Raw genomic sequence first — 60948 nt, forward strand, 5'->3', positions numbered from 1 at the left:
AACAGTGTTGTTGAATTATCTTTACTTGTCTTTATGTCTGAATGTTAGTATTAGATTTACAGATTTGCCTACATTTTTGTGTGTGTCATTCATTCGGTGTTATTCATTTGTGTGTGCGCGTGCTTTCGTACCCAACAATAAATAACAAACAGTTCAAAAAATGTAAATATTCTTTATGACCCTTAAAGTATTTTAAAATTTTTGCGTGTTGATTGCATACATATTTCAGCCTTCAATCTAAACTTTCTAAATGTTTGTGTGCTAAAACCACACGTTCTAATAAGATAATTTTGGTGCCAAGCATTTTTCAGGGGAGGATGTTTCTTTGATACCAATTCCATTAGCGTCTGGTGTCAGGGAAGATTTACTTTCAAGAAGGGAGCACAAAAAGATTTTGAGTATTCTGAGATTATTAACATAATTGGGTTTACTGCAGATGAGGCTTTCCTGTGTTGTTTTCCAAATAAACACATTGTGAGCTGTATTATAGGCCGTAACGGTAGATGATTGAATCCCTGCCGCGCAGCAGTGCTCATCTGCTGAGGTCCCAGCATCCTGCGGGCCGTGGTCCGGGAGCCGCGCTAACCTGATTAGAGGCACGTATCGCTCCTCTGCTTTGTGTGAATGCACGAGGCGTTTTGTCACTGACCCAGGGAGAGGTTCAAATAGGATTACGTCTCCGTGAACAAGATCATTTCTCAATGGCTGCTCAACAATCACATAGCAAACCTAAAATGAGGGAGATGGTAATGAGCGGTACTGGAGAGGGACAAACAACAAGTAGAAACGCTACTAGTTTAACCACATTTTTGCAGCATTGTGTAGATTTTCAGTACAAAAAATAAATTTTCCATGACAAAACACAATGTTGGTGCTTTTGTCACATATTTTACAATAATCAGCCGATCACCCGTCCTCTCTCTCATACAAACTTTTATATAAATCAGATTAATTTACTGAGTTAATTTAAATTTCTTTATGAATTAAAATCTAATTTGTAATTTTTGGTTTTATGATATCAAATTCTTTTTGGCATATTGATTAGCATTTTACAGCCCTATTACCATACTTTTCTATAGATAATTCATGAGTTTGCCTGGCATATAATAACTACAGATGGGGGACCGATATTCTGCGTATTTGGCGTGCTGTCCCGGGGAGAGGCCTCGGAGCGCCCGCCCCTTGTCCGGGAAGAGGGACCCGGGTCTAAAAAATGATTAGTGAGATTGGTTATAGGAAGACAGCCAGGTTAGTTATCTTATTGTGAGTTTGTTCATAGCAAGCCAGCCGGGTTAGTTATCTGCACATACTCCCCCCGAACTTTGTTAATAAAACATCATTTAGTTAAACTTCTGACACTTTGTTTTTGAAGATTAGGTGGTTTCTTGTTTGATTGATGTTGAAAGACCATCTTAGACCAGTTTAGATTTCCTGGCTGGTTTTTGTTGGTTAGTGCTGGGCTGGGTTTCCCCAAACCTTCTTAATGCTACGTCATTCTTAAGTTACACCTGAAGAGTGGTAGCTATATATTTATAAGAACGACGTAGTGATACAAAGGTTTCAGGCCCTGGCAGTGACCCAGCCCTGGTCACCGGAATTCTTGTTAAGCATGGAGTAAAAAAGCCTGGTGGGAACATTGAAAACAAAACTCAATTTACATTGTAAACATTTTATTTTACTTACACTTTGTACCTTTTGGACTTTGTTCACACTGCATATCGCTGCTGTCCTTCTAAAATATTTTATATCTCCATATTTTGTGATTTTAGTTTTTTGCCATAAATCATTATTATTAGTCACCCTTTATTTTTGGGTTTTACAAATATCTAACCAATAAAAAGTATTAAAAAGAGCTTGTTAACAACACAGTATTTATTTAGTACAGTGTTTTTCTCCCTTTCCTAAAAACAGCAATTTAGGACATCCAAGGTTTCAGAAGGACAACGACTGTATGTCAAATAAAAGCAATATTTACAATTGTTGCTCTTGTTTCTTTGCATGTTTTCAGTGTGCGGAAAATGTTAACATGTTTTTATTTTGCTCTACCCAACTGAGAATTGAAAGTCTCTTCTTTTTGTTTTTTTAGCGCATACAATTGCTTTTTGATTATGGTATAATATTCATTATAATCTCGTGGTTTTAAATAAAAAAAAGTATATTTAAATAGCATAAGAATAGTTTGGTACTTTTTGTGAATAGTGTAGCTTACTAACATATAGTCTTACTGTAGTTTAAAGGGTCGCTTATAGCTTCGAAAGCTCCAAATTCAGTAATAATGAGCCTGTCCGATGTGCTTGTGACATTCTTAAACATCTTCAAATAGACAAGGGTGTGAATTGATCAGCAGAAAAGACCCAGAAAGGCGCCTCAGGAAAAGAAAGAGAGAGATCAAACCTTCATGCCCTGTTATGGCTCATAAAGGGCACATCACAGGAGGAGCTCAGTGAGGGACGGTGTCATTATCTAAGATAGTTGAGATGAGGCCCTTGCTCGCTTTGAGTGAATATAAATATGCACATTCCCATGCCGAACAATACCTAAAGCTCAATGCTTGCAAAAAAGTCCCAGTTTACAGCTGTCAGACCATTTTATTACATAACTGCCACTGTACGGAGTACTGACACAGTTACCAGAGCTGTGCAAGGCTAACACTTATAGAGTTGTAAGGCACAGATGCACATTTTCTGTTCCCATATGCTTGAACTTTCCTAGAGGAAAGAAGATATCATTTGTTTTTTCTAGACAGCAGTGACTTCAAATGGAGATTTAACAGAGATTTTTCATCTCAGACTTTTCCTTTAAGAAACATTGATGTGTTATGTATGTATGTCAACAGCTTTCTCGTTTGTGTCTTTTTTTCTAGGGAATTTCACGATAAATGTGAATAATTTAAATGAAACACAAGACAATATCTCCATGCTGTCTTCAGAGCGATTATGGAAAAGGCCCTAAACAATACTATTTTCCTCCAGGACAATATCGACAAAGCATGAAAGGTAAGGTTTATGAGCAAAGTAATTATGCATAATTGTCGAGAGCTAATAATAGCTATTGTCGAGAGACCTGCAGGGAAAAGAGACTTCTGTTGAAACACAGGTGTTAACACAACTGTCATATGGTAAATAAACCGGCAAACCACTGAAGTAGTTAAATCAATAGTTTAAGGCCACAGCCCCCAGCGTATAGATTTACAGTCACTCCTATAGAATCATCCTGAATAGATCTCCCCTCATCACAGTTAGAAGGGTCTGTGAGTCATAATGTACATTAACCATCTTTCATTCTTATCAAGAGCACCTGTACTTGAGTCTGTAAGGAGAAAAGCAAACAAGCTCTTTTCAGTGTTTATGCTTTGTGTTGAGAAAAAAAAAACTTCTCTCTATGCTCAGCAAACTTCCTTTTTGCACAAAGCAGGGTCATTCCCTTTAACAATCCGGTATTTTTATTTAAATAGTCAACATGTTTGCTTTTTTTGGCAGCCATGCACATTATATTGAATTATATTGAATATTGCTTCTCGTCAAGAAGATCTCATGGAAGATATTTTAAATGCAGCGCACACAATAAAATGTGCTTTGCTTTTGATATTTTTCTATGGAAGTGAGATTGTGGCCCATTCACAACGAAATTCCCTTGCATGGTTATTCAAAGGGCTCATTTATAAACTATCAAGGAACAGACTGGCTTCATCAGGCGGCCAAGGCAAAACTCATGCAAAATTATGCAAATGACCTTCTTGGAACGTGCCACAACTGCATCGACATTTTTATGAAGGGTTAAACAAAAGCTGGCACCGAACCATTGCCTTTATTTTCGTCTGCGCTTTCGTTATGCATGGGACGCATTTATTAGTAATGCATTTCCGATGGCATGCACTAAAATCCTTGCTATGAATGAATTATAATTCATATAAAAAGTCTGACATTTATTTGCAGGAACTTCTCTCATGAAAATTTTTTTCAGAGCTCAGACGATAGTGAAGGGTATCTTGGTTTCTAATTTACGTATCAACTTAGTCTCGGGTGTTTCTGCTAAAATTGGTCAGAAGAAAAAAAATACATTAAATATAAATCAAATGTATAAACTCAAAAATAAATTGTATCGGTAGTATAAATTGGATTTGCATCAATTTGATGAGAAATGTTTGCATTCATATTAAGATTTTTTTGAATATTGACTTTTGGTTGTAAGTTTGTTACTTTTTTGAGATCTTATCTTTACCTTTAAGGGAGACGTTAATACCATTTCCTTTGTATTTTTCTTGAGATAAGTGTCTAAGATGCAGAAGATTTGTTCTCTATTCAATCTCATTGTTGTCTATCAGAAATAATTGAGATATTAAAGAGATTTTATTTGTAACTTTTCTTTTTTATGAGTTGTGTCCAGTTGATGATTCTCTCATGTCATTGAGGCAGGTGGCACCATAAAGCCCATTGAAAGTATTCCCTTTCTGAGACAATACTTTTTGTATTTATTTTTAATGTTGTTTTCTCTTACTATTGATGTTTTAGAAATATGCTGATTTTAATTTTTCTTATCCCCCAAAGTCAAAGAAGCAATGATGTATGTAAATACAGTCAGTCTGGAGACGAAGATGCTCTTGAAATATTGGGGACGCAGACGGAAAGCTATGAAGATTTATCAGGTCACCTGGGGCACGCTGACAGCCTTAGAGCAGGATATTCAAATGGCTGTTGTGAGAAGAAGCAGGTGATAACGCTCTCCAGCCCCCTCTCTCAGCATGCTCATATTGTCTGTGTATGTGTGTGTGTGCCAGAATGCAAGTGCTCTTTGTATGTCTACCTCAAGACAGGAAAAAAGAGGGTTACAAGGGCATTCAGAAGCAAATGAGCAGAGGACCAGCGTCCAGAGATTGTCAGAAAGAAACAGAAGTGCGGGAATCCACAAGCAAGAGCGAGGCAGGCCGAGGTTGCTTGTCAGCTTACTTTTTAAAGTTGATGTACATGTATGGTGCTTTTTAACTAACTTATACTATAGCCAAAAATAAAAACTCTTTGATATCTGAATTGTTTCTTCTAGACAGCAGGGAGATTAAAGGGATAGTCCACGCAAAAATAAAATTCTGTCATGAACTTGTCATTCATAAGTTGTTCCATGTATAAATGTCTTTGTTTGGTTGTACACAAAGTACGATATTTGGGAAAATCTTAGCAATTAACATTTCTGGGACACCATTGACTACCATAGAAGAAAAAAATATTGTAAATTTTTATTGTTAAACACATTTTGAAGAATCTAGGAAAACAAAGTGCTCTTAGGCACTTTGACTGCCATTTTTGACTACCCGAAAAATCTCAGTTACTAACATTGTACTAAATATAGTTTTTGTGTACAACCAAATAAAATATATAATAACGAATAACTTGTGGTTGAGCAATTCATGACAGAAATTAAAATGTTTAGGTATTTTCAAACTAAGAACAAAATGAGACTTTTGCTTAAAGAGATAAAATAAGAGGTTTTGAGAATAATTGTTAGGTTACCAACATTCTTCAAAATATCTCTTTTTAGTTTTGCAGAAGAAAGAGCATCATAGGGGTTTATAATGACGGGTAAATGATACTAATTTGTATTTTCGTGTGAAATGTCCCATTAAGTCTCCTGTTTCAGGGTGTTTCAGTAGAAATGTCAATAATGTCCCAGAAAGGGTAAGAAAGGGCAACATACTATACGTTCCTGTGCAATAGTGTGTAATATGTGCTGAAGAACAAGTGTGACTAGTCAAGTTGAAACCACGAGTCATTTAGAGTCAGACTGGGTCTAAAGAGATCAAAGTGACCAGACTCTAATTGATGGTTTGTAAATGTGGTTTGACAACTAATATAATAAGGACTTAAAAAACGAGTGACCACACATGCCTGCTTGACATTCATTTCAGAAGATAATATCAGGCCCAGCATGGCAACAATATTTTACAAATTGCAACACGAAATGCAAATGGTATTTCAGTTTAAGACCACTATGGCATTGTCAGGTTGACTGGAAAACAAGATGGATGACACAATTCCTCCATTCTAATTGGCTTTGAATGTTCTAATCCTCCATCTGTCCCTTTCGGAGGTGACAACGTAAACAACATTCCGGGTGGAAAGTGAACAGTGGCGACTCTGACCGAGAGAATGAGTCTGGCTGATCAATCAGCCAACATTCAGCCGCTATAGCACATGTGTAAATACGGTCTGCGTAGCTGTGTGTGTCTCCGTGTTTGATTTGGGTGTGTGTATGCGATGTTTTTGTGCGGACAGTAGTGTCCATGTTTCAGTTAAAAGTTGACTGTCTGTGATATTGAATTAAATCTACAAGCTCCTTTGGAGGCATGCTCAGAGGAAAGGAAATGTTAAGCTTTTGTCCACCCTGTTTGGTCTTCAGATGGCCCTCAGGGGCCAGTCCTCCCAGTGATGTTCCTTCTCTTCCAGGGACCTCTATTATCCCCAGGGTTTTCTCCTAGTCTCAATGCCCTTGGCTTCAGTGCGTGTGAAGGCCTGACGCAGGCCACCCTACACCGCGACGGAACCCTGTTTCTCTCTTTTGCGGATCACTAAACAGGACAATCACTCTATCCATCTTTTCATGGGCTATTGTGGTGGCACCCTGGCTTCAGAAAAGGGTCCTTTTCAGTGGGGACATTTTTTTCTTCTCTTGCCCTATCTTTCCTTTCCTTTTGATGGGTTTTCTTGGAAGTGGGTGGGGAGGATTTTGATGGTGTAAAAGAACCCCCCCATCCCCCCTACCTCTAAAGTCTGTTATTGCGAGGTCTCCGTCTCTCTTTATGGAAATATATCAAGTATATGAAGAGGAGTCAGGACTTCAAAGCTGAAGATGGACTTAGGGTGACAGTGACCTCCCCCAGCACAGTGTTCAGGGCAAGATCAGAGGTCAGACAGTGAGGACAAATGGTGATGCATTTGCTGGCAGGCCTGTACAGATCATTTAGTCAAAATTTCAATTATTCACATGGTTGTTGTAGAGTACATAAAGCATAGATTTTTATCATGCAACTTCACATTGGCACTTTAACTTTTACAAAAGGCATTTATATGCATGCACTGTTTGTAAATGAGATAAGCCGAATCAGATCTATATTTGTATGCAAATACAAAGTTATTAGCATTCTTAAATATAGAATTGTGAGATAAATGGTCTAAAGCAAAGTACTGCTTTCACCAATTGGGAATTCTTTGAAGAGGTTCTCAAATCCTAATCTCATAGGCAAGCATTTGCACTAGGAGACATTGTCTGTGATCTGTTCACTGAAGAACAAGGGCCATTCTGCGGTGTGAGGTGACCCCGTGTGCCCCTGTCAACACCCACCCGGCAAATTACAGACTTAAGTCATACAATTATGCATATACTAGCATAAATTCCTCTCTTGATTTGAGGATGAAGGCCAATGAAATGAAGGGTGGATACATGTTGTACATCAGCACAGATCTTGGCCCTTGAACTAACAGATACTTCTGGTGTCAAACAGTGGCCACGGCATAATGCTTCTTCTATGTATGCGCAATGCCATATCTCCAGGGACCAAGGGTCCGGGGACCCTCTTATCATCTACACAGACAATCTTTGTTAGGATGACCAGAACTCCCAACACAGACATGCGTTGAAGGCTGATGCACTTACATTACAACCCCAAATTGTCTACTAAAATCCAGTGCTGTAGCATTCTGTTATTGATTTATTGTACTGTATATCCATCATCCCTGCAAATCAAGATATGCGACCATATAGCATGCAAGTTAGCATGCAAGGAAATGTCAGAAAGAGTGTGAAAAGAGATGAATATTGAAAAATGCAACTTGTATCTCTTTTGATGGCCAGGGGCCTGCTGTTCTACCTCCTGCAAGGGTGTTGGGGAATCCATTTGCTTCCATTTGGCACTACATTCATCTTCATCACCATTAGTGAAATAAAAGGTATAGGGCAGGAGCGAAGGAAGGGATTTGGTCACAAAGAGGTTTTAGGGCCAGAGAGACCACAGGACCCCTCATCAGACTTGAAATTCTCTTAGTTCTGTCAAAAACCAACACGGAGGGTGTTGCAGAATTGGTGTGAAATGATAGCAGAACTAAAGAGAGCTTGTGTATGTGTTATATCATCGTGCTTGCTTCGCAGAAAAATAGGGAAACTCTTTGTTCCTTTTAGCAGCAAGAAAAAGAGATGAGTCAGAAATCAGCTGTGAAAGAATTAGTTGTTAGGGCTTGAAAATACTGTATCATGTCTTTGTGTTAAAACTGTCATATACCTAAAGCTCAGTGTTTAGCCTGTTTGCCATTATATAGTTGTAATTTGTCATGTTGTTTCTGGGTAAGACCGAGGTTTATTGTTTGTGAGACATTTTAGCTCATGGGCTGGTCAAAGGCCTCATGAACAAAGTCCTTCATTTCTGTATTTCAACATTGTAGATTCTCATTCAGAACTTTCCTCTAAAACATGCTGTTTAAGAGACATCTCCTTCTGTAGGAAAAAACATAAACACACAAAAATAAGCTCTCGGTTTGATGAGATATCTTTAATTTGGAAGTTTGTGACATTATTGAGATCTCTTCTGAAAGTTTACATTAATAGATTATAGATATCAAAGAAACCTCATTTGTATTTATTTTCTCAGTGGGATGCTGTTTGCCTCAATTTATTACAATAAAATCATCTTTCGGGAGTACCAGTGTTCAGGTACACAGAAATGACTGGCTTGTTTCTTGCTGCAGGCTGCAGGCTGGACAAGATGAGTACTTGTACACCTAAGGGCATAAACAGACTAATGAGAGGTCATAGAAAATAAGGAAGGATGAAGAGTACAGAAGGGGGAGGGTCTGCAGGTAAAAGTGATGGTGGTGATTGATGACAACTAATCTGTACATTATGTAGACACTATAGCTTCACTACTAACATAAGAGAATTACATATACTGTACATTTGTTCGTGTTACTCACATGACCAAGACATTGCAGGGTGTTGTAGTATGCATTTAAAAACCAACAACCTGCTTACCCCTTTGATGCGTGACATCAACTACCATGTTCAAAAGCAGCTTTTTTAATATAATAAAACGCATCAATTTCAGAAAATAACAAATAATTTTTTGTTAATTCATTATTCCTGCATCAAAGGATTAAAGGGATAGTTCACCAAAAATGGTCTAAATTTTATAACCCTTGTGTTATTTCAAACCTACATGATTTTCTTCATACTAAAGGTTTTTTGAAGAAAGTTGGTTAGCAATGTTGGACATAATTTCATTGGATGGACACAAAATAACTGAAACATGTCTCGAAACATATTTTGTATTCTGCAAAAAAGAGTCACATACATGTTTTGAATCCCATTTTATTTTTGGGAGAACTATTACTTTAAGATTCTGTAAGTGTCACATCTGCTTGTTGCATGAGGGATTGTGTGTGATATGAAGGTAATAATATTGTGGATGACAAACAAAAGCTATAGACGCACAGGTATAAAGGTATAACCTCCACGGTTGGGGGAGGAGATGGGCACTCATTGGCAATTAGGCCAACACCCCATTTTAATCCTCACAGTAGGACAGTGCTTTTGTTCCAAAACTTTTGTTTCTTAATCTCAGTGTCTACCAGGACCGAGTCGTTTGCCTCTGGGTCGCCAGAGAGAGTTATTTATTGTGCCCTCATCCCTACATTCATACGCAGACATCGACATTCACATGAAAACCTCCCTGATGTGTAGTGCGCTTTAGACTCAACCTGACTGTTTCCTAATGGAGACAACTCAGCTGCTTTGTGATATTCAGAACTTCCTAATACTTCGGCAAATTACATAAATCCTGCGAATATATAGTTAGAAATTGATCTATATTATGTCGGCAGGATCCAAAAGTAACTTTGAGCACCCCACTCAAATTTAACATAACTGTCTATGAGAGTTTTCAAGTTGTGTGGTGCCTTTTATTTACTTCACTAAGTAATTTCATTCATTTTTTTAAACTGAGTACAGTGTATCCATTGACTACATATTCCGATCAATGTACCTCTAAAACATTACCAATAACTCCTTATTTCTAGTTAAGGTATTTTATTATTTTTTCTCAGATTGAAGCTGAGCATATTCACTATATATGGTGTTCTGGTAATTCTGCTCAAATCAAAAGATGGTCATTTAAACACGAGGAACACAAAGTTAAAGCATACCAAGTGAAAGCGTTTTAAGTTTATTTGATGCCCACTATTATTTATTAAATATGTTTTAAAAAAAATTTAACTATACATTACTCATCTATTATGAATCCACACTGACAATAATGCCTGTAGAATTGTTTTTAGAAATTTAGAAATACTGCAGTTTGCCAGTAACTTACTGTAGATTTACATTCATGTAATTTACTGGCAGCAGTTTGTTCAAAGATAAGCGATCATTAAACATTATCAAGTCTTTATTCTTACAGAAAAGAACTATAAAATAACAGCCTTGTGCAAAGCATTCTGGGAACTAAAATTTGGAAAAAAACAGGAAAAAATGGATTTCTGGTTGCTTTGTGTGAGGCTGTGATTTTATTGTTTTTTTCTGTAAAGATAAATACTTTTGAATGTTTAATATTCAGTCACTCTCCCGTACCTTCTCTGGATCTGTTCCACATTGGTGGAATGATCTACCAGCTGCTACAAGATCAGCAGACCCGGTTGCCATCTTTAAAAACCGCCTAAAATCGCATCTCTTCCGTCAACATGTCGCTGATTGATTTATCCTAATTCTCTTCCCTTTCCTTTTTATATAAAAAAAACGTACTAACCTCACTATTCTTAGCTTTGTATACTGTGCTAGGCTTTAATGGACTAGTTTGATGCACTCATGTATTTTGTTGCCTATGTTGTTATAATTGCTTCCAATGTTTCCTCATCTGTAAGTCGCTTTGGATAAAAGCGTCTGCTAAATGACTAAATGTAAATGTTAATATAAATGTATCTTTGATCAAACTCTTGCCAATAAATAAGATAGATCCACAGTAATTTACTGGCAACTAGCTGCATAACTACAGCAAAAACGTTTACATTGTATAATATAAAATCCGAAAAGTAAGAGCTTTGAAGTTTGATTTCGTACAAGTTATTTAGAACTTTAAATGTCCACACTGTTGTAGAGCGCCTACAGAACAGAAGGATTTCCGATTGGCCAGAATCACTACAACTTCCTAGTCATTTACCGTATTCTTGGTAATAGAAGTAAAGTCAAAAACTCACATGGTCGGGCCTTCATTGTTAGCAACACTTCAGCAACATTTGTAGCCCAAGAAACTTTTCTGCCATTTTGAAGTAATTATTCAGTGTTTATTAACTGTAGACTTTGTTTAAAGAGACAACTTTAAAGGGACAATCGAATTGTTCTTAATAGTTTCATTTTATACATCATGTAAAAAATGAAAAACATCTGACAGCATATTGTGAAAAACATTCTTCATTTTTTATTTTATTAATAAAAAGTAGCATGTTACGATGTCTCCTGCTACTTTCTTGAAACAGTATTTAACAGTATTCAACACGATTATTTGAAATACAAAATATAATATATTATTAAATCTCACATTTGTTTTACATGTGTTTTTTGTTTTAAACCCATAAATTGTTTTGTATATGATGCATGTTCTGAATGACATGTTAAACAGCTCTGTATTGTTATACAAAATAATCAGTTAAGTTATATTTGGTTTTAGACTAGACATAGATACTGTTCTGTAAGCACTTTAAACAATATACATGCATTAAATCCTTCATATCTTATCATGTTTTTTTAAAGTAGCATATTTAAAGTAATTTAAGGGACTTCTGCTCTTTCCTTTATTCTAGCTATGCAACTTTACAGTCAAGTTGTTGCATAGCCACATTACTTATTTTACGGTAGTGGAAGTGTCGAGACAAGAATGTGAGGAATTTGCAAAGCTCCAATTCATCCTGAAGCGACAGCAGTGATGCAGCGAGGTGTTTAAAGAGAGAGCGCCCCTGTTTGATCAAACCTGTATCAAACAATGACTACCAAGTTAAGTTTAAACTGCGTGGAGATCATGTGTCCAAACTCCACTAACATACCCTCAAAAACAATATCTAAGAGTTGAAGGCGTTTGAATGACATTTATTTTATAGTTTCTGAAATGTCTTATGCATTTTCATTACATTTATGTACTTTTTGTTGACAATATTGAGAGGTTACCTTTGGTTATTGGGATTTTGTCGTGCGATTTGTGTAGGTTACAATTTTTATATATTTTTTTTTCAATTGCGATGTTATATCTTTCACAAGACGAGATGAAAGCTCGTGCCACAGTTCTGCCTGGCAACTGCACTTCTCCCTCATTGGCGCAGGCTAATTTTTGCTTCCTACTTTTGGGGTGCACAAGGGAGTTTCGACGTTCATATTAAATATTAACCAGTGCAAACTACAATTTCGAGTCAGATTTACGGAAAACGCACGCCAGTTTTAACCTTTACGCACTTGCGCTGCGGAGCTTTGATAACTCCTGTCTAACTTTTACAACCACCATAAAACATGATTTTGACGTGCGAGACTGACCTAAAACCTCTTAAACTCTTTCCTAACAGTTTATACTATTCGATGACCCTAGACGTGAAACAGTAAAGTTCAATATTGCCTCTATACAGTTGTGTGGCTCTAATAATTTGACTTGCTGTACGCTTCCCCTGTGGGCTCATGGTTAGGGCAGCTGAGTTTCATAATGGGACAACAGCATGCACCTTGATTTGGGCTATTATACCGCCCCCTACCAATACTTAACCAATACACATCTCCAGACCGCACTGCTCTGTCTTTCCACTTACCCCCCCGACCACAAGTTTTCCCCCTCCCGTAAAGACCCCTACACCCCCAACCTACCCCCTACTGATTCTCCTTGGTCAATCGTCACTCGGAATAGGACCTCCTATTTTAATCCTGCTAAAGGAAGGACCCCAAACTCAAGAGCCCAATAGTTCTTTAAGGTTTTTCCTCCGCCCTGAGCAGACTCCCCCTCGCTCTCTCTCACAGGCTCGCTGCTGCTTTGATCTTCCCTTAACAACAGTCACGTCATAGGGGCGTTTTGTCAAGCGGAGCTGCAGCGAGAGTTGCTCAGCAGAGGCAGCGCAGCATCCACGGAAGCCGTGTCCGAACTTAAATCCAATTCTCTCTTACTTTGTCATCGCGAAAAGTCGGGCAACACAGAAGACATGGAGCACCAGCTGTTTTGCTGCGAAGTGGATACCATTAAAAGAGCTTACCAAGACACCAACCTGTTGAATGACCGAGTTTTACAGACAATGCTTAAAGCTGAGGAAAACTATCTTCCGTCACCAAATTATTTCAAGTGCGTTCAGAAAGAAATTGTGCCTAAAATGAGGAAAATCGTCGCAACGTGGATGCTCGAGGTTTGTTTCGGATCTTTTTTTGTGTGTGTGTATTACACAAGTTTGCCTCATGATGGTTCTCCTCATGCTCTTTGGACCCGAATAACTGTTTAATAAACCTAAATATGTTTAAATGTTACCCGACTTCATCAGCATTGTCGCTAACCCCAGAACCATCTTGTAGGAATACGCAACAGCAATTATTTCTACTAAAATATTGAAGTAAAATTGAAATTACAAAAGTAATCATGTCAGACGTGGTTTTCTGTACTTCCTACTTTCGTATCGTTTTATATCGCTAATTTTTCCCATTCAGCCTATATATTTCGTTTACCAGTAAACTAAAGATAATATAAATGCATTTAGAATTTATTTCAATTTAATACCAATGTACACGTATGCATTTCTCACTCGTGCCAGTAGCCTATATACGCCATCTTTGTTGTCGTTTGCTTAAGTTTTTTATATTTCTAAATTCTACAGTGGAAACCGTATTGACATCACGTGAGTTAAGGCGTTCATTAGTGGACCTATAATTCGCAACTATCGTTTAAATCTAAATTTAACGTGTAAACGTATTTGTAGGCTATCTTAAAAGTTTGTTTCAGTTTGCCATAGCGCCTGCACGGCGGTATAAAACTAAGATATTTCTCGACTTTGTAACGTCAAGATCGTGTTCTAAACAGTCGGGTTATATTCTGTATCGATTAATTTGGATTTACAGATATTTAACATTAGAATCGATGCACCGGAATAATTTATATTAATTTTTTAAATACCCTCTACCGTTAAATGTCGCATGCGCCTCGTTGTATATAGAAGCTTCAGAATTCAGTTCATTTCACGCGGTTTTACTCACTAAATTCGACATTTTGTACTTTTATTGAATAAAACACAAGTTCTGTAACATTTACATGTGTGTAAATCACTGCAAAACAATTTAATTCTATTTTTAAATATTTTTTGAAAAGATGACGAACTAGGAAATTGTTTCCTGAACCAAGCTTAGACGCCACCTTTTTGCCTCGGGAAGCAACGACCACTAGCATCAACAGATAATTGCAATAATATTCATACATCTTCCAAAACTCTAGCTTGCGATCTAACGATTGAACAAATGTTCTTTTTAGCAGTCGCGTTTTATTCGTTTATAATTTAACCCTTCGCATTGCACGTGCAGCTACTCGGCAGATGCTAAACACGTGGGATAACTCGATAAGATCAAAGCGTCTTAAAAAATGTAATTCACCATTGTTCATTGGATTCGTGTTAGTTTGTTTAATATACAGTTTGCGAATTCATAAAGCCAAATGTGTGTATTCGCTGTATAAATGATGCACTTTCTTTTGTCTACAGGTCTGTGAAGAGCAGAAATGTGAAGAGGAGGTTTTCCCATTGGCTATGAATTACCTGGATAGATTTTTATCGGTGGAGCCCACCAGAAAGACCAGGTTACAGCTGCTAGGAGCCACTTGTATGTTTTTAGCCTCTAAAATGAAAGAGACTGTGCCACTAACAGCAGAAAAGTTGTGCATATACACGGACAACTCCATCCGCCCCAGCGAATTATTGGTAATTATTCAATACTCCGTATATCCTACTTGTTTAAAGAAACGATATTAAAGTCACATGTCACTATATGAAATAATTCTATAAATGTCATGTCATTTTATAGAAAGGAAGTACGTTGTGTGCTTGCATTGATATTTATGATATCTATCTGTGTTAGTGTGTTGTACAGTGAAGCCTAATGCCATTCTCGTGTATTTCCAACAATTTCAGCAATTTTACAAAGTTTTTACATTTGATGTGCACGTTAATTGAATTTAGGCCTTGCGTGAGTGTGCAACTGTTCGTCATCTCCATCTAGCGGTCAAAGAGTGCAATGTTTGGTCTTATGGAAGAAGTCGTCTGCGCTTTTATATAAACGTTCGCCTTTTTCTATCTCCCTCGCAGCAAATGGAACTGCTGGCCTTAAATAAACTGAAGTGGGATCTAGCCTCCGTCACACCGCACGATTTCATTGAACACTTTCTCGCCAAACTGCCCATACATCAGAGCAGCAAGCAGATACTGCGCAAGCACGCCCAGACATTTGTGGCCCTCTGTGCAACAGGTATGTGCCTATATAAATATTTCAACCTGCAGCTTGTACACTTGTGCCTTGTTTTTATTTATGCACTCGAAGTGCCTCTGCTCGGAACAGATTGCCATGCAAAAAGTACTGATTTACCTCAACCGAGTGCTGCTATGTCGGCCTGACTTTATTGCAATGGAAAGAGTCATCTTTCTTGTCCTAATTCCTCACTCAGAGTTATTGTAAACCACTTTGAGCCTCTGCATGAGAGAGAGGAAGTCTGTTTCCTTTTGTGGCGATTGCTATGACTGCACCGTGGCTACTGAGGAGCCCTGCCTGCATCACGCAGTATTTCTGCGCATGCCGTGCGTGTGAACCAGAAGAGGAAGCTGTTTGCTGACATTTTCCTTGTGAAAGGGCCTTTGTAACCTGATATTTTCCCTAGACGTCTAGATGTCCAGGTCTCTCTGATTAAGAGCATGTGCTCAGATGTTTGTGATGGGCAGAAAATCTTCCTTTTTCCAGCTCATTGTAAAGGGACCTACAATCGCTTTATCACCTGTTGTATAGTCTCAGGAAGGAACTAGCGCTGTATATTCCTCTCTTTTGCCCCCCCCCCCCCCCATTTACATGGTGGGTATCACTATAGCTCGCTCCCCTTTTATGTTTATGACCTGCATTTCTTTGGGAAGTAGCCTGGGATGCGAGCCAGGGAGAGTGTGGTTGGACGGATCCTGGAAAGGGGGGTGGGCGCCGCTGAATGAAATGAATGGGTTGGGGTGAAGGCTCCTGTGCCTTTATGCTCAATTTGTCTTGACAATTGCCCTCTCATCTGCGGGCTAGCGATGGTAGACAACTTCCTATGAGAAAGGCAGTTGTGTGTGTGTCTATTCACCATGTGTGGGCAAAGCAGAATATAAGGCAAAGAGGCAGCTTGATTTATAATCTCCTCTTATTGCCAATGCAAGCTGAAGTCAATTTCAAACAAAGGTCAACATATGTCTTGAGAAAGTTTTGAAGTGGCGGACCGTATTGCAGAAGACATTCAAGTCGCAGAAACCCCAGGATTTTTGTGCACTTGCCCTTACCCGTGAGTGTGGGTGTATAAAAGCTTGATTTATTGGATGTTTGGTGTGCGAGGGTGAGATAGCTACCGTAGGGGGTAGTTGGAGCCGGCCCGGGACCTACAGCAAAGTTCTCTGCCTCCCCCCGAATACCCAGAGGCTTAAAGCCGTGGTGTCGGCCCCAAATGTCACGGACTGTCCCCTACCAACCCTGCTCTCATTATAGTTTAGTCATGCTATGCTTTATTATGAGCTCAGTCCCCACCCACAGCCGCTCTTCCAATATTCCTTAACCCACTAGGTGTACTCCAGCTTTATTGTTCTTTTTAGTGCGTTTCATTGTCCATGTGTGAACTAATAAGAGCCTGTTGTTTTTCCCCAGATGTTAACTTCATCGCGTGCCCTCCCTCCATGATCGCGGCGGGCAGTGTGGCGGCAGCAGTGCAGGGGTTGTACCTGAAGAGCAGCGACAGTTCCCTTTCATCGCAGAACCTCACCCACTTTCTCTCGCAGGTCATCAGGAGCGACCCTGTAAGTGTGCCACCTTTTCAAGTAAACCGCTATGTACCATCCATTTGCACCGTGCTAACCTCCATCCTCCCTTACAGGACTGCCTGCGGTCATGTCAGGAACAGATCGAGTCCCTGCTGGAATCTAGTCTCAGACAAGCTCAGCAACACAGCATATCCACAGAGACCAAACGGGTGGAGGAAGACGTGGACCTGTCTTGCACACCCACAGACGTCAGGGACATTAACATCTGAGCGGATGGCATTCCACGATGAATCTCCTCATCTTTGTTTCTGTTGGGTATGGGCTTTGGCCAAAAGCTTTATGGGACAAGAGGGAAACGGTCTCCCCCCCTGCACCCCTCCATCCGACCAATACCTCGACCAATCGCAACTTGCCCCTCAGCGTGCCCTGACTGTTGACTGCTTGAGTGGCATCCCTGCGGTTTTGATGATCGGGCTCTGGCCCACCAGGATCACCAGCGGAGGACAGGGATCGAATGGAAGTCTTCTCTATATTGGTCCCTCTCTCTTTTATGCCTCGAGTTAAAAATTAAAAATACAGAAACATAGGATATCTAGGATTTTAAAATGGCAAATAACGACGACAGTAGTTGTTGTAGACCTGCCTTAACTTGTCTTTGCGCAGACAACGTGGGGCATTTGTTTATTTTTAAAGTGTTTCAAAAACTATTTTTGAAAGAGAAGAGACGTTATTTGTTATGTTTGATTTCTTTTTCTCATAGACAGTACGTTGTTACACTTGCTAGGAGCCCTGCTTTTTCTGCAGTGTATTCGTTGTAAATATATCCCCGCTTGCTATGCGTCTAGTCACTTTATTATAATTCCTAGACCGATTCCCTAACAAGATCCTCTTCTCTTCCAAAATGGTTTATGTAACCGTAGTATATTTTTTGAGCATGTATTTTTGTTATGATCTAGACGGCTGTGGATTGCCCGGGATCTGAATTAAGGCCAGACACAACCATTCCTATGAATCTTTTCCTTCACTGCCATTAATGTATAATGCTATTACTGCCGTGACACAATAAGCTTATCTTCTACCTTGCGGTGCAGTCCACAGTCTGCCTTTTTCTTTAGATTCATGTATTATCTAAAACCATTCCATTGAAAAAAAAGAAAAAGCACTTTTAGTCCGTCTGACTTTTACAAAAAACAGAAAAAAGAAAGAAATCCGCAGTTGTTAAAACAATAGGGGAAAAATATGGAATGGTGGAATAGACTCGTGTCGTCTGCAGCATAGAGCAGGTCTCTTTATCTAAGATGTTAATGGTCTGAAAGAGTAAGCGTGAGTGGGGGACATTGAGAAGATATCTATGCTTTGAAGGGTTAATCGCCTGCCGCCTGAATGGACGGATGCTAGAGAACGTTTCAAAGTGCAATCCCAAAGCTCGGGCACCTTCTAGCTTCAGATGCATTGAGAGCGCTAGAAACACTATTGAGAACTATTTATTCTTATCTGTTCCCCCGTAAGGCCAGTATTCGTGGATGCCCAAGTGTACCTATGTTTGAAGTATGTATGTACAACTAAGATTGACAGAGAAACACCATAGTTAACATTGATGTACTCTGGTCTAGAATTTGTATAAAAAAAGCAAACAACAAAGTAGATTTTGCACAAACCAAGAGATGTCAGTTTTCTTGTGGATCTCTGGAAGGGGAGAAAGATGAAGAGGGATGTGAGAGACGGCAGAGGGAGGCAAAAAGGGCGATGGCTGGACATCAAAGAGTAAAAAGCAGAACTGAGAAGATGTATGAAACATAACAAAAAAAACAGAGGAGAAGCTGCGGGAAGACACTCCTCATATTTAGCTGCTATGGAGGGATTTCCAGCAAGAATGAAACTTTCAAATGAGAAAAAAAAAATGAAAAAGACATGCTTCTTTCTCTTGTCTTGTTTTGCTGCTATTTTTTTTTGTTTATATAAAATGTCAATACAATGCCATGTAATAGGTTTTAATTTTCTCATAGAAAATTATGATTATTATTGACAACTTTGGTTCTTTTGGTAGGTTTTTTAATGTGATCAATTTTTGTTTATGTGATTTCTACGCTATGCTATTCCCAAAACAAAAAAGACAAAAAAACACATAAAAGCAGATGAAAAAATAGACAAATGTTTCTGTTGTACCCACGATACCTCAAACTACAGTGATTTAGCATTGATTTAGTCTGGGACTTTTCTTTAGTGCTATTTGTTTTGTTTTATTTTGTGGTTATACCGTGCCTGTTAGTCCTGTTGTAAACTGCAAACGATCATGTAAATCATCATCATCCTACTGGGTCCTGATGCGAGCGAGTAGAAAAGCACATTGAATGGAATTGGTGCCATAAACATAGACTCTTGTGAGTTTTTTTTCACAGTTTCATTAAAGGAGACTATATACCCATTAAAGCCTCTTCTAGCCCATCTTAATGAGTTAATGGAGCTTTTGTTTAAAACGTAACCATTGTGAGTTTGTGACTGCCATGTGTACTTACAAAGCCATAGTTTTGTCTTGTAGTAATTTAACACAGCGCAGACAAAAATGTCTGCTTCGAGGCGTCTTAATAAATGTGACTCGGCTTCAATCGTCAGTAACGCTTGACCTGATTTATTTTCATCAGCCCATTGACTTTGTGTCTATGGATCTTCAGTTCCTCCGGAGTTCTTTACATGGCTGATTGTTGAGGAACCTGAAAAGCCACCTTTATCTTTTATGTACATTAGTCTATAACACGGTGCTGCTACAATATGTTTGCATTGAGAAAGAGTTTCTGGAAGAGATGTGGCTATAAGCTAGTTATGGTGGTGGAGGTGATTCAGGACCCAGGGGAAACAATTATATTATCCTCTGTAGTATCAGGAAAGTGTTTTTTTTACCTCAAGACAAAATTAATTGAATGATGAAATCTGGCATGTATTGGTGCGATACACACACACAAACCAAGAGACTGCCTTGCAATCGATGAAATTATGTATGTGAGAGGTCTTCACTCTTGAATGTTTAGGGGGAACAGAGAAGCGAATGGATCCCTCAGTATAAAAATCGTATCCTCATGTCTTAATTCTGTTGTAAACAGTCCCGTAGAGTCTGTTTGTTTAATATGGTATTCATTTGCAAGGATCAAACTAAAATGTGGCGTTGATCCTGAAACACAATGTCATTGTTTGAGTTTTGTTTTTTATTTTCACAAACTGGTCACCGAAATGCACAATCTTTCCTTGCTGACCCATCTTAGCCATGAGGTTACCTAGAATAAAACTTTAAAAAACACTTGTCTAGACTGATTTGTATTTTTTTGTGATGTTGGTTTTGCTTAAATAGTTTGTCCAAAGCAACGTCTCTGAAATAAAAAATCCTTTAATTACTTTTTTTTTGGTGTTCAATAGAACATTAATAGAAACATAAATACTTAAAGTGATTCCCAGTGTGCACAAAAAAATTAAATTAATTTCATGATTGTCATTTCAAACATGTATGACTTTCTTTCTTCAGCAGAACACAAAATAAGATATTTTGAAGAACGTTGTTTGCTGGCCCCCATTCACTTGCATTGGTTTTGTGTCCATACAAGAAAAGTCTATAGGGGCCAGTGCTGTTCGGTTACCAGCTTTCTTCTAAATATCTTTTGCGTTCTGCATGTTTGAAAGAGGGTGAGTAAATGATGAGAGAATTTTCATTTGTGGGTGAATTATCGCTTTAAGAAACTTTAAAAACGTTAAATGATGGCCTGATGCAATTGATTGTTTTTTTAGGCAGTGTTAAATGCAGAACATTTAAAGAAAGTGAACATTTAACAGCAGAAGTGAGAAAGGGCTATGTGGTTGGTTGATAATATAAGTGCAGTGTGCTCTCAGGTATCATGAGGATGATACTCTTATTGTCAAAGTATGATCTGTCTTCATCACAGACATTCTTTGATGTTTTGTTTTGCAACAGACCAGGTATCAGAGATGAGACTGCTAGGCAGAAGGAACTCTGACTATTTCACGCACCTCTGCTACTGACTGAGGTTTGAGATAATACTGTGTCTTTGGCTTTTGGCATCTTGGTGTTTGTGGTTTCAGAGTGAGAAGCAACATTGCTCTCCTCATACACGCTGTTCTGAAGTCTGAAGTCTGCTTGCGATGTGTTATCTTTCCAAGACCTACTAAGTGTTTGCCTTTTCAACTTCTGACATTGTACACATGGAAAAATAAATTATTCTGGGTCATGGGGTTGTGTGGCATTGTGATTAAAGATCTGGGATGGTTACTGAAAGGTTCCAGGTTCAAATGCTATTTGGGCACTTAAGGGGGTAATTCACCCAAAAATGAAAATTCTGTCAGCACCCTTTTGTCATTTCAAACCTGTGTGATTTTATTTTCTTCTGCATAACTCAAATGTATATGTTTTGGAGAATGTTGGTAAGACCCAAAACCAATGCAATTGAATGGGTATCGCCGTTGTTCGGTTACCAACCTTCTTCAAAATATCGTCTTTTGCTTTCTGAAAAAGTCATACGGATTTGAAATGACAAGAGGATGAGTAAATGATGACAGAATATTCATTGTTGGGTAAACTATCACTTTAAGCCCCATTTGGGCACAAAAGTCTTAATAATATTTTTTGGTAGTGGATGAAGTTGGCTTATATCAAAATCAAACAGATGACCTATAGCCCTATTAGTGCATGTGGTTCATCACATTAACCATAAACCTAAAAAAACCCTTTTTATAATCAGTTATTTTCTACTTTTTCAAAAACCGCATGGTCCTATTTCTAGCATTCAAGCCTACGATACCTCTGAACAGAATTTTACCCACAAAATGTTGTTTTAATGTTGCCACATTCAGTGAGATCTTTACAGCACATTACATTAGAACCAAAATATTATATCACAGTATACAGTATGTGACAGCTTGCCAAAACTGGAACAGCCTCCCTCGCGGCCACACACTGCCCCCACCCTCATCTGACTGAAGTGCTCGAAGCTTTCTTGTCTGTGCTGTGAATAGGAATTGCGCATTTATCATCCACATCATGAACCATGCAAGGAAGCGAGCGGCTCAAAGCTGAGATTGCAGCTTGTGCGAGTGTGTCTAAGGGAAAGAGTGGGGGGTATGAGGCACCGGGGCAAAAAAGGGAGATACTATGCCACCATTCAACTTGAGGCCTTTTTTCGAGTGCCCGTCGGTTACATTTGTCACGTTCCTCTTTCATGTCACCACTCGCCACCTGCTCCTGAAATTCCTGAACATTTTTTGAAACCTTCCAGCGTCCTGCTTCATTTTCTCGTCCCCTCCCCTTTCGCTGGCCCCATGCACTATGTTCCACGAGTGAAAGGAAACCAAAGAAACACGGCTCCTCTAACTCTTTCACAGACCCAGCCCTCTGTCTTACACCCCCCCCAAGTTCATGTTCTTCTGTTCTGCATGTGGAATTAGTCTCTCTCTCTCCCGCTCGCTCGCAGATGCACAATATCTCAGATAGATGATGTATCATTTATATATAGTGGAATGAATAGAAACACCTGACTCTGAAATCCTGCTTTGTTCTGTTTTTGTCTGTATTATTCTACAATCAAGACACCCAATCACCTTTCAGAAAAATATGTAATCTATTCATGTTTTCCACAAAGAAATGGATTAGATTCAAACTGTAACAACACAAAACAAATGTATTTGTACACTTTCTGGTTGTCAGTATGTCTATAGTTAATGTGATGAGCTACACCTGTTGTTGATCTGTTTGACACCGAATTAACCAAAAATGGCTCAAATGATTTTTTTACATTTTTAAATCTTAGAAAAGGTCTTCCAAATAAGTCATGTGTCCAAAAATAGTTTGGGCACACTCTACATGGATATCAGTGGTTCTTATCAATTTGAAGATTTGAGTCTACAATCTTTGACAGAAACCCATAATACTATTTTATAAATCTGAGAAAATATGTGCTGTACCAGCAGGCCCCTACAGTGTCCGGCTGGAGGTCTTCAGGGAGGAGAGAGGTTTTATCTGTCGGGCCTCTAAAGGTGCCGCCAGCGGGCCTAGTGTTTACCTGCTGCTGCCAACGGCGTAGACCAGCTGCCATCTCCAAAACCATCCTCTAATATGCTGCCAACTTTTGTCCGTCTGAATTCTGATCTGCACCTCAGACTTAAAGTGCACAGGGGGCAGAACAAAAACGGAGCCCGTCGCACAGCCCTCAGCCTCTCGCTCGGGCCCCATTGCAGCATTGTTGTGGCCACAGCAACTGTCCCCATTCTGGGCCCGGGAGAGGGGAGGAGCATTATCTGTCACCACTGACCACCCATGAAACAACACTGAGGGCCCCGGCAAAGGAATTTCTTATAATTTAGAGCTGGTTAACTAATAATAATAAAAGGTAACTGGGATTTTTGCAGACAGCATGGTGTTTCCAAGTATAATATTAAATAACTTTAATACATTGTAAGAAAAGGGACATAGTGCTTCATGTAAATTACTTTTTAGCATGATATTATTTACTTTAAAATATGAAAAACAACTAACAAAGGGGACAAGATGTATTAAATGTAACAAATATAAAACTACCAATAATAAACTAATTTAGACATTAAAGATACAATGAATTCAGACATTTAATAATAAATAATCTCGCTTTACCGAAAAGTAAAAACAACTCTATTAAATGTATGAATAAATTTGTAAAACTTTTGAAAACACTTTTATTTTAGAAATATGCCACAGCCTTGCCCATGGCATCTTGGATGTCTTATGAAGAGAGAACCCCGCAGTACCACTTGTACGTTTTCTTTTATTTGACCACAAGATGGCACCACAGCACTTTTGTACAAGCAATTCATTTCACCATCTTCTGAAAAATCTTTAAAACCATCGTTGTATAGGTTACTTTCTGTGTATCATATATTTCAAAATGGTCTTCTATTACTCAAACTGAGCAACAAATCAGATTTGTGCCATTTTCCTTAATACATATAACCTTAAAATTCCTTAACATGCCATTGTTAAAATCATGTGCAAGGACACTCTAACTTTTCCATTCTATGCTTTTTTTAAGAAGTCTGTTTAATAAACCATTCCGAAACACGGTCAACACGACTGATGTGTCCCGTCATCCACATCTACACCCAGTACATCCTCAATGCTGGCTGTCAGCAGATTACCTCTGTGTACTTTAGGCCACAAAGAGTTTTCTTCCAAAGATGTTGATAAGTTTTGGAGTCTTAGAAGGACATTTCTGTCGATCCATTCACATATGCTTTGAAGTCTGTTGACACGTTCAGTAAAGAGCAAACCTGGAGCGAAACATGTTAGGTTATTAGATGTTCCTGTATTAAATTACTAATGATACATCTTAAAGAATCTACGGTCACCTTACACAGAGATGACTGGAGATTTTTAATAGGATACCTGTCTAAACTTGCCCCGCACTGTTTCCATGTCCTCTTGAAGTTTTTCATACTGTGGGTCTTCGTATGGATAATTCTGAATCACTCCAACCAAAGACTCCACAGCCTTAAGCCTCTTCCTATAAGATACCCAGTAAGTTAGTTATGGGTTAATCATTTTTTTTTAACAATGCTGGGCGTTGCTTTGTTATTATATTTGATGAAACATACCTCGCTTTAATATCACTACTGGTTTGAAGGAGACATTTCCATGCAACTGCAAATCCATAATAAAAGGAAACCTGAAAAGAAATGTCAGGTGTGATTTAAGATCTGGAACATCATACATTCACTTTAGATTCCATTTGAAACAAAACATATAAAAATGCATATATATATATATATATATATATATATATATATATATATATATATACATTTCGAATGCAATTTATTTCCTCGTTTGTATTCATCCACTTCTATTTCAACAACTCCGACACAAATGAGAATTTTGTACTTAAATAAAAATGTAAAAATACGTTTTTTATTGGGAACACAACATTAACACGCTAGGCCCCGGATCTTTCTGCAGATCATACAACTGCCGGTAGATTTCCATTAGTTCCTCGCATTGTTTAGGCAGATGCGGTGGGCGCTACGTAACGGTACAGCTACTGAAAATACATGAAATATACGAAGACTTCTCCTACTATTGTCCCGAGGAATGATAATGCATCTGTCCTAAATATAAAGGTATAGAATCTGTGTATGTATATTTCACCTCTGCGCTGAGTTTTGCTCCGTGCAGACGCCCGTGGTTTTTGCCCTCGATGGTTCCTTGTCGAATTCCCTCTTCAAATCCTTCTTGATAAGCTTCAATATGAAATCTGAAACAAACGAGAATCTAAAATATGGGACTGTACAGTATCGACTGAATTATACCAGGGTCTACACATGCGGCGATACATATGAGTGTAAGTAGCTGGTTTTACCTCTCATCCGCCATTATAATCGAGTCAAACAAATCATCATTATTAGGCAAATAAGCCATTGTTACATCAATTTGTTTATCTTTCAGTCAAAATGTTTTGCTAGCTGTTCCTGGATGTTTCTTCTTCGTGTTGATTGTAACATCGATGTGCTTGAACTACACCGCCACCTTCTGTTAGATAATACTACTACTACTACTACTACTACACAAGGGCGCTTACAGATCCGATAATGTCACTCTTTGACCACATTTTAAAGGCTTTAGACTTTATTTACAATCACATTTAGTCATTTAGCAGACGCTTTTATCCAAAGCGACTTACAAAGAGTTCAGGTGCTAATATAAAGTTGCTAGTTTCAACAAAAGCTAGACCACTAGCTGCTTTATTGCAGGTCTAGGGTTTGCTTTGTCTTTCAATGTTTTGTTTTCATTGTCCGCACTTGCATCATCATCTATACAGGGACCCGTTTCAGAAAGCAGGGTAAGTGCAAACTCAGTGTAAGTTAACCCCGGAAAACGGGATACTCTGGGTTTTCAGTTTCAGAACGCGAGGTATATCAAACCCGCGACCGCGGGGTAAGTCATGCCCGTTTCAGAAATCAAGGTATCTTATACTTAGAGTGAGTAACCATAGTAACCTACTCTGTGAACCTAACCTGGTCAGGAGCAGGTTTTATTCCACTAACCCGAGGTTTGTTACAATCTCCGCCCCTTTTAGAAGCGCGAGCGGTGTTGAAATTGCCTTCGCAGTTAGTTTTTTCATTCGTTTTCCTTAATCGCGCACAAGTTCGTAACACAGACATTAAATGTCCGTTTATTCAGTACCCGTAGATGAGGAAGCTGCATTCATTCAGAGAGAGTTAAATTTACGTCGGGAGAGTATATGGTGAAGCCCCGTTTGGATGTTTTATCATATCCGGAGGATTCTTTATTTGAGCGGCACAGTTTTTCTTTACAGTCCATTAAATATATCCACACTCTGCTTCATCCTTACATCACAAACCTCACTCGTCGGGGTCGCGCTCTTACATCTGAGCAGATTCTCTGTATGGCTTTACGTTTCTTTACTAATGGAAGCTTTCTTTATAACACCGGGGATGCAGAACACGTTAGCAAGGCAACTGTATGCAGAGCAGTAAGAAAAGTGTGTATCGCTCTCAAGCACTTTATATACATTTGTGTTAAGTTTCCTGTGAGAGTCATCAAAGAGGAGTTTCATAGGATTGCAGGTGAATGGTGTACGTCTTTCTGAATAAGCTGATCACATAAATGTGGTCTCGCTGCAAACTCTAATAATTCAAATACCCTTTAGGGTTTCCCATTGTGATTGGGTGCAAATTTAAAAGGTCCAACTCGCCCCGCGCGGGCTTCGAACTGCCGTCGGTCAGAATGAGAGACGGGCGCTCTAACAACGAGCCTAACGATCGCAGTCCCTATAAACGTCCGTCGCCAGAGCATCTCTGTTGGTCGGGGAGTGACTCTAGCTGGCCTCCGTAACATAGCTGGAGCAGGGGCGAGCATGGCCAGTTTTTTGTCTTCTATAGCCACAGTGCTCGGTTCTCATATCCTCATAACTTTCAAGGCCAGTTTATTAAATATATCAAACATTTCCCAGTCAGGCATCCTACTAGCAAGAGCATTTAAACTCAGCGGACTGAATGATGTTTTTATATTTCATTTCCAGCTGCTGCCATGTTCTTTTTATTGCAGAAGGATTGCACCCACCTACATGACAAAAGTCGTAGGTATATATGTTTATATGTGTGTATATATATATATATATATATATATATATAATATATATATATATATATATATATATATATATATAGATAGATATATAGTGCCTATACAATTCGACTGGCGAGAAATAAACGGAGCGCTTTTTGCCACGTGCCGTTGCCATGGTGAATCGTGTTATCTTCGCTCAATTGATGATGGCTTTTTAAAGCCGCGGTGAACACGACTAACCTCGGGTGAAGTTACTCAGAGTGGATTGAACTCATTGAAACCAGCTGTTCTGAAACAGAAAACTCAGAGTAGCGGTTATCTAAGTAAATCAACTCAGAGTTCATATTTTAACTCAGGGTTGCTTGAACCTCCTTATTGAAACGGGTCCCGGGTTCACAGTTTTCGGTTTGAATGTTTTTAACCTTTATTTACACTCGGGAAAGAGTTGATAACTTTTCAGAAGCGTGCTGTGTAAGAATGTGGAACGGGTAAATGAGAAACATGTCACAAAATGAGATATATTGAAATACACATACATACAATATATAAACTAAAAGCATTGCAATGCAACTACAAAAGGCATTAAAAAACTTACCCAAAACAACATTTTGCAATTTTCTTGTAGTTTGATCTTGAACTATTCATATTTATAATCGGGCTAAAGGTCTTTCTGTACTGGCTTTTTAAAAACATAAATGCAAAAGACATTCAAAATAAGTCTCTCTATGCTTGAAGTAGAAATAAAGCTGACGTCTTATTCTAAAACATGATACAAACAAAAAGCGACTTTATTTTTTAATGATGGATAGTAGCCTATAATAATGTAACGGGACCTTCTGAAAATGCAATTCATTTCTACACCAGTAGAGGGAACCACAACATTGGAAAAAACGTTAGTTGCATTAGAGATGGCATTATCAGTTTGCCCATTTGTGGAAATATGTATACACATTTATTGTTATTTTATCTACTATCATCCTCTTGCTAATAATTCAATTATTTATTTATTTAATATTCCATAAGCCACCTTAATCCAAAGGCAGAACAAAATATAACCATTTTGTGTAGTCTTGGAAAAGAGAGGGTAAAAACTTCAGACCACTGCATGGACTAATGACATATTGATAAAAAGGAAAAAATATATATGAACAATATATGTAAGATGTCTATGTTTTCACAGTTCACTTTATATTATGATAAAGTAAATATACAGTTTTAAACAATATACAAAGAGCAGGGCAACAACATTGACATTAAAAAATAAATAAGTCCAAGCTACATTTGATGTAGCATTTGGGCTGATATAACTGACCCTCAACATGTGGAGTGTTAGTTTTTTGTGTGTGTCTGTAATCTGTGGCGACCGTACGTAACGTTTGCCATTTCAGAGCTCTTGAAAGTCATACTTCGTGCTCTGGTTAATGGCAAGGCTGATTTCACACAGTCTTCTGTTTCAGCATGAAAAACTGGACCTTTCTCTGGCTCGCTTCCTCAGAGCATCCACAAATGATGGTTGACTGCTCATCTTTTGTTAAAACTGGGACTTTGGATCACTATTTGGGAGATCTTTCCAAAAGGGTCCATGCTGTCAATTTGAAGGCCTAGCTGAAGGTCGTGTTCAGGGTCAATGAGAGAGCGCTGTTCCCCTGATTGATGGTTATTGGTAGGTTCCTGAGATAGTGTGTTCACCATGGGAAGAAACTGGGATAGAGTAGTCCCATCTTTATTGTTTTTTCCACCACCCAAATTCACCAGAGCTCCATGTTTGCCTGAGATATAGATGCTGTAGCCATCTGGCAGAATTCGTTCTATGAAAGAGCAATCCTCTTGCGTGTAGATGTGCTATTAGAGAAGCAAAATAAATAAATGTGAAAACTCACAAAGAAACACATTTATGTAAAGAGCAACCTCTCGTTGCCCAGGTTCACCTGCCTTGCCTGTGTTTCCTTGATGGCTGTTTGCAAACCACATACAGGGGCCAAGGTTGTCATTGCTGTTTCTTTCTGATGAGGTTTTAGCTATGCAAACATACCCCGCCGTGGCCAAAGGTTGCTGTTATGACATCAGTCAAATCTGCATACTTGAGGAATTATTTGGTAATTATTTTATTCCGACTAAGCTCAACAGTCAAATCAAGCACTCAATCGCAGTTAGATCTTTTAATTCACTTTTGCCACGGCACATGGGGCATTTTGCATACCAGTACAGAATAGGAAAGGATTTTTATTTACGTGTTAATGTATTTAAACTCTTATAACCCATCATTGGTCTTGCCCTAAAATTATGATTTTGGCTGTAACTATGGCTGGGAGGAATGAACTTATGACCAGAGCATATGTCAACAAAGGCAGATGTTGGTGGCGAAATCAACTCGTCTACACTTTCCCAGTCATAAAGGACATCACTAGGTGACCTTACCTTTACATGGTTATCTATGACGAACATGTGGAGTTCTGTATTATTTTTATTATCGGAGTTCCACGTTTAAAATGATTGATTAAAAAGTTTGGATGTTAGAAGCTTATGCCCAAGTGTTAACATTTGTAAGTAAAATATGAACTTATCATCAGGTATTGGAATTATTGATGAATAATTATAATGAATAACTTTAAAATCAAATAGGTTAGTGTTAAATAGATGCCGTAAAGAACACTGCTTTAAGTTGAAAAGACCCTTTTCAGAAACATTTTGTAGAGTAAAACCTACCGATCCATATAAATGTCCATTCCTCCCCATACAGAGAAACCGAGAGCTTGCAACTCCTTTGATGGCAACACAACCGGTATCCACCGGCCATATCTCAACCAAACCTTCAGGGAAAAATAAAGTGAGATGTGTCATAGGCTATTATAAAATTTAAATATAAGTGTTAGAATAGACTTTATGATGAACCAACAGTCGCAGTATTTTGCTTTTAATTCAAATGCATTTAATGGGATGTGAATGTTGATGTTCGGAGGCTGCATAATATGGAAAATGCGCACGCGGTTCATTTAAGGAGCAGTCGCAAGCTGGTCATTGCAAGGGGTTGATGTAGTAAAAACAGGATGATAAAACATCACGATGTGTGGAATATGTTTCTGTGATTTATACGTATGTCCACGCAATACGACGCTAAGCGCACGACACCGATCTGAGCTTTGAAGTGATCACTTACTGTGAAGACATTGCACGTGCGATCCAGTTATTTTCCCGTCTGTGTTTATTTGCAGATGTAAACCCCGTCTAGCTGCGTACAGATGTCGATGCCGGACGGGTTGTCCCCAGTCATTTGCCAAATGTGGACCAGAGTCGGGCACCGGGAGGCCCCTCGCGCCGATGCTGCATCCCAATACGGTGACTACGAGTAGGCAGAGCATTATTGAGTATTATGTGTAATAGGTAAATTCTCTCTTGTATACACGAATTACGCCTGCGCAGACTATCGTTCCCGTTTGTTTCTGTGTTTTGGCGTAAAGCTCCACTGGCCTTTAAAGTCTTCTCTTATCAGATCAATCGATAACCCTTTTCCCCCTTTGGCAGTTCTGAGAACAGGTTCATAACACACCCCGATGGACATCCAGCAGATGATGAAAACGAAATCATTGATATGGAATATTTTATTTGGCTGGTATTGTTGCTGGTATTAACATTAAATAGAAATGAAATATTATGAAGATTCTGTATTGCATCGAACAGTCACAATCTGAACTTTATGAAATGCACATTATAGTCATGGTGATGCTCTCTAAAACAATTGTTATAGCGCGTTAATAGTGTGTTAGTACTTTAAGAAACTCGAAGTTTGTCTCGTCTATGTTTAGTCATCTGTACGCAAAAAGACGTGCAGGTAAATCAAACAGTTTCTATATTCTAATGATCGTATTTCCTAAATTCTCCTAAATCAATAACTCTCATGGGGTCCGATGAGCTGTAACACATGTTCTCTGTGTTTATACTTTTATACACACTGTGCCCGTTTTGTGAATCAATCATACTCACAGGATTTACTCGGAAGTTAAAGAGCAATTTTGTGTAAATATTCTCATTCATGAAAATGCGCTCGCTGTGGAAGGGGTCTGTATTTTTCTATAAATTAGGCTTATAATACGGGACAGGTATCTATATTTTCTAATCTAGATAAGAGATGTGACAAGGTTTTTGTAAATTCAAAAGACTCTTGCAATCATGCTGGTTAACAGAAGATGGCGCTCGTAATCTTATTTAAATGAACGTATTGTTGGTTTGATTGGATTTTGGGCTTTCTTTCTAACTTTTTGAACTAGAAAGATTGCACAGAAGTGTTAAATCATAATGTTAAAGCCGTCCTAACCATAGAATTGTCTGAATGTCTTTTGTCAAATGTTGAATTAATTTTAGAAACGGCAACGCAAATGAGATTGACATAATCAAAGTTAAATCTAAAGTAAGCATTTGAACAGTATTTAGAACAGTGTGACAACAATTCTAAATATATTCAATGATGATGCGTTTATTCATTTTTTGCAGCAGTTTTGAATTGGGAAATTGATCTCAACGAAAGGCACATTTATTATATCTACCCTTGGCAGTCACTTGGGACTCCATGTAAAACACAACTGCAGTATACAACAGGGTTAAGGAAAAGTGAAATTTATACATTCTAGCAAGTTCATTCAAGACCTGTCCCTGTTTTTTCATGAATGAAAGATGACAGCTTCCAGCGTCATGCAATGCTGACCCAATGGACCAAAGGTCTTTGTCTGGATGTATTTTGTAATGCTTCACATCACCCCTTAATAAACTATTCCGAGCAGACAATAATGCAATCTTTTGACGTCTTATTTATTTTTATAGTGGTTTTACATTTCGAGAGAAGTATTTGTTCTGCTCAAATGTGCATGCTCAGACATACATTAGACTAGTGTGTGAGCTACGAGGGGAGATCCCCTGTGAACTAAACAGTGATAATGACATGGAGTGTTTACCTTTGGGTCGATACTGCTTTATGACGCACAGCCGGGGAAAATACATATTGCCATTGGTTAACACAGTTTGACCTACAGTATTTACTCCGGCAGCTCTGTTTATTCAAGTAAATTTCAAGTAGAATGTAACAGTTCTGAAGTCGAACACATCGTATGCTATGGTCCTTCATTGTGTTTATTTTCGATCTTCAATCAAATTTTGGTTATGATGTGTTATATCGTCGCTGTCCTTTTGAAACCTTTTATATCCAAATTGGCTGTTTTGCAGGTAATGGAAAAACCCTGTACTTTTAAATGTTGAACATACTGTGTTGTCAAAGTTGACAAGCACGTTTTAATACTTTTTGTTGGTTGGATATTTGCAGAACTTAGTGACAAACACAAAATAAACATCACAAAATATGCGGATACAAGATTTCAGAAAGACAGCAGCGATATGTTCTGTCTGTTGAATGTTTCAAACATCTGGAGTGTTAAGAATCATACTTGGAGAATAATACTGTGTTTTTGTATCGGGAATTGCAGACTGTGGTGTACATGTCTTAAGGAACTGCTTTGAAGACGGTCGGTTTCTACAATAATATAGTGAATATGTAAATGTAAGAGGTTGTAATCTGTTGGTTGAACTTGTGTAGTGGTATCTAAGGATTTGGTAAATGTGTGTTTTAGTTTTGTTAGCAATGTTTTTGAAACCGCTCCATGTACAGTAGACACACATTTCTACTTGGCTTGTTGCCCTCTTGTGGAAAGCACAAAGCTAATGGGATAGTCCACCCAAAAATTTAAATTCTGTCACAAATTATTCCCCCGCAAGTTGTTCCAAACCTGTATAAATTTGATTGAACATGAAACAATATATTTGGAAGAATGTTAGCAACGGAGATTTCTGAGGCACCATTGACCACACGGTAGAAAAAATGATTGGACAATTTTTGTTGAATATCTTGAAGAAATTAGGAAAACAAACAATTCTAGGCTCAATGGTGCTCCATAAAGTTACATTTAGTCATTTAGCAGACGCTTTTATCCAAAGTGACTTGCAAAGAGTTCGGGGAGCAATAAGCGAAATCTGAGTTGCTAATGTAAACGTGTTTGGAACAACTTGAGTAAATCACAACCTAATTTTCCTTTTTTGGGTGAACTATCCAGTAGTAACTTTATAAGTTCATGCTGCAGAACAGGCTTATGTTACTGTGTCGCACGGTGTATGAAAAACAGGTCCAAATTTTATCTTATCCCTCAAGCAATTAAATTTACATTACATTACATTTACATTTAGGCATTTGGCAAACGCTTTTATCCAAAGCGACTTACATTGCATTATCCTATACATTTGTTTCTAAGTATATGCAATCCCCAGGGATCGACCTTGGCATTGTTAACGCCATTTATCAATTAGTTTATTGAATTATGTATTGATTTTTGTGTGCCAATTGTGACTCTTATTGTGTCTGTGTGAGCTCGCTGCAAGCCTACTTTACCTAAGGGGATAAATAACTAACTAACTTACTAACTTACTTAGACAATAATATAACATTAACCAGACTTTAAATATGTTTTTCTCCTACATTACATGCTGTGTGGGACACTTTCTCACGTTCTGTCATTTGCTTCTAGTTTGCACTGCATTTCACCAATGTCTGAAATGTATCCATGTGTAAAATGATTGTGGCTAGACCCAGGTAGATTGTGGTTGTTGTGTTTATGTTGATGAAACAGGCCTGAGGTATTTGCATGTCACTGTCAGTAAGTTGCTGTCCTATCAGTGCTGTAGTCATCATTCGCTTTGAAGGTCTGGCAGTATGTTTTGACTGTGTGTCTTGTTCCTTGTTGTGCCAACATGAGTCACTTTGTTGGTGATGCTTTAATTGAAGCCATGTGAAATCCTCTGGTATTCTGTCTTCAAAAAGCTGTAATGATCCGAGAGCTTTACTCTGCGTTTCATTCTTTGATTCCGATAACACATGACTCTAGAACTTCATGTTAACATCTTTGGATTTATAAAAGGCCAACCTTATGAATAATTTCATTTGTATGTTTGAGATCTGATCTGAAATCCGGTCAATCACAATACTGTAACAATATGAGTGAGCATGTGAGGAACAATTTGAACCTAGTGTCCAAACTGAAGAACATGCAAGGTTACGTCTAGAACGTTTTTGCTCTTTTGACTTTACGTGACCTTACGTTTTTGTTAGATTTGTCAGTTCTGTCACTTGTTTAGTTTGTTTTGCTCGTGCATGTATGTTTCCAGACAGGAGTGCATTGATTCAAGTTCAAGTTCCCAAGGGAAAAGTGAGAAACTGGTGGTTTCAGGGAGTCTCTGGGCTTTCCTTCAATGCTATAAGATGCGGAATAGAAAGTGACTGGCAGAATAGAAGGTTAACCCCCCCACTCTGGCCAGCCTGCTTCATGATTACAGGGTAAGAGTTCGAGTCATTTCCCCTCTGCTAATGCACAAGCGTACACCTCTAAACATGGTGTGCGGAGCGGGGGGGATATAGGATGTTGTTCGCAGCTGTTTGAAGTGCCTTGTGTTTATAGGCAACATCTGGAGTACCCCAAACAGACCACTTACAGCTGGCTTTACAAAAAGGGCACAGACACCCTAACTAAACACCCCTCTCAGCTAAACAGCCTCAGGCCATCTCTCTGTACTCTCCATCTGCAGAAACATGCAAAAACACAGCAAATATCAGTCGGTGATCATATTTACACATGCTCAGAAAAATGCACAGATAATGATAAGAAACCTGAAAATATGGCTCTTACTGTAAATAATTCAGTCCATTGGAGATATTTCTTTTGTTTTTAACAACTGTATCCGTGCGTGTTCTCTTTTGTTAAATGTTTGATAGCAGGTGTGTGTTAGTGTAACAGTGATTTTCAGTGGAGGTTGAAGCAGATGCATTCAGGTGGTTGCTTGCGGTTCAAACCAGGTGTAGGAATTTGAATTGTATGCATCTTATTTGCTTTACCAAGCCCATCCTCCTGCAGCTTGTTGGCATACGCGCCGGCCAATTTGTATTTGTTGTTAATACGTTTGGCCGATGCGTTTATCGAAAGCAAATTAACAATGCATTACAGTTTATACATTTTATCAGGATGCTTGTCCAAATGTGAGAATCAAATGGATGCTATAGTGCTTTCAGCTACAGAAACACCTGTATTTGTAAGACAGTGCTTGGAAGAATTATTATTTTCAAAATACAAAAGCAGAATTTGTATTTTATTGTATTGTATTGTATTATATAATAATATAAATATATAATGTATCACTGTTGTCCTTCTGAAACCTTGTATCTCCATATTTTGTGATTGTTATTTGTTGACATAAATCATTATTATTAGTCACCCTTTTTGTCTGTCACCGGGGTTTGCAAATATTTAACCAATAAAAGTATTTAAAAGCTCTTGTCAACTTTGACAACACAGCTTTTAATCATTTAGATATGTACTGACAACTTTTCACAGAATGCATATTATTATTTCCATTTCATGAAAAACAACAAATCTGGACCTCCTGGGTTTCCGAAAGACAGCATCGATATGTAAGAATGCTGTCTCTCTTTATATATAGGAAATCCTATAATAATATAATAATGTACTGTGTTATCTGTAGTTGAAATGTCTTGTGATTTGTGAGCCTGCTGTGATCTTGACCTGCCCTTGCAGTGCTTTATATGTATCACAGTGTCTGTATGAGCCACGTTTGTGACCACAGGCTGCCGCGTTACACCTTCCGCCTCTGCCTACCGTCCCTCCCTTCCACTTTAAAACCAGCACCTGGCTGCCAGAGCATCCGCCAGTGAATTACTCACAATATACTTTCTGTTAGCGAACACACTGTTGTGAGACTGTTAGACTGTTGGCTTTTCCTGTAAAGCTTTTGTGCTCACAAGAACTTGAAAGGCCTGTTATGATAGAAAGACAGTTTTAGGCCAAACAACTTAATGGTAAAGAGGCACTTGAGAGGTGCATGGATGTTTATTTGGTTGACAGACAATGAAAGTGACGCAGATAGGTGGTGCAGCGAAACTATTTTTAGAGGGGCCGTTGCAACCCTCATGCATGGCATGCAGAGTTTATTGGAGCAGAAAGTTGTCATTATTTTAGGCAATGATAGGGCCCCATTTAGCCCGAGCTCAAGGCCAGGAATACATGTGTATTAAGTGACCACACCTGTCTCACTTCGCCTCTCCTGTGTTTCACTGTGAGCTTTATTTGAATAGAATGAGTGTGTACTACAGTGCATTGTCAAGTTTGAATAAGAGACTCTTTAAGGGGGTGGGAGGGGGCATGCTGCCAGACATTCACCTGTGTATTATGTGAATGAGCTCTTTAACTGTTAAGGTTATGCATAGTATGCTTTATAAGCATTTTTGGTAGATCAAAGCCTTTACAAATCGCACTGTTACTTGATCTTACCCCTACAATTACACTTATTTGTTGAACTTGATTGAGAAAGGTCGATTCGGTCATCTTAAATAGTATATCTGACTTGATCAAAATAAAACAAGCTTTAGATGTTTAGATGTTACTACATCATTAAGTTTGTTGCAACTGCTATAAACCAAAAGGAACGACAACGGGGCGATCGAGTCGTGGATGTCAGCTCAGCTTTCGTCATTCGTGTCACCTTTTGTGATCCAAAGCTTACGTGCCAGTATAACATGGAAATGCATAACTCTGTTTGCATAAAATGTCAGTTTGTGGATTGTATACGAGAAAGACAATAGCATTGGCCGTTGATCCAGAGATCTGATCTGTATGTCAGACTGGTTTCTGTGACGCCGCGACTCCGACACACAGTATGTTCTCATAAGTCAGCACACAGAAAAAGAAAGGGCCTGTAACACTTTAAAACGGTTCCACTTTCATGGGATTGCATGCCTGGAAGGGCTGGAGCGGAGTCCTCCTTTGAACCTTTAGTGTTGCAGTTCACAGAAGTAAAGGAGAGGAATCCGCTTCCAGAAGTGACCGTTTCGCTCTGCGTGGCCGGCAAAACCACCCTATACGTATGCTAGGCCTTGACAAAGTTAACAACAGCAGGAAAGTGTCTTGGCAGGCCTGGCCTTGTAAGAATATCAGCCACGGTGCTCCAGGCGGGTCCTCGCTGTCTAGTGGCAGAAGTCTGTGGGCGTATTTTTAGCATCGCCAGGGAAAGGCCCTGTTTTAGTTATGTTGGGAGATATTCTAGTTTTAGCCATTTTTTCCCATCACGGTCCCTTTTTTAGCTGCTGATGGGTATTAATAACAAGCAAACAAGTGTGATTTACATATTTATTAACTTCCATTTAAGTTAGGGTATCATCATGTGCACAGCACATACACAGAATGCAACAGGACCTGTATAAAACTACAGACAATATTTGGTAAATGTCAACAGGATTCAGAGCAAACAACAGGCAGTGATAGATCATACAGCCTTAATGGGAATTGACAGACAATAGTAGAGTGTTTTTATTGTGGTACATCACGATTTTACAGTTCTTGTTGAGGAGCGTTTCATGCTAAAGATGATGAAGTTCTGTTTTCACTAATCTCATGCTACCGGCTCAAGTCTGTTGATATTGCATTTTCTGGTTAAACAAATCAAGTTCAGTGATTTGTGTCAGTTCTACAGTGTAATGAGGGTCAGAGGAACAATTTGCCTTCAGTGGCCATTGGGTCTATTGTAAACAACATCCACCCTGATGCAAATCATGTCCATTTGGAAAGAGGTTTGGCACAGCTGTGAAATGGAAAGAAACACAGAGTAACCCTCCTCCTGCTTTGCTCACAGTCACGAAGCGAAACTAATTGATCTGCACATCCAGGCAGGACACATATAATGTAGCAAAGTCAGCCATGTTATAGCTTAAAGACAATAGCTTTGAGAGTAACGTGTGTAAAATAAAAAAAAAGCTATCTTGTGTAAACTTAACCTTCTTCTCAATTTGTTTTACCCAGGCCACAAGGCAATCCATGTTCCAGTCTAGTTTTACACGCATTGACATTGACATAGAAAGACTCATCTGAGGTACAGTTTCAGACTCTCTCAATTTAATGTACCTACAGTCCTCTTCCCAAGATGATGACAATAAGGAATGCTTTTAAAGATAATATCTAATATATATATATATATACATATAAATATATATATATATTTGAAGTTTAATGTGGAAGGCTTATTTTCCCTGCATGAATGTATATTTTAATATTTATTTTACCGACATGATATACCAGATTTAAAAGCAGCTTATCAGTTTTGCACCACATGATATTTACAAAATATATAAAGAAAAATATAGGGTTACTGGTTGAGCATATAGTATAGTGTAACAGCTGTCTACAAATATTTCCAACATGATTATCCTTTCTAAAAGTAAATCACAGGGTAAAGATAGCTCAAACGTGGTAAGGCGTAACTAGGACGCAGTGGCCGCCAGAACTTCACAGAGTGTCAGTAGCCTCAGAAAAGAAGAACTTCGAGCTAAATCTTCGGTGTCAGCTGAGTTGGAAACTATCAGTTGGAAACTGCATGAGGTAGAATATGAGCAATAAAACTCACTGTGTGAGGCTGTGGCATTTTTCTTTTACGTGAACTCTACGTTTGCTCGCAAACCGCAACACTGTTCTGTCTTTGTTTTTGTGTTGCCACAATGTAGAAGAACACTGATATTCGACATGACTGATATCCCCTGACGCATGCAGTTAACGACTTATTTGAACTTGGGGATTGTAAAGTATGTCTTTTTAAAGGGACTTGGGGTTCAGGATCTGCATTGCCTGCATTGCAGCGCACAGTCATGCCTTTTAATTTTTAAATTCTTTTCTGTATGTTCAAGAAATCATCTGTCTCTATACGGAGCCCTGGAGATGTGACAGAGATTGACTGCGGATAAGTTCAAAGTTCAACCCCCCCAGCATAGCTAAAAACAGATTTGAAGGGGTAGAACTTCAGTAAGCTAGAGTAAGCTGATACTGCTTCAGTTAGGCCCGAGCTCTGCACAAAGGAGCCCAGACATTGGACAATTGCTCCAGTGCTAATACTATGGGGGTTGATACACCTTAACGAGTTGACCTAAGACTTTTTATATTTCTTTTCAATGAGGGACAAATGTCACCTCTCCAAAACGCTCGTTTTAGAACAACACGAACAGTGCAAAAACATATTGAACATATCGGAGGAATTTCACTTGTATAGAAACACGTGGTAGCAGCAACGAGGATAAATTAATAACAAATAAATTAATTGTTTTTTCCATCTCGGTGAAGAGGACGTTGATATGAAATAAAAAACAACAGTTATAAATAGTCTAATATATACATACATGACACGATACACACAACCTCATATGTAACTTCTGTAGAAAGTGCATCGTCCCGGAGTTTCCCCAGCTCGTTCGGAGATTTGTGCCCCTCCAAATGGGCTCAAATTCTAGGCAAGAAATGTGTCACCGTCATGGCCGTTGTTACTCGATTTCCTTTTTTTGTTTTGCCAGTCTTGCTCAGTCCAATGTACATCCCAGGATGTGCCATCGATTCGTACGCGTTGTAATTGTTTGCAAGGAGCTTTTCTTTGAATTTGCACTCGTTCGTGAACTGCGCCTAAACAGAAAGGAAAACAGCAATTATGCTACTATTTCATTAGACATTTATTTTCGTTGATTTAGCAATTTCCTTTAAGAGCGTAATAAATGGAGGCAGCTACAGTATGCCAAATCATTGGCGTTGATCGAATTTATTAAAAACAATGATAATAAAGGTCTGCCGTAAAACTTTTTATTTGAGAACTTTAAACCCATCTCAGATCGGGTTAAAATGAAATCGATAGTCAAATGACGCGTAGTGTGATGTTTAGATAAATGAAGATGCTTTCTGGGGTTTGGTTTGTCTGTGCGTAAAGGAATTAAGGAGGGCACCAGCATAAAGTTTGGGTGGTCCTCTTTGTCCAGTTCATCTGTATATTGGAAGGACAGTAGGTGCATGTGTTGGCTGGCAATGCTAAGAATGGAATGCGTAGTCTCAATGATCTATTCCGCTACGGTTCCTAGATTTGTCCGGCCCACAATGAAAACACCACTAGGCACTGGATACACGCCATAGCTGAGGCCAACAATATTACGCTGTCGGAGACTGTGGGAAGCGGCGGGGGGTACATCTCAAGTACAGGGTTATTTGTCATCGAGCTCTGATAAGAACATTCACAGGCGGAAACGTGTTGTAAATCATTTCATGCACTCACAGATCCGTAAAGCTTCCCTTTGCTGTTCATTGCCACGAATAGCCTGCTCCGGACGCCAAACAGTGTCACAACTCCCCTCTCCACCGGAGATATCTCAAGAAGACCTGAAACACACAACAAAAGAAATAAACGACCTTGTTTGGCTTATATCTTTAGCTCTGTCAGGCAACTCCCAATGATGACTGGCTTTCTAAAAATTCTAAGTGTTTACGTTCAGCTTGCCCGAGCATCCTTTTTCAAGTAAATGACACCCTCCGCAAATTTCCCATTGTATTTATTCTTTAATGTTTTATTTATTTAAGCTAACCATCAGTATTTTAATTCATCCTTTTATATTTTCAAAACCTATTCGAAAAATAAATAAAAAACTAGCAAATTGTTCTTTTTTGGTTTTTAATTTTTTCATTACTGCTTGATATTGTGTTTTACATTTAGTCCTCTCTAATAAAGCGTTTATAAGTTCGGTCGTGTATTATCAAAATATGTTTCTTCTAACTGCTAAAGGAAATGGAATATCAACAAACAAATAAACTGCCCCAGTACTTTCTCTATAGTTTTAAAACAGCGCGTCAATGGAAATAGACATTTAAAACGCTTGCCTGATATAAGCATTTGTCTGGGATAGACTGAAAATTTAACGCACTGCCAAATCTTTAATGTACCGTAAAGGATGAGTTTATCTCACTCCTAACTTTAGGCATGGGATTTTGGCTCGGTTCCGAGCCTGCTCTTGTTACTGAGACCTGTTGCGTGCGTAATACAGGATGCCAGATGCTGGCTCATGCACTACACCTGCCTTGATCGGAGAAATGTAAATGAAAAGTCTTCACAGCAGGCTTTGCATTGTTGCTGTTTCCAGAACGGAATGATGTAGGCTGTTTGCAATTCCGATGTCATTAACACAATTATTTATCCATACTTGTCAACATAATGGATAGGTTATGCAAATACTAATAACAACATAAATATTTTTACAGTTCACTGATTGTTTAGGCTAAATTGTGTTTCTTAATTCGTTTTTTAAATATACTCAACATGCAAGGTTAAATGAAAAAATCTTACTGTGGCGGTTTTCGCTGTGCACGCCGGTAATTCTACCGTCCGGTAATACTTGGAGATGAAACCCAATGCCAACATTGCAGTAGAGACGCCGCAGTCTTTTAATGCCCGTGAGATAATCATTGTCCCGGTTGATATCTCTCTTTTCCCCAGGGATTCGAGCTAAGGAACGAGAGTAGAGTGTCTCCCAGCGTCGCTCCACGGGGCCGCTCTGCCTGCCGGGCAGCGGAGCACAGCGCACTGAGCTTGTCATAAGTCCCAACACCAGTATTGGTAAGAGGGCCGAGTGAATACTCATCCTTCTGACCATTATGGACACGGGTGAGTGTCTGAAGGAGTTGAAGACTAAAAATACCGGCTTTCTCTATATTTATGCCGTCAGCCGAATAGACGCACAAATGCCAAAATAGCTTACGCGCGGACAGAGCTACTGTCAGCCCCAGTGAGCTGCATTAAGTTGCGCTCAGTGGGTTTCTTCTCTAGAGACCACACTTCAGACTAGTGTCCAAGCTGTTTTTCTTTTTCCCAAAAGTTTAAAAATGTTAACCGTGAATGCTAGCCCCGCTCAGCCATGCTTCTTTTCCCTTGTCGACGATATTTATATCTGCTGTGAAATTACATCACACACTACCTAGTGCATGACGGAGCACCATGCACCACTGCGCCACTCCGAACACACTGATTCCTTATAATGTGCGCACGTCCATGCCGTGGGGCAGTGCACGCCTGTGTGCGCGCGTGTGAGAGGGAGATGGTGCGACAAACGTCATGACTGATCCCCCACAACATTTAAACAACATTCGTTGATATTATAAGAGTATCGTCTAAGCGAATAATGCCCTTATCAATCTCCGATCAGCGCAGGGGCTGCTAAATGCTCAGAAATAGACTGGCCATGGTTGCCATTTCTTTGTGTAAAGCTTCCTTCATAATCGGACAGAAATAAAATAATTTATGTATGGGAGGATGTAAAATAGGAAATCGCAAAGTTAACAAACTGTAGGACAGGAGACAGGTCTATGAATGAACAATAACAGGAAAACAACAAAAGGCGAGTTCAACGAATTGCGAATATTAATTGAAGAGGGGTTTAAAAAGAAAAGGCAGCATGTTCTCCGCAACAACATTAGCTTATGTGAAAAAACTAGGAATTCGAGAGGTATATCTATAAAAATTGAGATTATACTCAAAATGGCATGATGATTGTTAGTTTGCTGAAGTATATCACATCGCACTGTAGTGTGTAAGCCTTGGATGTTCAACTGACAACGTAAATGCTTTGAGATCATCCAGCCTGCCAATTCAGTAGCGGACTTCTTACGAGTGTACAGGAGTGGAGGTCGTGCGTCATTGCATTGTGGGGGAGAAAAATGTAAACCGCTGGAAACATCACACTGTGAGTCAAGCTTTCTCCGCGGCCCCGGGTGCCTGCTCCCTGCTGCTTGTGTCGAGGATGCGACGTAAAACGGAAAGGCAACGGGGATGGTAAAGACACTTATCAACATTAAAAGGACTACATCTAGTTTTCCTTCTTTACACCTCACAAGATTCTAAGTGCTTGGAAATCATCCTTGGAAAACACCTCTCCAACTCACCGCCTGCCATGCTCGGTCTTTAGCGACAGTTGAGGGTGTATTTACTAAATTGGAGCAAATTGAGGACTTAATTACACATCTGTTTTAGGAGAAAAGCGTTCTTAAATCCAGACGTTCTAACTAGCATTTCTCTATGTAAATGGTTACTAAATTTACATAATTTGTTAACATATTTAGTCTAAAATTAAAGAAACGTAATTTAGATTTTAAAAAGCATATGGAATATGGAAAAGCAACATTTGCGATCTGTGTCAAAGTCCCAAAATCGTTTTGATTAAAACTTGAATTTACATCACTTATGGATGTGTTTCTTTAAACAGAACATTTTATAATATTAATCGAATTACTCGTCTAACTTCTGTCTGTCCGTCTTCTCACTTCAAAGGAGAGAGGACACCCCATGAACCTGTTACCCAAATTGCTCATCCTGTAGCTAGGCGATCCCTTCCATTCCAGTTCTGACGGTTCAGTAATCGTGCACACAGGAATTGGTCGTTTGTCAAGCGGTTCACTGGATCTAAGAGTGTGGGCTGGATTTGTATAGGTTTACATGCTGAAAGCACAGGCACTTTGCAAATAGTCATTGTTAAATTATAATGAGAAAAAAAACTGTCTTTGTTGAAAATGTAAACCAGAATTATTTTAGGACGTATTGGATAGCGTATAGTTGCAATTGGGTTAATTTAACTGATAAAGGACCAACAACCAGTGGACTGCTTGTAAACGCATGCATCTCGATTAACACAAACAGCTCATTTTTACGGAACAAGCACCCAACTGATGCTCAGTTTAATGACAGGCCAAGAGGAATGAATTGAATTTTATATTAACGGGGCGCTCAGCCGCTCTCCATGGTGCTGCAGTCGCGCTCGATGGCCTGGGTTCCGCCTATTTTAATATCCTCAACTGTTTAGGGAAATGGTTTACACACATATTTTAGGTTATTCTTTTCATGGTGTCTCTATTGGCAACTATAATATTTACATTAATATAATTAGGCTACAGGTATGCTGGCGAAGCGACTGGATGATTTTGCTGAAATACAGGCCTAACCCCTAACATTTTTAGTTACTGAATATAAAGGTAGGCTTATGAGTTGTTTTCTTGTTAAAACAATAAAACATGGTTCACATTTGTTGTTAAATGACATGAAATATCTTTGACCTATTCTGTTTTCCAACGCATGAAATGAATTAGTGATATTTATTTACTAGGTTTAACTTTTATATCTCAAAGAAATACACAGAAGTTATCACAACTTAGGCTGCATTTGTTTTACGGATTAATTGTTTGGAAAGTCTTTCCCTCAATTTAGCCCTGTCACAGCACATGTGTGTCCAAAAAGCAAATTGCTTGTAAAGACATTGCTATAAAACCCACGAGGCGACAGTCAAGTTTTAGATTTATTGCTGAGACGAGTGGCTCTGACAACCCTATGGTAATGTTCTGTTCAATTCACGGAGACTCGTTAGAAGTCAGTGCTTCCCTCTATAGGATGGTCTTGGAAATTGCATAACTACTTTTGATCCCTTAAAAATGAAATGACGTTAAGCCTCAAGTCCCATTCTTAAGTGTGGTCTAGTTTTATGTAGTCTAATCTTATCTTGCACAATAAAGCATTTAAGATTTGATTAATAATGGAAATTACTAAATAAAGACAAATCTGTATAACATTTTGACACTAAATAAAGGAAGAGAAAATTTCTATTTTAGATGATTTTATTTTGATGAGCTATTACTAAATTGCGTGTTTTTAATAGATTTTCTCAGCTTTATCATGAAAACTCATGCATTGCAACATTTGGTTGACCATTTGGTGGTCAGTTAGTTATATACTCTTATAAATTCCACATCTTGTCTAATTTTTTCCATATATGGTTATCAGTCGTTCCTAAAGGTTTCCCTTACAAAAACGGCAAAGCTGGAAGCAATATTGTGTGATGTTAGTGCAGAGGTCAGCGACTCTACAAGGTCTACAAAGATGGCCAGTAGGAGGCCTGTCTGTACGAACAAAGCCCCCCAGGCTTTGCTGGGTCAATACTTGAGGAATTCCTGACGATACAAATTAGATGGGCACGAGGAACAACCCTTTGAGGCCCTCAGGCCAGAGAAGAATAAAGGGCTGAATCTCAGTGGTTTTAATTGGAGCAGTTTTTACAAGCGAGGGGCTTTAAGTAAGTTCTGAGAAAACCACTCGTTAAGTAATTCACCTGTCAAAAGGCTTAAAATCTGTTTCAGTTATTGTTCAAAGATAATTTTCGTTATGTTTCTTGTTTTGGGCGCTTGCAGACATGTCTGTATTCAAATTAAATAATCGAAGTTTGTATTTGTTAGAAACCCGATGCTGAAGAGTTTCTTGGCAGCCTTAATGAGCGCTCATATCCCCTTGACATGGCGGCAGACGCGTCATTGTTGAAGGCAGGTCATCAGAAGTCGCTCGATCTGGACGTTGAACCCTAACCCCTGGGTCTCTGTTTACTTGTTATATGCCACTGAACTAATAGGGGCGTCGTGTGCCTGAATAGGTACTTAGAACAAGGACCAAAGAACAAGACAAGCTTTGCGCGCAGGTTAAACATACATTTCCTTGGGTAACATAAGGAGCGTTTCTGTGCATTACGTGCGATTATAGCCTTCATTTTGTATTTTGATTTCTATTATTTGGAGCAATTATTATAACAATGCGTCCGTCAATTAATCTTAAAAGGAAGCACTGTTTTGATGCGCGATTATAGTGGAGTGTATGCATATTTCGAATGGCTATGTGAAAAAATAAGGTAGTCTACCAGGCGGTGAGCACAAAGGGTTATTCAAATAATGCCATTAATCTCGAGTGCTGCATTACTGTTGAGTAATATTAGAGTTTGGCATTCATAAACTATACAACGCGTTACAATTTCTAAGTCACATTATTTTCAGATCGCAGGCTCTCAAGCGACATGGCTTCCCAGGTCCCCCCAGAGAAATGCCTTTGTGACCGCCAGGAAGCTCTCAAACCTGCGAAGTATTGAATAACACGTTCTTTTCCTCCTATAGATTTCAAAAGCGCACCTCTCTCTGTTCTTGCTTCAATAATTTAGTCGTGTTATGATAGGTACGATTAAAAAAACGAAGATTCGGTTTTATATGCGTACATTTTATAATGCAGTCATTGCTTTCTTTTTAAATATGTTTCATTTCTTTTCCCAGATGATGTCACTTGAGGCAGTTTAAAGAGAAGGAGGGGGTGGTCCCAAGAGGGACTCCCTTTTAGATGGACCGCCGAGAGACTTCGATAATTATGCGATCACTTTCACAGTTTGTCTGAATATAACTGCAACGTGGAACCGAATGACTATTTGCCAACATTAATCTCTTTGATTGTCAAAGCTTTAATAATTGTCATATTATATAAATGAAAAATAAATATTTTGGTTTTTTATCTGCAGAATAATATTAACGTGTGAAAGAAATGATAAGAGTAGTTGCTTAAGATATATCCAGCATTTAAGCACACTAATTCATCATTGGTTGTCTTGGCTTAAGTAAAACAATCCTTATAATAATCATTTTCAAATCATTTATTGGTGACATTCCTCCAGATTTTCAGCTTACAGTGTTGAAAATGCCTTTTATATGCATTACTTTGCTTACAGTGTTCAATACAAATGACATTTATCAGAACTGTTTCAGGCCTGATGTCATAATTTCTCACATGAGTATTAAAAAAGAAAAAACTGAAACATAATTTGAATCCAAAGAGTCTATTTTTGTTGGACCAGTTGTCCACTTGGAATATTAAAGATGACAGTTTTAGCTTTTTGGAGAAAAGTCATTGATACTTGAAAGTGTAGAAATTATGCCATCAATAAATTAGATTACACATAAACAAAATAAATATGTATTACATTAGTAATATACAAAGTACTCCTGATTGTAGTTTAAGAACAGTAGCCTATCACATGTAAGTAAATTTGTTTTATGTGTTCTCTACTTTATACTTCAATAAGGAAAAAGTGCTTGTTTGTACACCACCAGAGTCAAATAACATAACACACACATTGGCAATGTCAAGCACTTGTCCAGCATCCTAATTTATGGTTACAAACATTTACTTTGTTATTTTGCTCATATAAAAGAAATATACAACTATATACAATATAGTCACACGTCCTTTACACAAAAAGTAGTGACGTGAACACGCAAATGACAAAACTTTCAGTAGTGTTAATTTGGTCACATAAACATAAACAAGTGTCTTTTTTGTATCTCAGAGGCTGCGCTTTACAAGTGAGAGAACATCATTTCTATCTTGATGCTATAGTCCTTTTTGCCAGAAATGGTAGCATATCTCTCCAGGTTTTCTTGTAAGTTGTGCTCTCCGAACAATTGTGTTCCATCTGACCTTTTTTTGCTCTTTCTAACTCTCAGTTCGAGTTCTTGCATTGGCTCTCTCCATCTGTATAAGATGAAAGTGTTAAATATCAGCCCTTCTGCTGTGGCTCTTAGAGTCCCTGTGTCGTCGTCTCCTGCGCTCTGCCCGGCCCACGGGGACTTTATGGGCACCTGTCTGATGCCGCTGACTCTCTCTGAGCTTGCGCACTAACTCATGGTCCTTGTTGCCCAAAACACGGGGCAGGAAGAGGGAAGCTTTATCTGTGCTCCTTGTTTTAAAGCCCCTCCTAGGCCGGCCCTTTCCATTAATGGACACATACCACTGCCTCTTAGAACTGGCACGGCGTTTGCCCGCCCCGGCGCTGGACCCTGCAGGTGGTGCCTGGGTGGTAGCATGGTGCCGTGATGCATAGGTGTTGTAGCCTAGTTCATGAATACGTTCGACAAACTCACATTCATGGTTGAAGACTCCCTGGAAGGTTGAAAAAACATGTGTTAGAGGGTAATTGGTCAATTAGTTGGGTGACTGTTTAGTTATAGTTAGGACATGTTAGACCTATTACAAAGTGACCATAATATTTGACAATAATTCACATCAACACATTTTAAACCCTCCGAATGACCTGCCAAAAATAAGGACATATCCTTGGAAGAGATTGTCACTCTCTTGTGAGCATACATTTTAGTGACAAGGTTCCCACTGAGAAACAAACTCCGTAATTAAGCATCATGTGGGCATGCTGAACCACCACCATGTGGCAACAGTCTCAAATAGCCTTGCGTGTTATCTGATCCTACCGCCAGCACAAACTCAGCTACTTGATTTTCATGTGACATAACGCTTACCGAGGCATACAGACGTCCTTTTTCATTCATAGCAAGGTATCTTCCTGAAAACAGACCCTTGATCGCTACCACGCCAACATCAACAGCTGTGATCTCGAGTATACCTAGAAAAAAAGTGCAACAATTATTGCGCATGTAGTTGGCTAATGACAAAACGCTTGTAAAAATATATACGTGGGTGAAAATGAAAATCTAAATAAATCACCAATTAAAATATATTTTCAGATATTCTTCTTATTATTTTATGATTATTGTCATTATTAATAATAATAACAAAAAAGAATACATCTAATTTTCACAAACCTCTCACGAATGGCGAGGTATTAACATAAAACATTATTATTCATATTCTTCGTATTGTTTTTATGATGAGGATTAATATAAATTGATTTAAGTAGGTAAAGGTCTTCATAAAACAACATGCCCTGTAATTTAACATATTATAATTATTAAATAATTAGGAATCAATCTTCTTTCCATTTGGACCCATTTTAAATGATGCCACATATAGGGTTTTACGTTGATTGAGTCACAATCTAGGACAAACTCTGTCAGGTTAGATATACAGACACTAAACACCTCTTAAGGAGGATGTTTATTCTTCCCCTTTTTGCCACTGATTAATGGCTATCCTTATTCTTCTGTTTCGAATAATCATCCTTTTACGTTGGATAAACACATCCGTTGTTTAAGTCATTATGTTAAATTGTCTGTTCAATCCTGTTTTCATATGGTAATGTCTATGGCCACTCGGATTTAACTAATTGGAAAACTAAGACTTGATAATTTAAAGAAAGATCATTTAAGATTATAAGGGGTGTAGACAATCGTGTCCACTTGAGTTACAATGCAAGCATTACATTAACAGTTTGAGTTGAGTCAGCAAATAACATATTTCGTGTTTTTTATTTTCTGACTTTTCCATCCATTTTTAGCAAACGTGAGAACATGGTGACAAATATTTACAAGCTGCACTGCATGAGCTACTCCTTAACTATAACGGTCCGTGAATGTAAGTTCTGGTCAATGCCTCTATCTTCATGTGTAAGAATGCAGATTAAAATTGCATTTCTGTTCCTCCATTTCACAGAAGAAAAACACTTGCGAAGTGTTAGTTCTTAAATGCGTAATGCCACAGTCGCATTTGTATCCCGACTCTTGTCAGCGCTTTATGTTTTTCTGATGTAAAATAGTCGATGCAGTCATACCGTACAAAAGTTGGCATTCACAAATATAAAAAAGTAAAAATATATACTCACTGAAAGGATTGCTTTCTTCAAGAGATCCGTCTATTTTTCCGTTAGGATGAATTTGCAAATGATATTTTGTGGCGCAGTAAAGTTTTCTGCGTCTCGGAGCTCCCCCGAGGTGCTCGTAAACCCCGCCGCGTCCACCAGCATCTCGCCGCTGCCTTGGGTCACACGCCTGGCCCCTGGCACAAGGTGCCTTTGGGGTCCTGGATTGCCTCGAAGTCAGAGAGTCCTGCCAACTCGGATCCAAGAAGCTCAGTAACAACAAGAGCAGAATTATAACCATTGTGGCATGGCGGGATGTCGGCAAAATCTCGCTGGAATAGAAATAGCTGGCACTCGGGTCCCATTAAAATCGTATCATTTGTCAGAGCCGCAAAGCAGTGATCCGGTTAACTGAAAATAAAAAATAAAAAGAACTATTCCTCTCTTAAGTTTTCGTGCTAGGGAAAAAGCCTCGGTCATCCGTTAGAGCCGGCTGCGTGACAACAGCATGAGTTCGCCTCGTCGGTGCGCGCATGGGTTCCTCTCTGTTCTCCAAGCAGACTGTAGGCTATCTGACCGAGGAGGAGAAAAAAGCCAGTCGGTTTCACATGGAGGCTATCGTGAGATTTCGCTGATCGACAGTGTGCACAGAAATAAAAGAGCCATGCACAATAGCCCGACCCCAACCAATTGATACAAAGGAAAAGAGGAGGCAAGGTATCAGTCTTGTGTGAACCAAGAGGTTGCAGTGTGGATAAAATTACACAGCACTACACACGGTGGCTTACAGCGGAAAACTGCATCACAAAGAGAGAGACATCGAAGGGGAGAGTTTTTTTTTCTTTTGAAAGATCCAAAAGCTCAAATATATAGGCTATCCGAAAATTATAGGCTGTGGTAAGCATGAGCATTGGCTGGTGTGTGAGGCACTATCAATTTTGTTTTCGTTGCTGTTAGAAAATTTCAACAGTGATGATAACATTCACACACGTGGCTTTAAACGATCTGCTTAAAAGTGAAATAGTGACAGACAGCTAATATTTTTAGGTTATAGAAACGGCTCCTATGTTACATATTTAGAAGCTGACTCATGCATTTCGTTTATATATAGAAATATGTCAGCTATTTATTTTTTATTTTTGCGTATTAAATGAACTATATGCTAACAGAAATAAATTATCTTTAAAAGCGTAACGCAGTACGTCTGGCAAACCCTTTTCTCCAACATTTGATTTTTTTTATACCTGTATCTGGTCTTGAAACCGAAACGGTTGTGGTTTCCTTGTAATGACAATCCATATTGGAGCATATCATTTCGCAGTTACAAAGAAATCCCGCTACTGTTTTTTTAACAAACATACCACACTCTCTCTAAAGCACGTTTTAATTACAAATTCCCTTCGTCCTAATCGAGCTATTTATCAATAATGAAAATGACATGACTTGAGCAGCCCTGCAGCAACTGAAACTTCTCCTGCAGTGTTGCAGCTACGAGTGGAAGAGTAACACGCAAATGACTTCTGCCTAAAAATTGCTTCCATCTTGTTCGCATTATGGTTACCATTCTCGTAATTAGCACCATCATCTACAAATCTCCCTGCCCTTTGGCGCAACACCAGCCATCAACCCCACGTTTGAAAACCTCGTGGGAAGCCACCCTTTATTTTCATCTTTTCTCCACGCATCGCTTGGCGACCTGTTTGTCACGCAGTTTTCAATCAGGTGGCGGATTGTAATAATAATTTGTCGCGCTGCAGGCACGGTGTGTGTCAGACTACTAGACAGAGGTTCGTGCCACTGATGTAGGCTGCGTCGTGCGATGCTTTGGTGACCAGTAATTCTCAGAGACGCTCTTTTATTTGTGTTTCATCCTGACGGAGGCGGGTTGCATTTCTGCATGATGCATGTAGTCGGCTGTTTCTTTCTGGAAGTACTTTAATTACGGACCACAGCAGCCTATAAAGCGCAGTAGTGATAATCAGAGAGGGAGAGGAAGACGGGGGGGGGGGGGGGTCGCTCAGGATGTTGCCGATTATTTTCAAACTGGTTAAATTGTACGATTTAAAGTCTGTTTTCAGTATCTTGAGCTCATCAATCACCTTACCCGGGTTACATAAATTAAGCTACTGTTGACTTTGGTAAAAGATACAAATGTACTTTTCATCCCAACTTTTTACAGGTTACATCATATTGTATGTCGTGGTGCAGTTTTCTCTCTCTTTTTCATCAAGAGTTTTTAAAAATATTTTGTATATGTTATTTAATATTATTTAGCAATTTCCACAAATGCATTGATGTGGCAACCCTTCAATAAAATACAGCATTATAACTTAAACATGTTAAATCTAGTCCTGTAAAAGTGCTCTTGAACTAACTATTAAAATGACATTTGTTGGCATAACTTAATGAAGTCAAGTTGATTTAATTATATAACGTTCCTGAAAACATAATTTCGGTTTAAACAAATTAGTCTAGATTATCAATGTAAATAATTGCTTTCCAGGTTTTTATTTATGATATAGACCGCTCAAGGACCCAATTCAACAATATTTCTTAACCAAACATTATTGAAGAAACTTCATGCGTTATACACCACTTCCCTTATATTTAACAATGCCTAACGGTAACTAGTTTGTTTCTAGCTACTTTGCAGAAAGCGGGGTATGTCAATCCAGACAACCAAGCTGACCTCTGAACCTTTTCTGCTGTACTTTTTCTCATGAAATCGTTTTTTTTCTTGCGCTAGTGATCTGAGGGCCTGGCCAGAGCCAGACGGGAATGCCTCTCGTCCCCTGACAAATCACTGTTGAGCTCCTTTTGTCCAGGTTCACTTTGATCTCACCTGCTTGTCAGGCGCTTAGAAAGAACTCCCATACAGTCCCAATGCACTGCAAACAAATTGGCAACCACTTCATTCTCATACCTCATTACCTCAGATTGGTTCGGAAAAATGCTAACCTCTTTAAATGCCCTTTTAGTACAAAGCAATTTTGTGAATATATGTTGGAGTATTCTAACCATTTTTGTGTGTACATTTTATTATCTTTTGCCAGAAAGCCCTCAGCGAAACCCCCACGTCATGCCCACAGCTGGCTCAACCTATCGGCATTTGGCAGAACGTTGGACACAGAGGTTTATAAAATGCGTTTGGAAGAGAGTTCGTAAATGTTGGCCGTACTGCCTCATTGCACCTTTTCCATTTCATATAGCCTGTGAGATGTCAAAAGTGTTGGATTGATTTCTGTGATGTAGACACGTCCAATTTATCTGTCAGGGTTGAACACGCCAAAGGACGATTGTGTTTACTTTCAACAGTTTTTACCGCAACACCCTTAATACAGATTTCAGTCCCCTAGAGACGTACATCATCTACAGCATTTCATAAATCTCAATGTGATTTGCCAGCAGCGCTTTATCTCTCCCTCTCTCTCTGTCCCTCTCTCCATTTTAATTTCTCTCTCACACTCTCCCTATTCCTCTCCCACACTTCTTCTTGAAACCAGATAGGTCTTTCTTATACCTCTGCAGCCCTTTGATTCTTAGCTGCAGGTCTCAAATACCTTTTGGGAGGACGCTGGATTTCTCTGCACCTTCCAACAGTAAATGATTGTGGTGACCTGTAACTGTATAAGGCATCAATGGTTATCACACTGAGCGCTTGGGGTGCGAGGGGGCGAGTGCGACGAAAACCGAACAGCAGTAACAATCAACACATTTACCAAAAGATACAAATGTGCCTAGTCTATCCAAAGCAATGGCGTGTTGTATCTTTATGCCGCCTAAAGTAAAAGTGAGTCAATTGTCAGTCAGTATATGTGTTACATTCTTCAGTACAGTACCGTCTCTCCAGTGCCGCAGGAAAACAGTTGGTGAACGGCACACTGCTCATAGCGACAGTGACGAAGCAGCTGTCGATGACTCATTTGAAACTCAATGTCACCTAATTTCCCTTAAATATAAGGCCATTGACAGAGGGGATGGGGTCCCCAGCAGGGGCTGGTGCATGTGAAAGGGCCATGTTGATTGTGTAAAAGATGGATGGCAGAGGAGTGTTTGCTGCAAACTGCATTGTTCCCATTTCTCCTTTTCAAAACTTCATGGCAACATTTATATGGACCCTCTCTGAGCTTTTACTTTCAAACTCCTTTTGTTCTACTCTATACCTCCTTAAATATTTGTGCGCGCACACACAAAAAGAACAGGTCCGCAACACAACATATATATTATCGCCTCCCTTCGGTGTGGAGGTCTTCCATCTTGTTGTTAGTATTCAGGTGTATTTGCAATGTAATGTCAAATGTGCATTTTACATTCAACCATTTGCATTCTTCCGAGAGGGGAAGGTGATGTTTATAAGAATTGTTCATCATATTTTGTCTCAGATTCAGAATGACAGCTCCTACAACCATACATTTAAACCTTAATGGAATGACACTGATAAAGTAAGACAGAAATAGATCATTAGGTCATTTAGGTTAATCTGGGACAATTTGGGACGGCGGTTCAATTCCCTTGGGTGACAGGCAGGCTGTGCCAGAAAGTCTGTGTTAACTTTACCAAATTCTAGCTTGGTTTGTCATGTCATAAAGCCACATTTGTTTCTTTTCTTAATTATAGAAGACAAAATATTACCCCATTTCCCTAATCTACCTGTTTTGCTTGATTCTCTAAAAGAGGTCAAAGGGGCGAAAGAGACACAGCATCATTTCCCACCCAATTCTAATAGTGTTGTGATTAGCAACAGATCCTGTCTTTCCACTTGTACTAACAGAAGTGAGCAGTCCAGCATGTGCGATGACAGAGCCCACGGTGACCCAAAGAGGGCCACGTGTCTCCACAGTACACCCATCACCCCAAGAATCAACACGCAACACTAAGGCTTACAACCAAATGTCATTGTGTTTTCATTACGGTTGCCAGTTCCATTTTTGTTCTAGTAAGTAACAGCGAAACAGGATGGGCAAAAGAACCGTCTTTTTATTTAATATCATTTTTTCTCTGGTTTCCACCTGCTGGAGAAAGACTGAGTGCTGCCTGTGCGAAATTGGGGCGCTGACAGAATCCCGTGCTTATAGCACTTATCACCATCGTGTTGTTTGCTGATGTCTTTCAGTGGTCTAAAAGCCAACATGTCCCCGGTATGTTAATGTTTTCTGTCAGGGCTGTGGTGTTACATGGACCGCAAAACATATATTTAGTTTGTCTGATGTCAACATTCAGTGCCATAGAAGTGATGCAATAAGATATATGAAGTTACGAAGTCAGAGACCCTCCCCTTAATGAAATTGATGATGTTTATAAATATACAAACTCAGAGAAAAATGCTATTGCTCAAAGGTTGATATTTAAGGAGTCTTAAGAGCTCTTAGGAGTATTAATAGATATCTCTTCGGATCAACTTTTTTTGTGTTTTGCCTGAAATGCTAATGAAAAAGTTATTGTCATACATTAGCTATACATTTATCATTATGTTCATTATTTGATGAGAACTTTTCTGTGAAATATCACATTTATTATTGCCTTTAGGTGTCTTGGTACTGCTTTTATGAGAAGCAAAGGACTTACATTTGATCTACATTTCATACTTGTTTAAAGAGAAACAACCGAGATATTGAAGAGATCTCATTTGTAAAATTCCTATGGGAGGTCAAACTGGATACGCATACTGCCAAACCGTGATGTTAAAAGCAAAGTGCTCTGGTTCATTTGGAGGTTGTATTGCAAATTTGGGCCAAACTAACACCGTGCCAGGGGTCAGATCCAGACTCATGTATTTGTTGGGTATTGAGGTGGTAAGAGTGATTGACTGGTGGTTGGATATTTCTGCACATCAGTTCCCAGAATCTGTCCACACATGGGTGACAAATCACAGTTTTACACAACCTCTAAACCTCAACCAGGAATGAGACCTCTACACTCTTCATCCATCCATTATGACATCATGAAGCACTGTAGCTCAGGCTGAATGTGGCTCTCGGTAATGACCGTGAAACTGGATATACTGCTTTGCGTTCAGCAGATGTGAGGCGTGTAAACTCTTTATCTTCTTCTCTTTTAACATTTTCTGATCTGTATATATGGATAGGTATCGAATATTTGCTGTTGCAACTGGCAGGAAGCCTTGCAAGTTATTTAACCACTAAAGTGCTGAAATACTATCCACGGCAGTGCTTTTTAAACATTTAAGAAGCATTTATTCAGCGTTGTCAGCCAATCTTTTTGGCATTCTTGTTAATAATGTTTTACATATATGGATGTAAACCATATATGGAATCAAATGTGTCAACCGGCCTTTGAAAACACCACAAAGTCATTGTTTCTGTGGTTTAACCTTTTCTACATAAAATCATCCTACATAATGCAAAGATATTTTCTGAAAATATAATCTTTATATCATTAATATTGAATGAGTAAGGCCATGTCAAAGATTGAAATAGAAGTTAAATTAATGACTGCAATCAAACTTTGATCCATATTAGATTATGAGACTTTAGCCTGTATGTCAGAGACAGAGTCACATATTTGAATATAAAAAATATATATTTTACTGATAATGAAAATCATTCCTAACAAGGTTTTTTAAGGGACATTTCGTGTAGGTTTAGAATTGTATTGCATGTAGATTTATCTAATAGTTCTAAAAATAAACTTCTGGATGGGATGATGAATCGCTTGTTGCAATACTAAATGCATTCTATACAGACGCATAGTGTGGGGCAACAGCAGCACACCGTTTTGTCTCCATACTGGTCTGAATGCTGGCTTTGAAGAGGGGATTAGGATTAACATTGAATTCACTTTTAACAAAGACTTGACCTACTGTAGAACTCTTGTAGGAGACACAAGCTCTTGTCAAAACCGTAAGAATGGCTAATGCCACTGCAATAACTTATTAATTCATTGGCCAAATCGAGTCATCAAGTCCTTGTTACATTACGGGTGTTGTCACTTTCATTTGTGCGATCCAATTTGCTTTAGCAATTAACTTTTTTCATTTACTCATCCTCATGTCATTCCAAACCTGTGACTTTCTTTCTTCTGCAGGACACAAAAGAAAATATTTTGAAGAACACTGGTAACCCAACAACACTAGACCCCATTGACTTCCATTATATGGACACAGTAAGACATTTCTCAAAATATCTTCTTTAGTGTTTCACAGTAGAAAGAAAGTCATACAGGTTTTGAACCACATGAAGATGAACATACAACGGCATACATTTTATTGTTGGGTTAACAATCTCTTTATTATTTATTATATATAAATCATTGGATGCAACGTGGACTGCGTAAAACGATATTAGGATGCATTTGGATTATTTGTTTGTGATCGTTGAATTTGACAATCATAGTTGTCTTCCTTATGTGAATGTATTTCCTGTTGTAACGGAAAGTTTAAGTGGGACGTATCAAAAGTCTTTTAATATTAGAGGTGAATATCTAAAACCAGATGTGACCAAGTGTAGTGCATTATGTTTTGCATAGCTTTGTGATATAATTTATTATAATCTTAAATTGATGTGCCCATTGGCATATACAGTAGAACAGATGGCTAACATGGATGAACAATTTTTTTTATTTTAATTCACTTTTGCAATGTGATGCCAACTCTTCAGTCTGTATTTATGGCAAGTACTTTCTCAACTAAATAAGTAATTTCTAAAGTAGATTTAAATGTGTTACATTCTGCTTCTCTTCACAGCTCTTGCCGCTTTTGATCCGACTACATAAACAACCGAAGTTGGTAAAGGCTCCCGGAGTCACCTCACTATGGTCCGAGTGGATCTGAGGGCATGGGAGCTGGCTGTAGAGGGGAAGCAGTCAAGCTGTCTTTTTGGGCAGTGCATAATGACACAATTGTTTGTCAGTTGGACTAAGAACAGGTGTTATGGAGCTGTAGACTGTAAAGCTAGAGGCCAGTGGCCTTGCTCTCCTGTTTCGGGGCGAGGGGGGGTTTAAAAATCCTCTGATACCTTTGACATGCTGGGTGGTAACCCTAGAGTATGTGTTTGTGCAACTTAGAATCCACCCATTTTGAATTAGATTTCAGAAGTTAGTCGTTCAATGTCTAATTTAAAAATGGACATCTTTTCAATAAACGTGCAATTCCTAGCAAACTTATATTTTTCAAGTCCTTGTAATGACTTTGGAAATGGTATTGAACTGTGTGCAGTGTAACCACAGGAATGCTAATGTTTTCCAAGCCCCGCTCTCGATAATTGTTGGTGACCAAAAAAACGGGTAATTCCTCCATATTGACTGAGGTGTATGGTTTTGTGAGTAATTCAACGTGACAGCGCAGTAACGGCGGAGTTTGATGCGATCGAGACGGACGTAGTGGCCGACATGTTGGAGGAGCCTTTACTTATTGCTCTTTTCCGCTTTGCGTGACACTGAGACTGGGAGGAGGCAGGGAACCGTTGTCGACATCAGCAGAGGTGAAGGGTTAAGTGTTGTTGGTTCACCCCAAAAATAGAGCCTGGGATGCAGCCTTTGTATGGTATGAGACTGGCTCTTACTTTCAGCACAATACTCTATTTTTCCTTCATTGCCACAACAACTTGTAAGCCTCGTGTCTTATCCTGGTAGCCCTACACGAAAGTGCTGTTTTGAATGCTCATCTGGGTGCATCTCTTATGCCGTACACTATATACACAGTGTCAGTTTTCCCCCAGTATAGACTTCAAAAGACTCTCCGGTGGCGTATTTGTTGAGACTGATTTCACATGCTTTGTCCTCTTTGGGAAAGAAATTGTTTTCCACAAGACTCTCTGTGATACAATGGTATTAGTGTGTAAAGTTTCCCAAAGAAAAATAGCAATTTTATTAAATTGTGTCTAATTTTCGAGTAAACCGACAATTAGACGTCTCTGGCGTCAACGTCGCACATTTGCTTTCGGAAAAAGTATATAAACCAAAACCAGACTTCTATGACCCCTCCCCCATCTCACCAAAACAGGCCCTCTTGCACACAGTCACCAACACACACACATATGTGGAATGCTTTTTTTCACAGACAGAAATGAGTTGAGTTGCTGGGGTGGATGATGCTGGGTGGTGGGGTTAGATAATGAAAAGCAGAGCTCTTGTTCAATGAGGCACATGCATCTAATCCCTTTTTCAAACTCCCAGTGAGGAAGTGTGATGCTGTAATGCTTAGCATACCCCAATAAAGTCCAGGACATCCTGTTTGAAGACTCTATTCCCATATCAAACTGAGCTCGGCGCTCCTTCTACACCTCCGTGAAGGGGGCTTTTACCGGCAGGGGCCATCATCTGTGTTTGTCTTGTGTTGATTAGTGTCTCTGGGAACTGGTGCCATTCGGCTAGTAACTATTATAATGATGTTACATTGAGGGCAGTAGGAGACAGAAAAATTCAGACGTGGCCTTCAAAGGTCCAACGTGGCACCATAGTGATGTGTGTGTCCTTAACGACTCTGAAAAATGTAAAATGACATAGTGTTCTCAGCATGTAATGGTGGTTGGCTACTTACCTTGGTTAACCAGCTTAATGATTACGTTTGTTGACCAAACCACCAGCTATGTGGTGCTGGTTAACACTATGGTTATGCTGGCCAACTAGATTAGAACCAGATGATTAGAAAGAGAAAAAATAACAAAATATAGCTTTTTAATGCATTGATAGGTTCTCATTGGCCATAATGAGAAGAAATAGAAAGTAGCACTTTTTTACAGGGGATAGTTTGCATATAAATTCTGTCATCATGCATTCACCATCATGTCATTCAAAAACTGTAAATGACTATTTCTTCCGTGGAACACAAAATATATTTTGAGAAATGTCTCTGTGAGAAACATCTTTGATACAATTGTGTTCAATATTGTTCACTTTGTGAAATGTCTTCAAAATGTTTTTTTTTGTTCTACTGACAGGTTTGGAAAGACATGAGGGTGATGAAATAAATAACATTTTTGGGTGAACTATTCATTTAAAGGTCCAGTCAGTGAAATCTATCGTCAAGGTTGCGAATTGCAACCAACCGCTCTCTCCACCCCTCCCTTTCGAAAGACGGCTGACAGAACATGGGGAATTACATGCAAGGGGACCCGCGGTGTATGTAGATGGAAATAGCTCATTCTAAGGTAATAAACATAACTAGCTTCATTATGTTAAGTCTTTATACACCTCTGAATGCATAGCTATGTATATTATATTGCATTTCTATCAATAGATCATCCCAAAAATTACACACTGGACCTCTACGTCTACTTAAGTATTTGTCAAATCATTCGAGAGAGCCTTTGTGATCAAATTTGGGGTGTTTGTTAACACAAAAATCACTATTTCTGTTGCTCAAAGTAAGTTATCAGGTTCGTTACCTGTCAGATGTAGGATTTCTGACGCAGGCAAATAGATGAAAAGTTCCCATAGGCTTGCATTGAAGAAGTGGTCCAAAGAAGCGTTTTTCTACCATCGCGCCAAACCGTTCTAAGCACACTCTGAAACGGTTACAGTTATGTTTCCATGTGAGCCTGGTTCGACACTACACTATTACAAACTGTTCTCGGCTCTGAATTTTTATGTCCTGAATCGTGCTGATGAATGCGCAAAGAGGTGTTATAACTCTGTCTCTTGTGTTACCAATGCAGCGCGATACGCGTTAGTGTTTACAGTGGGTTTAGAGTTGAGATCTATATTCCTGTTGTTCAGTTGGTCAAAGGTTGTGGATTCAGTTCAACACATACAGATGGAAATATAAATCTTGAATGCACTGTAAGCCACTTTGGATACTATCAAGTATAGAGGTCTATGTGTATTTCGGTAATATATTACTTTGTGTAGCAAAATATTTGTCCTGGGTAAAGAGAACAACAGGGCAAAGACTGGGCTTCTTCATACTAAGAGGCAAATTAAGACTTTGAAAAAACTTTTTTTATATTTGCGTGTACATAGTCGAGGAAGGTCATTAGATAACCCGAATCAAATCTGTTTCTGGTGATACAATTATATTACTTTGACACCATACCCGGAGGGCACATCTCAAATAAAGCACATCTCATGAGCTGTATTGCGGTAAATCTATACCGTACTCTGTTGGTATACTTTAGTCATTTTGTGGCCCTATAGTAAAAAAGGACCAAAATGTCCGAAGTGATTGCTATGCAGAGGGCAGTATAACAGGGAGCAGCCAGGCAGGTGGGCCCGCCCCTCAGAAACCGAATAGGACTCGTGGGACAGGCCTTTCCTTTTGGGCCAGCTCGGCTCTAGAGGGCCAGGGCCATTAGCTGCCTTAATATTCTGCATTACCTTTCCAGCCATTTGTTTCCCCTTTGTTGTGATACCTACTTAAAATATCAAAGCCTGCGAGAGTCTCAATGAGACATTTGAAAACTGAGAAATGCGGGTTTTATGTGTCAGCGCTGTGTTCCCTCCCTCTGGTCCTTCTCTTTACATAGCTTCATGCAGGTAGTGCTGGATGAAAAAGGAATCAAAAGGGGAAAGAGAAAAAAAGGTTTGGGTGGGACATCAATGGCTGACATGGTTGAAACAGAACAAAAACTGAAAGCTAT

At 38.9% G+C, this 60948-nt stretch overlaps 5 protein-coding genes across 5 annotated transcripts; 1 reads left to right on the plus strand and 4 right to left on the minus strand.

Moving 5' to 3' along the window:
* The first annotated feature begins 12796 nt into the window (after window positions 1-12796).
* On the plus strand, window positions 12797-20299 carry ccnd1 (cyclin D1). Its single transcript, XM_079464353.1, has 5 exons — window positions 12797-13400; window positions 14736-14951; window positions 15336-15495; window positions 16903-17051; window positions 17129-20299. The coding sequence occupies exons 1-5, from the start codon at window positions 13203-13205 to the stop codon at window positions 17282-17284; spliced, it is 879 nt and encodes a 292-aa protein (XP_079320479.1). The 5' UTR covers window positions 12797-13202; the 3' UTR covers window positions 17285-20299.
* Window positions 20300-23407: 3108 nt separating this feature from the next.
* lto1 (LTO1 maturation factor of ABCE1) lies at window positions 23408-25624 on the minus strand. The gene is made up of 5 exons (XM_079448634.1): window positions 25400-25624; window positions 25189-25294; window positions 24639-24709; window positions 24430-24547; window positions 23408-24314 (listed from the first exon to the last, which is right to left on the minus strand). Exons 1-5 carry the CDS (start codon window positions 25456-25458, stop codon window positions 24243-24245), a joined length of 426 nt encoding a protein of 141 aa, XP_079304760.1. The 5' UTR covers window positions 25459-25624; the 3' UTR covers window positions 23408-24242.
* A 3026-nt stretch (window positions 25625-28650) lies between these two features.
* fgf19 (fibroblast growth factor 19) lies at window positions 28651-30488 on the minus strand (the record flags this gene model as incomplete). The annotated part of the gene is made up of 3 exons (XM_079448767.1): window positions 28651-28971; window positions 29836-29939; window positions 30287-30488. The coding sequence occupies 3 exons, from the start codon at window positions 30486-30488 to the stop codon at window positions 28651-28653; spliced, it is 627 nt and encodes a 208-aa protein (XP_079304893.1).
* An 8406-nt stretch (window positions 30489-38894) lies between these two features.
* fgf4 (fibroblast growth factor 4) lies at window positions 38895-42052 on the minus strand. The gene is made up of 3 exons (XM_079448895.1): window positions 41368-42052; window positions 40306-40409; window positions 38895-39668 (listed from the first exon to the last, which is right to left on the minus strand). Exons 1-3 carry the CDS (start codon window positions 41672-41674, stop codon window positions 39492-39494), a joined length of 588 nt encoding a protein of 195 aa, XP_079305021.1. The 5' UTR covers window positions 41675-42052; the 3' UTR covers window positions 38895-39491.
* Window positions 42053-46508: 4456 nt separating this feature from the next.
* On the minus strand, window positions 46509-50186 carry fgf3 (fibroblast growth factor 3). The gene is made up of 3 exons (XM_079449027.1): window positions 49439-50186; window positions 48180-48283; window positions 46509-47805 (listed from the first exon to the last, which is right to left on the minus strand). The coding sequence occupies exons 1-3, from the start codon at window positions 49713-49715 to the stop codon at window positions 47416-47418; spliced, it is 771 nt and encodes a 256-aa protein (XP_079305153.1). The 5' UTR covers window positions 49716-50186; the 3' UTR covers window positions 46509-47415.
* Between the last annotated feature and the right edge of the window lie 10762 nt (window positions 50187-60948).

This window comes from Barbatula barbatula, assembly GCF_947034865.1.
Source record: "Barbatula barbatula genome assembly, chromosome: 1".
In the NCBI taxonomy this organism is placed as follows: Eukaryota; Metazoa; Chordata; class Actinopteri; order Cypriniformes; family Nemacheilidae; genus Barbatula; species Barbatula barbatula.

What these genes read in the sequence shown, in the direction of transcription:
- ccnd1 (XM_079464353.1), top strand. Translation starts at nt 13,203, where the DNA reads ATGGAGCACCAGCTGTTTTGCTGCGAAGTGGATACCATTAAAAGAGCT. An exon ending in TCGCAACGTGGATGCTCGAG is followed by an intron (nt 13,401 to 14,735) that starts GTTTGTTTCGGA and finishes TTTTGTCTACAG; the next exon opens with GTCTGTGAAGAGCAGAAATG. An exon ending in TCCGCCCCAGCGAATTATTG is followed by an intron (nt 14,952 to 15,335) that starts GTAATTATTCAA and finishes TCTCCCTCGCAG; the next exon opens with CAAATGGAACTGCTGGCCTT.
- lto1 (XM_079448634.1), bottom strand. Translation starts at nt 25,458, where the DNA reads ATGGCTTATTTGCCTAATAATGATGATTTGTTTGACTCGATTATAATG. An exon ending in ATTATAATGGCGGATGAGAG is followed by an intron (nt 25,295 to 25,399) that starts GTAAAACCAGCT and finishes CGTTTGTTTCAG; the next exon opens with ATTTCATATTGAAGCTTATC. An exon ending in AGTAGTGATATTAAAGCGAG is followed by an intron (nt 24,548 to 24,638) that starts GTATGTTTCATC and finishes GGTATCTTATAG; the next exon opens with GAAGAGGCTTAAGGCTGTGG.
- fgf4 (XM_079448895.1), bottom strand. Translation starts at nt 41,674, where the DNA reads ATGGTCAGAAGGATGAGTATTCACTCGGCCCTCTTACCAATACTGGTG. An exon ending in GCACAGCGAAAACCGCCACA is followed by an intron (nt 40,410 to 41,367) that starts GTAAGATTTTTT and finishes TGTGTGTTTCAG; the next exon opens with GTCTTCTTGAGATATCTCCG. An exon ending in AAGGGAAGCTTTACGGATCT is followed by an intron (nt 39,669 to 40,305) that starts GTGAGTGCATGA and finishes CTTTCTGTTTAG; the next exon opens with GCGCAGTTCACGAACGAGTG.
- fgf3 (XM_079449027.1), bottom strand. Translation starts at nt 49,715, where the DNA reads ATGGTTATAATTCTGCTCTTGTTGTTACTGAGCTTCTTGGATCCGAGT. An exon ending in TGAAGAAAGCAATCCTTTCA is followed by an intron (nt 48,284 to 49,438) that starts GTGAGTATATAT and finishes CTTTTTTTCTAG; the next exon opens with GTATACTCGAGATCACAGCT. An exon ending in AAGGACGTCTGTATGCCTCG is followed by an intron (nt 47,806 to 48,179) that starts GTAAGCGTTATG and finishes TCAACCTTCCAG; the next exon opens with GGAGTCTTCAACCATGAATG.